We start from the raw sequence: 63,174 nt of genomic DNA, 5'->3' as shown, positions 1-63,174 counted from the left end.
CTCATAGTATCATTTCCCAGAGTGACGATATTGGTGAGACTCCAAGGCTCCTCCCTTTAGAGCAGATGGTAGAAAATTTTTAATTTGGCATTATTATTGTATAAGACCAGCAATCAAGATGACAGTTTACAGAAAGATGTAGAGACAAGATCCCTGTCACAAAGTTCTCATGTACTGTGAGGAAATAGTTAAAAAACCTGATGGGGACTTTAAATTGCCAAGGGGCTCCCCCTCCCCTCAAATATGCAAAGTGACTTTTATTTCAAAATAGAGTCCTAGACAATAATAATGTAACACATTATATCATCACCAAAATTAAATGCTTATTCACTTCCAAAACATTTAATTGGTTTTCCAAACCAGATACTGTGAAAAATAAAAAGAAGAAAAAAGTCTGACTTAGGCTTTATATAAACAGCTAAAAATATACCTTAGCCACTCCGTACTGTTGTACAGACTGCTGCACCATGTTTATCGTTGGTGTAAGTACTCGGAAAGGAGCCTGTCCAGGGTGGTGCAAAATCTCCCACACTATGGACCTGCTGAGGAGGCAGCGAAAGAATTTATTACCTAACTTCCTTTGGCTCCTTAGGGAGCCAAACTGTTTCTCAGGTAATAAGTTAGCAAAACACATACCTGGCAAACATGCTAAAGAGTAGCAATTCCTCCCTAGACTCGTATTTTAAGTAGCTTAAGGGCAATCATGCCACTGGGAGGTGTGTCTGAATACAATTTATACTGCAGAATTTGCCTTCTTTTGAATAGAATAATTAGCTTCTTGGCCAGAAAACAGGATGCTCCACAAAAAAACTGTACTCATACCCAAGTGGATAAAAGTGGGTAAGAAACCCTTCCTTGTACTCTTAGCTTGAGTTATTGCAATTAAAGAGATCAAATTACAATGCGCACCACCACACGGCCAATAATTCGTGGCATGGGCCTCCTTATTTCCTAAACTGTACAATTGTCACTCAGAAGCATGTATATTTAATTCTGATGTCTATGTCTAATTTTTGCATAGTGCCACGTGACCCTTTTTTGACAGCTTTTTTTATGAATTAATAAAAAGATTATAGAAACTAGCAACATGAGGTTGCTTTGTATATTAATATTGTATAACGCTGATGTGATGTGTGCTTTGAAATGAGCTTGGGATTTTTTTGGAGTGATTGCAAATCATGTATTTTAATTGCAACATGAAGAGAAATGGTCTTGAGAATGTGCCTTATATGGTTAGGCTAAACAGGAATTACATTTTGGAAGTTTACTTTGAAAACAATAGAGGCATCTAGTGGAAACGGTTGAGGACTGCAGCTGTCAGACAATGCATCAATGCACAGCTGATTTTCTTGCATTACTTCTTCCCGGATTGAACTTCATGAATCAAATGACAAATGCCAACGTTATTTATGTTTTATTTAAGAAGAGGTGAATCTTAAATTTAATGGTATTTAGGCACTGTGAGGCAAACGAGATTTAGGAGCCTAAGACGTATTTTTCAACAGGGATCTAAACAAGTTGGGCCACAGAAGCATTTATATGCACAGTGCTTACTGTGCCATTTCTTTAAGACACGTGGCCAGCTGATGTGCAATTCATAGTCCTTGGCTACCTAAGCTATTAGATTCCTTATAAAACATGGTTTAATTAGGCATGCAGGAAAGTGATCTTTCAGTCAGCTGCCTGAATGAGCAGGCACCCAAAATGGCCCATAGGAAACACTGAGGATAGGTGCAAGTCTTCTACAGAGCGTCTTTCCACAGAGGTAGGTTGAAGGGTATGGTTTCCAAGCATGATCCACAGCCTCAAACCCCCTCTGACCTAAGTTTTTCTTTTAAAAGCTGACAGGCTGAAGTAGGGAGTGTCATTCTTCCTTCTAAATACAAGAAAAGAAATATCCCATCCCACCCTCTCATCCAATACTTTAATAGTTAGAGGAGTCCCCCAGGACATAGGAGAGGAAGTTCAATTTCCTTCTCTGCCTGATAGCACACCTGAACATTTTTTATTTCCTATTATATACTGCAGGGAAGGAAAAGACAACTTATCAGAAATCCGATAAGCGGGGCTCTTCTTGAGCCCAAGAAGAAACCCAAACTACAGCGAGACTACATAGCATACAGAAAGCATGAAGGTCTAGGGCTTGGAGAAACATTTGGCTGCTTTTTAATTTTCCCTTCCGCTTAGGCTGTAGGGCAAAATACACCACAGAAGCATCTGTACTAACATATTCAGAACACATTACAGAAGTATTCGTAGGCTCCCTGCCTAAGCTTAATACACTGTGCGGGTTAGCCAATCGGCCCAAGAAGCCTAACACGGCTGTGTGTTTCTCTGTGATAGCTATAGAGCCTCGTGATAGCAAAGTCATCTTTCCAAAATACTTCACTGCCTGGCAAAGGGATCTTCATAGCTTTGGTCAGTTAGGCTCTACAATATGACTAGAGGAATAAAACTTGAATTTCCAAGGTATGCAAGTGAGGAAGTGGCCAGGTATCTTCAAGCAGTTCATTCCTAGACTACTCCCATAACTCTCACGACATTTTCCAAATGTAATTTCTGAGCATGCTTCAACCCTATCCATGTGTCTTTGCACACAAACCATTACATTTAAATAGGGTGTGGATCCTCCCAGTGGGTTTTCAAATTCTAGGCAAATTTCACTTAAAATAAATTAAAATATCGGGCTCATCTTCGCTTATTCCTCTCCTTGTTTGAGTGTAGGAATTAACGACAAAGCCTATCCTCACAACTTTAAAGCGCAGTTTTATTACTTCCTCTGCTAACCGCACTGTCATTTATGTCCTCCTCAATTTCCCTTCGCTCGCTGCGATAGAGTCCTTCCTCAGACTGCACTGCGGGCTCAGATTTGTCGCGTCTGCTATTTTTCCCCTTTCACCGGTGCCGGATTCGATGAACGACGGCGGGCTGCACGCCGGGCTTTGAGCTCCACGTGCCGCCACTGCCTCCTCGTTGAGTTTTCAAGGAATTTTCCGTCTCGGTGCCCCTCTTGGCACGGAACTGCCGTTCACCGGAGGGGAGCACTCCCTCCCCAGCCCGGGGTCCCTGCGGGCGGAGGGAGACACGAGGCCCGGGGGCGGCCTCATCTTACGCTGGGGTCGCTGGCGCCCGACGGCGGCCCAGGCGGCTCCCCCCTTCCCTCTAGAAACACACCGGGCAAGAATTCCGCCTCCTTGGCTCCTTCTCCCGCAGGCGTGACGCCGCACCCGGGGCGGGCGGGCTCCCGCCGGCGGCCTCGCAGCACGGGCCGGGCCGGGCCGGCGCCCACGGCGGTGGCGGTGGCGGGGTCTGTCATGGCCGCCCCGCCCCGCCCCGCTCACCTGCCCGGCCCGGCCCCGCCCCGCCCCGCCGCCTCGCGGCAGGGCCCCCTCCTCGGGAGCAGCCGAGCGCGCCCGGCCCCTTCCGGGCGCGTCCCTTCCCCCGCGGGGCGTTGACCTACCCCCCCCGCCCTAAGCTGCCGCCGGCGGGAAAGGGGGGGGGTGGTGGTCCCCGCCCCTTCGCAGCCGGCCCCGTTCCGCGGACGGTTCGAGGCGTTTTGGCCCCCGCCGGCCCCCCTCCCCCAGGTGCCGTCGCGTTGCCATGGCGTTTTCCTCTCGGACCGGGGAAGCGGCGCGGCCTGGCCGGGCCTGAGCGGCGGGGAGCCCGCGGGGCCGCAGCCTGGCCGGACGCTGACCCTGCCCTGCCCGGCGGCGGAGGGCTGCGCGGGCCCGCTGGCCGATCCCCCGCCTCCTCCTGCCCCGCCGCCGCCTTCGCCTTGCCCCGCCGCTGCTTCCCTCGACCCCGAGGTTCCGGCGGCGGCGGCGGCGGCGGGAGGCGGCGGCGGGCGCCGGCTGGAGCAGGCGGCGAGGAAGATGGCGGGGAACGGCGGGGGCTTCGCTGGCGCCGGGAGCGGGGAGATCATCCAGCTCAACGTGGGCGGCACCAGGTGAGCCGAGGGTGCGGGGGTGAGCGGGCGGCCGGAGGGGGACAGGCCCCGGGCCCTGCCGGCGGGTCGCCGCGGTCCCGCGGGGCGGCGGCGGCGGCCAGCGCGTACCGGAGGGCACCGGAGCGAGGGGGGCCGCGGGGAGCCGCGCTCGGTGAGGCCGGCCCCCGGCGGGGGTCTGCCCGGCCGTGCCGGGTGCTGGGCTGGCCCGGCAGCCGCTCCGTCCCGGGGCTGGGGGGGGCGGCGGTGCCGACTCGCCCGAGACCTGTCTCCTGGGCCTGCGTGTCCTGGACGTGGCGCTGCCTGGGGGGGCTGAATAAAGCTTCACCCAGCATATTGCAGGGGAGCTGAGCCGGGGGTACGTAATGCGGGCAGTGTTGGCAGTCCTGCGCCGTGTCTGCCTGCAGCCTCTGGGGTTTCTAGGTAGGTCCTCCAGTAACGTGTCTTACGGGCTCTGGGCATCCTGCTCCTTCAGGAGAGGAGGACGGAGAGCTTTGCTTTGCCAGCAGATCCGCAAGCTTCTGGTAATCGGTCTGTCTAGCAGACTCTGAGACTAAGGTATTAAAAAGGCTGATACGATGCTGCTCGTATCAACCAGAATAAAGGATTGTATTGTATTTGAATGTACGCTGGAAGTGTAGAAGATGGCACACGTGGACATTTTGGCAGGCTGAGATAGAGAATTGTGGGACAGCTGTGGTCAGAATCTGTGATAAATAGTGCAAATGTTCCTGTCAAAATGCTCAGGCGTGAAATCATTCAGATTACCATAGCTAGTGGAAACTGAAGTAATGTGTCTTCCTGAGTCTGCGTGCAACGTGAAACCAGCTATACGTAGTAGGAACTACTACTACTACTATTTTAAGAATTTTCTTGCATTACCCAGAAGATGGAATTGTTCTTGTAACTAAAGTGTGTGCTGCAGCCTTTCTTGAAGCAGGGTGCCATAAAAATTGATGCAGAATTCCTTTGTTAAAATAAGATATTAAGAACCCGGTTCAGCCCGGAGGAGCTGCTTGTAACTTGCATAGCCAAAAGTCACCTCTAATGATGCTTTCAGCATACCTTTGATGTTGGCTTGGACCAGATTTCATGTTACACTGATTAAGGTTCTTCAGTGAAATCTTTCTCTGAAATTATAGGCCAGCTCATCTTCTGGGTTTTTGTTACAAGTGTAGTCACAAGGATGCTTCAATCTCATAATCTTAAATGGATTTTACTTATTAAATGCATCTGCAGAGAACAGAGAATTATGTGCAGGACATGAATCGGGGAAGAAATACACATCCTCAGAGGGCTTGCCTACACAGAGAAGTATGAAGAATAAGGCAAACTGACAATTGTATGTATTTCATTTCTAGTTGAAGGTCTAGAGTCTAGTCAACAGGCATCATTTGGATGTAAGGAGTAGGAAATGTGTGCGTAGACATTTCCCTTTTAATAGGGAGACAATGTGCAATAGTGCCAGTCTTCTGTGTAAGAGGTTTTGGTCTTTTGCAAGCTCAACTTCCCTTGGAGTGCCCATCTTCTTCAAAAAATGTATCTGAGCCAGGTTTTTCAGCTTGCAAAGGCAGGTGACTCAAAGCTGACAGTGGACAGCAAATGGGGGAGTGTGGGATACTGTACACATTTCTTCCTCTTCATTAGATCCTGTTATCCTTACTGGAAACCTGAAACTCTTAGTTTTGTTGGTAGAGTTGGGTGAGAAGGGGAAACCAGCACTCCCCTTTGTCTCTGACGGCAGTTATACTTTGGAGCATCTAGTACAGAGACCCCAGCTTTCCATGTTCTGACATGAGGTTCCCACTGCTCCCTGGGACAGCCAGAGCTTCTTTGTTGTGTTGATCCAACAGTTTCTGCTCTCAGCTTTTGTAGATTCCTTTTCTGGGAGCACAAGCCTCTTGCAAGTTAACATTCACAGAAATTCCTGTAATAAATGTAGGGAATTCTATTGACCCTTTATCTCCCTCTGGTTACAGGAGAACTCTACAAGTGCAATAGACTATGAAAATAGTTGTTTTATAACTGACACTTAAGTGTGCCTGTTTCCAGTTGCCTATATTTTCTTTAAAATAACTAGGCTGTCACCTGCTTAAGAGTATTTGAGAATATTGCACTGGGTTTGCCTTATTCTCCTCATACGACGTCTGAACAGTGCATGTTAGCTGCATGGTGCTGCAGGAGCGCTTATATATGTAAACATTGCTAGCTAAGCTTCTTTCTGCATCCTGGAAAGCAGGACTGTCTCATTATTTACATAGATTAATGTATATGTATTAAAAGTTCTAAAGTATATGTTAGTGTGAGGTGCTGCTTACTAAACTGGTACCATAGTGCTAAATCACAGACAGAAAATCCTTGTGCTGTCTAAACCCACTGATTATGCAAAGCAATAAAATTGCAGGGAAACAAACGTGGACTCAGTTGATGGCTCTTTTTCCTGTCCTCCTTATTGTGTAGCTTGTTCTTCTGGCACATCTTCCAGTCCCAAATGTTTTGCTACTAAGCTCTCTAGCTGACAGGGAATACTAGAGTGGAACCCAGCTGGTCAAAACACCAGCAAAACTTCAGTCTTGACACCTCTGAATAGTTGACTGTCACTCATGTGCCTAAATGCAAACATGCCTCCTGGTCAGAAATTGTGCGGTAGTGTATTGAGAAGATAGTACTACTGAGTCCTCAAACATCAAACATTTGTTCAAAGATCCTGAATGTCTTCATGGTCACATCAGACTTCTTTATTGCTTCAGAATTAATTTAGCATTTATCATGCAGTGTTGTAAAATATGCCAGTTAGCTGTGGTTCTAGTACTTCTTCCAGACCGTTCTGCCTATACATGCCTTCCTGGGAAACCATAAGTCCTCTGTTTTTTTTTCTTTTCTTTTTTTCTAAAAACAGAAAAATAACTGAAAGTTGTAAAGTATTTAAAGTATCAGACAATAAAAGTCTTTGGCTTGTGAAGATCTTTAAAAGGGCTAACTGGTGATGCTGCATCTATCCCCATAGTTACAAGCAGTGTCTGGGTTAATCTTGGATAAAATTCATGTAACTTGTTGTTTTCTATTATGCACATACTATAATATAGTTAAATGAATCATCCCTTACTCCCTTAGTAGAGAAGGGTAGTGATCTGTATTCCTGATGACAAAAGCTCTGCAAAGCTGCAAATATACTTTGAAGTCACTTTCCATTTAAGCAGCAAACTGCTTTGATTCTCTTTATTTTTTTTGTTTAGAAAAGACTTAGTGCATGTTTGTGCTTAGAACGCTGATACTGTAGATATTCTATTAAAAACAGATTTGTCATTGTTATGCTTGCAGTGAGCAGCTACACAATCCACGTTTTATGCAGGATGGTAGTTCCATATAGCCTTTGTTGTTTCTGCCTCTCAGGGGGTATAAAGTAATGCCTTTTGTTTATGTCTTTTTTTTCTTCCAAAACTGGAAAATACAAGCAGTGAAAACTAGATAAATTATGATTAAGTACTTCTATTCCAAAAATATTTTGTAATGTATTCCTGAACTATATGGAAAGTTGTCATGGAATTTTACTTTTGCATTTCCTTTTTTGACTCCCATTAATTAAGAGGTCACCAAAGGTTTCTTAGTCATGGTATTAGTAAGAGGGAGCCTCTGTGGAGCATGAATTCATTTTCCAAGCTGCCAGTCCACTTGTCATCTTTCACATTAATCAAAACCAGAAGAAGTATAAAGGTTTTCATAGTTATTTATTTATTGTGTAAAATACTGTCTGGCATTATAAATAATACTATAATTTTTGTTATTTCATAATACCAATATGATTCAGAGTAAATATTTTCTTACTTTTAACTGTTATGATGGGACCTTGGACCTCTAAGAGGGCCCAAATAGCAAAATGGCAAATAATTAAATTTACTGTAAAATATTAACTTGAAGATCACTGTAGTCTTTTGCAGTGCACCTTTTGAGTCCTGAGTAAGGATAACTTGCAGTTAATGACAAATGTAGTGCACTGTTAATAAACTTTTATTTTAGTGGCTGCTTTTTTTGTGCGGTTTTTTTTTTTTTTGCTTGGGTTTTTTTTTTGCAAGCATTAATGTTGACAAAGTATGAGAAGTAGCAAATGTAGGATGCTTGGGACAGTGTGTTACAGACATATAAAGAATGACACTCTTGGGGGTCTCTGGACAGTCCTGCTTCGTGCTTAAGGACAATCTGTGCAAAGAATCTGCAGCCTCTGACTCTGTGTAGGCATTTATATGTTCTCAAACTTCCCAAACCCTTTTGATATCACCTTTGTAGGACAAGTGAACGTATTTTAATAAAGCAGACTTCCTTTGAATTTTACAGCTGATTCTAAACTTATAATTTTGGTTTCCTAGGTTCAGCACTTCAAGACAAACACTGATGTGGATTCCAGACTCCTTTTTTTCCAGGTATTTGTAATACATCATCACAGTAAACAAAGACAAATTAACAGTAATTAAAAAAAAAAATGTTTTCTGTTCTTAATTTATGCTGTAAATAGTGGGTTTTTTTCCTTAATGCTTTTTCCCCTATCTCAAGCAATGGGACAGATTCATTTGAAATAAGCTGTTATCCAAAAGGCATCTTCTGTCTTGAATGGTGCAATGGCAGCTTATATGTGCTGAAGAGTTGTCACTTTTTAGACGGAGTGTTGTGGAATTAAGGCTCCAAATCTGCAGGAAAGGGAGGTGCCACTGACTGTATTACTATATTACCTCTTGTGATCTTATTGGCCATGCACAGTAGCACTGTCTTTAATGTTTTTTGAGTTACTGCTGTACCCTGAGTTAACTCAAAGTTTTGAGGGTTTTAACTTGTGGTACAGGAGCTGTTGAATTATTGAACATGCTTCTGCTAACTCTTACGTCTCTACCATTACTACTTCTGTAGGTTGTGCTGCTTACTGGTTGTACCCTAGTAATTTTGTGTTGTAGTTGCTGTACCTCTATCACCCCAGTTAATCCTAAATGTATAAAAGAAAACCTAAAGGCGGGCAATTTTGCTTCCTTACATTTAATTTTTGTACTCTAGACTTCTTTCCCAATAAAAGCCTGGCAGCTGACATAGGCAGCATTACCTGCTCCTGTTTTACTGAAATGTTCAGATAAACAGAGTGCCAGGGAAGTGTCACCTTCTTTGAGGCATGGAAGGAAAGGCACAGGGAGGAAGTCCCATGCTATTCCCCAATCTCTCAACACTAAATATACTGTCTAAGGAGGTTGTTCTGAAAGTCATCCAGTACTGGAAAAATCTCAGAGGTAATTGCCATGCAGACTTGGATGGAATCTTGAAATAAAACTGTTGATGTTAGTTAGTTTGCTTCTTATCTCTAAAACGATGTTTTGGCGTTGTGTTTTCTATGGATCTTTGTACTTTGACCTGATGGGAGAGAAACTTTGAAGTAAAATTGTGTAGCAACTCATCCACCCCATTCTTGCCCAGTAAGTCTTTGCAGAATGGATTGTTTACTCTTCCTTTTTACTTCAGCAGCTTTTAACGATTTACTAGATTGTAACAAACTATGCAGCCCTCTGGGTGCCTGAGAAAACTTTTCCATCCTTTCAGGCTAGACCTTGTGTCTCTTTTCTAAAGGTCCTTATGATGCAGCTTTTAGGCTTTCCTTAGGTGTGCATGCACTGCTCTTTTGTTCAGGAGAGATACTTCACCCACCCCGCCCCCCAGCATTCTGCATTACCAAGACAGTTTTCTTTGCTCAGCTACACTGTTTTGCCAAAATGCAACCAACAGTACCCAAAGAGAGCAAACTGACTGAAAGTGTTGCATCTTGTATTTGTGTTAGTACATTTCTGAGGGACATCTAATGAAGATTTTCTGTGTTGCAGTTTGCTGAGTGGAAGAATTTCAACACTGAAGGATGAAACTGGTGCTGTGAGTAATAAACCTACTGATAACTCATTAAATTAATGTTATGCTTTCAGTTAGGTTGTCTCCTAAAGAATATTCGCTGTGGGTGCTAATGGGAGTTACACTGCCTGCGTCAGTCTAAACTTTCATGAAAATTGGTGACATCTCTGGGTTTCTTGGTTCTCATCTTCATTCCAAGATAAATGAAACTGGATCAATGTGCATATTTTTGTGCTCATTCAGCATTGTATGGACAATGCAGAGACAGCAACTGTACTTTTTTTAAACAGAAAAACTGCTAACTGCTTTATTGCAGACAGCTGTAATTTTCATTAGATAGCTATTGCATATGTAGTTGAGCAATCCTGGCATGGAAATGTAGCTTTTGTTGGCAAATATATATAGCAAAATGGCCATTTCAGTCTGTGTATATGATAGTCTTAAATGGGAAACTATAGTTATGGAAATGTTGTTGAGTGATAGTAAGGCACACAAGTACTTTGCTAGAAGCGAAGAGGTAGTTGTAATGGTAACTGACTTAAAAAAAGGCTAAACTTATCTTGATCTTATTACATTTACTGCATTCTGAACACATGATAGAAAGTGAGAGGACCCATTGACCTTTATGGAGACTCTGGACCTTAAAGAACATGTTTATTAAGTGCCATCTATCTGCAGCAGTGTTTGCATATATGTCTTTTAAGAATGTTGAATTAGTGAATTAGAAGAATAATGAGAGCAAAGGAGAGGCCCAAAACCTTTGGGTTATGTTTGTCTGCTGCCACATCTTCAACTCCTCTTTCCCATGCTCAGCATAAAAAATCATTTTAGTTGATGGTTGCTCCATATTAATGCTAAAGCGCAGCAATTTTTCTTTGCAGATATTTATTGATCGAGATCCAGCAGCATTTGCACCTATTTTAAATTTTCTTCGCACAAAGGAGTTAGACTTAAGGTAAGAAGTTCTAATTATTTCAAGTGAAAATTAATTTGATCAGATGCATAGAAGACTTTTTCAAATGAGGATTGTTCAGTTTTAGTCATCTAGTTGGATGCCTAATATATGACTCAGCTCCTTGGTAGATCTGGGCCCATGTCCAGAGTATATGTATTACGTGGTGGAGGCAGAAATGGTAGCATTATATTTTGTTAGGGATTCTTGTAATTTAAACCACTTCTGGCTATGTACTTCTTTATTGTTTCTGTATCCTTATTTTAATGAAAGATAATTAATATTAAGATCACTTTGAAATCTCAGATATCAACATTTGTTGGTAATTCTGTAAACTGTTAGGTAGCTTGATGTTCAGATTGTGTCGTATCTAGTTATATGCAAGTATTTATATTCAAGGTATTGACTCACTTTGTCCCTGTGTTTTTTGTTTGTTTTTTTTTTTTGTTTCTCTTTTTCTTTCTCTAGGGGAGTGAGTATTAATGTTCTTAGGCATGAAGCTGAATTCTATGGAATCACTCCTTTAGGTAACTTTTTTTTTTTTTTTTTTTAAATATGAAGTAATCTCATATTTATTACTGTAGTAATGACCCACTTACAAGTCCTGGGCAGTTGTGACCCTGGAGATTTTCAAACTTAGTGATACAGAAGGTTATTTGAAATAATGTAATGCGTCCTAGGAAGTGAAAGCTGTGGTCATATCTGGTTTTCCTCCTTAGTGAGAAGATTGCTACTATGTGAAGAACTGGAACGCTCATCTTGTGGCAGTGTCCTTTTTCATGGCTACCTGCCTCCTCCAGGTATTTTTGTATTCACAATCTGATGTTGCTTGCAGTCACTTACTGCTTTAGTTTGTGGGGGCGATTGGCTGAGGTAGTTACTCTAGCTGTCAAACTCTCCAGAGAAGGCTTTGCTATGGAAAGATTAAGATGAATGGTTGAATCGAACATTGTTCTGATCCAAAAAACAAGGCTTTTATCTCTATGCTGTATGCAATGACCTATTTAGAATACTGGGCAGGGGGTTGTGGCATGTTAATACTAAGTAGGCTGTGTTTGGTAGTAGACTAGAGTGCAGTATCTTCAAGTATGTTTCAGTTAAATGTCATCAGCATGGAGTGCTTTCTTCTTCCTGAAAGTCCAGTCTCTTTAGGTGCCCTATATCTAGATAACAAATCGCCACAAATGAGCTTTCCTTAACAATATAAGTACTTGTTCGATTTTTATTTCTCCGTAGAGATGAACACAGTTCATGTGTTAACCTGAAGTCTAGGGGATATCTAGCCAATTGTTGACAAGTTTTCTGAAGATAGTTCCTTAAATTGTGAATGTCAATGCAGAGAGCAAAAGCATTTTCTCTTTCAGTGTTATGATATTGCCAAATTCTTATAGCAGATGAATTTGACTTTAGATCAAGATTCACAAGTATTAATCCTGTATTTTGGAAGTATATGAGTATCTGTTATATTGCTAAAGTTTATAGAGTGGGACCAAACATCTCTCTTCTTTTATAGGCATTCCCACCCGTAAAATAAATAATACTGCTGGGCCACTGCCTGATGTTAGAACTGGTCAAAACTGCTCCGAAAGTGAGATTCATGGAGGTGGTGTCCAACCTACACTTGCTGGTACTGGGGAAGGTACAGTCAGGCTAGGTGAGGAATGTCAGTTCTAAACCGAAACAAATTGCAAAGATGGTTGTCACTGGGAAATAAAAACTGAGGTACTGTTTCTGGTTTCAGTCTGTTTATGTTTGCCTGATCTTAAATTGCTGAATACTTACTGAAATGCTACAGTATTTAAGGCTCACTGCTGCCCAATCAAGACATGAGGCTGAGAGAAAGGCAAATCGAAGTTCTTCATGCAGTCTTAGTGTGGCCCCTTAAACAAATGCCTTGCACTGTATTAAAGCTATGATAAAAGCTAGGCAGCTCAGTGTCTCTTTGGTCTTTGTTCAGGACCTCCTTCCTGTTATTGTACCTCTTTCTTGCTTGTGGTGCCTCTCTTGCCCTGCAAGAGTCAAGTCTTTAGACTAAAGGTAGTCTTCAGTTGTTTGACTAGATAGAGTACTTTGCATATAAAATATATAAAAACTGTAAATAAGATAAGCTTGAATTCTGTCATTTTCCAGCTTTTGACTTTGCAAGCAAAATGATGCTGTTAGAAGTGTCATATTTCAGCTATAATTGTGTAAATTGTAGCAGTGTTAAGAAAATCTAGAGTATGTTAAAATGTCTATATGCAGGTAATAAACTAAGCCTTGGATATGAATTTCTGATTCTTCTTTGTTAGTTGCTGCATGTTTGGAAGAGGGCGGTCTTGGGGAAAATGAGATAGAAGGTGCAGTCTTCAGGCATTAGTTCTTTAGCATATCAAGGCTGAGAGCTAACTCAGGGAAGTACCATAACCTCTGATTTCCAGCGCCATCCAACACTTCTGCCAAACGTAATTTAGTTCTAGATCAGAAACAGGCATGCTCCCACTAGATAATAAATGGAGGAGCTGTAGGTATTCTGAGGTACTGGAAATTTCAGTTTAACAGTCTGGAACAGTAATACAGGGTTGCACCAACTATTTGGAAAGAACTTTACAAAAGAGAGTGTTGTTTCTTCTTTGATAACAATCCTCAAATTTTTACCAATTTGGCAGGCTTTAAAACTGGGGCATGTACTTGGCCTCTTTCTCCTTATGAACACTTTGCATTGTAGTGACTGAGATGAAATGTCTTCCTTCCATGTAAGAACTGTAATAGTTGTAAGGATTGTGAGGCGTAATATTGCTAACTAGAATCTAGCTGAAAATGTTTCTTGAGAAACTTCATTATCAAAGTTTCTGTTGCATATCCTAGCAGAGAACTCTATCCTGTTACAGATGTCTCTGCTCATCTTCTAATAGCCACCACTTGACTGACTTCAGCTTTGTTGTTGTTTTTAGGATTTCCTGTGGACCCACGGAAAGTCCTAATAGTAGCTGGCCACCACAATTGGATAGTAGCTGCCTATGCCCATTTTGCTGTTTGCTACAGGTATGACTATTGTTGCTTGTCAGGTTACCGGAATCTAAAAAATATATGACAATTTGCTATGAGCAAAGCAGAAAGTTTGCTTTATTCTGAAATGACAGATCGCATACATTCAGTCTGCTTCTATAAATACGAGTTGCTGCTTTTGTTTTTGCAAATAAACTGCTTGATAGGAACTCAAATTTTGCTGCTTTGATGTCAATTCTTGATGCTGTTGCAAAAGTAATGGACTCCCATCTAACTGCTTCAAAAGCCTGTTTTAAAGCAGGCTTTTAAATGAAAGATTCATTTTAAAAGTTCTTCCTACTGTATGAGTGTGAAGACAGTCTGTAAAGTTTGACTATGGAGGAACTTGAAACAGTTAAAGGATTTTTGCTACATAAGTGATGTACCTTGTCTTAAACTTGAGGTTTTTTGGCTTAGCAGAACTGTTAAGCACTTGCTACTTCACCTGGATCGCTGAAAAGTGTCTTTAAATGTCTTGTAAACAAACTGGCTATTTTTTAAGATCAGGTGAAGTTATAGTTAACACCTTTATTACAGAAGCTGGTTTTAGTTCACATCTGGTAGTCTTGATTTAATTGGTGGCTGTCTTTTCAATGGAAAGTAATGTTTTAACAAGAGCCGTTGCCAAAATCAATCTAACACTGCTGTTGTAGTGTGGTTCAGAAACAGAAGGGAGAATAAAGAGTGTAATGTGAATAGCTTCTTTCTGGTTACTGCCAAGCTGAAGCCATAGTTTGCTGCCTTTTTCACTATATAAAATACTAATTTACTTGCTTAAACTTTGTAACTTAAATAACATCTAACTTGTCTCTTGCATTCACCACTGCAGGTTTCTTTTGCTTTAATTTGTATTAAATGTGGCTTCTCTTGTTCTACTTCATGTTCTTGTTTTCAGTTATGCTTAATATGGTCTGACTGGAGAAAGAGGCAACGATTTGCAATTGTCTTTGTGCTAATTGTCCCTTCCTTAGGATTTTATCTCTGTTTTCCTTGGATGCTAGTTCACTTAAGTGAAAGATTCTGTCTCTCCTGCTTGGTAATCTACTTAATGAGACTTGGTACCATTGAACTTAAGTCATTAGTGATGCTTTTGATGAAGCATGTCAGACTTGAATGGTTTTTGAAAGAGGGTGCACATCAAAATGCCAATTTAAAATGCTGCTTTTCTTCCTAGTGACTCAAGGTAGCACTCTTGCCTTGTTTTGAATATTTTTTTTCTTCTGAAACTTGAAGGAACTTTAGGAATACAGTGGTGGAATTTTCCCTCCTCCATTCTGCTCTTACACAGCTTTTGGTAATGGTTTTCTTCCCCTCTCTGCTGTATCCTAGTACCTGTCTGGTTTGGTTTTTTATGGCTTGACAGGTGAATGTGCCTAGACTTTTTTGAATATCTAGTGTTTGAGGAGACAGCATACACTTAAAACTACTTCCCTCTACCCACAAATTTAAATTAGCTTGCTTATGTGGTGCTACTGTGGTGCAGTTAGATGATGTGACTCTTAAGATTCTTGTCAGTACTATTTTAACATAAGGGCAATATCTGAATTTTAGCCAGAATCACTTGTCAAAGTAAATGGTAAGTTGTAGTGGACTGGACAGTGAATCCCATGTAGTAAGAAATGAAATATATTCAGATGTTTGAGTTTGTGACTTTCTTTTAGGCTGCTCGTAACAGATACTATTTAAATACTTAAGTTTATTATTTTTGTAAAAAAGCTACAGCAAAGCTCAGTGCATCCTAAAGATAGTTTGTTGGGTTTTTTTTCCTTTGAAGTATGACAGAAGTCTTTAAAATTTTATAATAAAGCTTGTGAGAATGATTTGGTTGCATTCAAAGGCTTATGGCTATTGCAATCCTTCTCTTAAGTGACTTCACTACAACTTTTGCATGCTGTATGGGTAGACAACAGTGATTTGTGGTGCTTCAGCTCTAGGCAGGATGCAGGGCTGAAGTGAAAGAATGGCAACAATGACAGAAAATACTAGATACGTTTCTGCTTTCCATGTTAACATTTATATAATTTGATTGCTGAGATTTAGTGTGCTTTAGCTCAGTTGCAAAGTATCTAAATTATTGCCTGAAATCAAATCAGATACATTGTGCTTTTCTGGCATCATATAAGTCTTCAAAATTGCACAGGCAAATTATTCCCTAAAAGAAAAAAAAAAAGCTTATACTCAATTCAGTATTATCTGTTTACAGTGTACCATAAACAGAAAATGCGACTAGATAGCACAGCTTTATGCTGGAGCATGATTGGGTGTCTTGCATGATATATAAGATACCTTGCGTTTGGAAACTAATAGAGATTTCTTCTCAAGTCTTATGCTGAACCTCATTCTCTAGCATTTGTCTAGCCCAAGCTCTTCGCTTGGTCTTGTAAATTCTATATCAGATGTGCTTCTATGAGGAAAGAGCTCAGCACAGGGCTCCAGTAGCTGCAAAACACTGGAATAATATGCAGTATCAGACTTCAAGGAAAAAAAAATACAGCTTTTGTAGACTATAGTGCTTAACTGGAATTTGAAGTTTTGTGGCTTAGCCTGTAAGACTAGATCATTCCCATTGGTTCAGGCTTAGACAGAGTTGTCTGTTTCTGAATCTCTAACCTCTGCTTCCTGTTCCCTCCTTTGCCCTTCCAGAATCAAAGAGTCATCTGGGTGGCAGCAGGTGTTCACAAGTCCCTATCTGGACTGGACAATTGAGCGAGTGGCTCTCAATGCTAAGGTGGTTGGCGGACCTCATGGAGACAAGGATAAGATGGTTGCAGTTGCCTCAGAGAGTAGCATAATCTTGTGGAGCATTCAAGATGGTGGTAGTGGCAGTGAAATTGGTAACTATAATGGCCTGTGGTTTCTTCTTTTTGTTTTTTTTTGTGTGTGTGTGTTTAACCAGAAGGAAGTCTGTGACCTTATTTTGAGGTATGTATGATCCATACTGTTCAGTATTCACTTCACAAAGTGACAAAACAAGCCTACAGTACAGCAACCTATTAGAGCATACTAACTTTCTTCTCTGTCATCCTTTCTCAAAATCAAAGATGTGAAGACAAAAAACTAGTCTGTTTACTGAACAGATACTAACTAATACTTACTGTTAGGTTTGAGTTTTTGTGTGAAGATGCAAATTAAGAGTTAAACTTTTCCCTGGACTTGCATTTGAGTCTAGGCCATAGCACAAACGAACTAAGTTTCTGAGGTGGAAAGCTACAGATACTGAGACATTCTGCTCTTTTCTTTCCCTTGCCTTATTAAAGCTGTATTTTTACAACGAGATGATGAAAAGATTTCAGTCCTCTGTCAGATGTAGTTCATAAATGGAATTTGGAAGATAAAAAATTCTTCTTTTTATAACTTGGGTGTCTAGGTAGGGAAAAAGCACACTCTACTATCCTAAGCATAGAGGAATTACTGCTTGTACACCTTGGCACTGAAGGACACACAATTAGGGAGGCTTTAGAAACAGCAAGAAGACATTTTCAGAAGTAAATATTCTTTGGTATTGATCTGATGGCTTGTCTGACTCAGTGTTGTTCAAATACAGGGCAAATTTGGGAGGCAGTGAAGGGAATGGTATTAGGAATTTCCTCTAGCCTAATCCCTGGTGTTTGAATAACCACTGTTAGGCCAGTAATGTCTGTTTCCTCTGGCAGTGGATACTGCTAACAAAGTATGACAGCAATCTCCTTATGTGGACACTTTTCTCTGAAACTTAAAGCTGAGTTAATTTGTTATTAGATGTATAGTTGAAGTCATGAGAATTAATGTGGTCATTAATTAAAGTCAAAATGACCAAATTCAAGTTTTGATCCATGTACCTTTAAAAGAAGAGCTTACTTGAAAGATGCTCAGGCAATTTCTAGCTATGTTAACAGCTGTTGCTTCTTTTTCATGCTTGAATGAGTGGAAACAGCAAGTCAGATTTGAAGATGGGGAAGGGCAAAGGTCTTGCATGAGATAATGCAGCTGTATAATGCTGTTTTACTTGTGACTCATAGAGTTCTTTTATATAATCATGGTCAGCAAAACAGAAAAGGAGGTTCCATTGTATTTAAAAAAAAATATGAAAGATGTGTCTAACAGTTGAATACAAAATATCTGTATTAAACAGGGAGTAAATATTGTACTTGAGAAGCCTTTTCTTCTGTTATGCTCCCCTTGACCAAATCTTAAAGGCAGGGAAGAGTTATTGTGACAGCTGTGCTCTTCTGGTAGGCATTGCTTTAAGCATTGTGCTATTACATTCCTCCTGCATTTTCTGGTTTGACTTAGCTGCTTGTGTTACCTTGGGATTTGCAGTCAGATACATGAAGCAACATCTTGGATTTTTAGAAACAAAGTGCAAAGAGACACAAAAACCATAAGTGGACTTTTACATTCAAATAAAAACTCTAAAATATGCCAATATCATAAGGTTCTGATAGCTCAGACTGTGACTGAACATGGCAACAAAACTGAAGGAAGCACTTTTGCTAAACAGGCTGTACTGCATTGGAGTGACTTTGTGAAACAAAGGAAATGCCACTTGAGGCAGGGGGGAGCAGAGAGAAAGTACCTATAGGATTGAATCTTTAGTCTGGCTAACACTGCCCAAAATGTACTGTACCTCTTTTGGATAATAGGTCATGCTGCTTGGTGTAAAAAACCTAAAATACGCTTGTGTTTAATAGTAGTAACTTGAATAGAGCTGTCTTGTTTCCTTGTAGTGGCAAATGCTTGCAGTCCTGCTTTGTGTTACAGTACATTGCTATCATCTTGTGAAAGAAACTACTTGTTTCAGTTGCTGGAGCCTGGCAACACCATCCTTGGAAAATTGTGTGGGCTGGCATCTTTGTGATAGAGCTCTCCCAGAGCGTTCTCTTTCCTTTCAATATTACTTACATAAGACACTGCTGCTGGATTGCTGCTGTAAGCAGTATTTTACTGAGAGGGACCCTTAAGACAAGAGCCTGTCATTATGTATAGCATTGTCTCCCCTGTGGATGGGTCTCAAGATTGTTGAGCCTAAGCAGGACTGACACTTCAAATTCCTCTAGACCATTCAAGCTGTCTTCCTTGATTTCCTTGAACCTCATCCTTCTCTGGAGTAATCAATTCTAGTTGTTTCTGTGGATTTTTTATTATTGCCTTTTTCATGTGGCCTGTACTGCTGAATCTTATCTGCATCGAATGATTGTACTGTGCCCTGGAAAACAGATTAGCATCCTAATTAAAACATAAGTATATATTGAGCTTCCTGAGTTTCCTTTTTGGGGTGTAACAGAGGGCTGCTTCTTCGTTGGGAATGGCACTCTGTTCATTTGAATTTGTACAAAACAATGTTGGGAAATTTTCCAGCTATTGGGTACTCTTGAGGACATCTGTCTGCTGCAGCTAAAGTGTATTAGTGAGAAGTAATATAAATATGTAGAGTGAGCAGTATGGAATAGGAAATTTATGAGTGCAGCTTGACACTTGGTAGTGTAATGTATCCTCAGTAGTAATGACTTTTGTACTTACCAGGCAGTAGAACTTAGCCTGGAATTACTTACAAACTGAGTTACTTACTGGGCCGGTTTGCTGGACTTCATAGCTGGCAAACTTGGAAATTATCTGAGACTTTAGTTTGCTGTAGCTTTTGAATACATGGTACAATAAATAGTACAAAATGTAGTATGCTATCCAAGTTTGCAGTTCAATTAAAAATACTCAGATCTATGGTAACACTAGGAAGCTCTAAAGAGAAGACAGATTTTGTAGAAAAGCTCAGATGTTAAGGTCTGCTGTAACCATAGGTATCAATGCCTATCATGTTCTGCAGTGTTTTTGATACCACATTTGCTTTATTTGGAAGGCCAGCATTTGCTAGTAAGTCTTATCTTCCAGATTTTGAATAGTATGTGGTGATTGGTGAAACTGGTTCCCTATATAGTTTCAATTTTTAATAGCCTGTACTTTCTACTCATGTAGACTGTAACCAAACTTAAAGCTCTGGAGATGACAAGAGAAAGAAAGAAAGAAGTAGGCTTTTGCAGGCTGCTTATTTTTCCAGGTTCAAGTATTTCTGCTAAAAGAGAAATTTGAATGTATTCAAGTAGTGTCACATTGGGGTTGTTCAATGTTTTCACAAGAATAAGGATGAAGCCTTGTAGCTGTATTTAGTTTCTAAAATGTTTTCAGACTACATCTATTTGTTTGGACTTTAAAAAAAAAAAAAAGTGGTGAGAACTTGCAATACTAGTTTGCAGTTGCCTTTTAAAGTATGGAATAAATTTGTCTAGCAAAACCTATGAGCATACTGCTTCTTAAATGACACTTAATAGTCACAGATAAAAAAATATCCACAAAACGACCCCAAAAAATCCTCCTTGCTGTAATAGGATTTTTATTTATTTATTTTTTTAATGCCTTAGAATGTATAAAGCCATTTGAGAGTTTGATGGCTGTAGAAAAATAAGGAATGCATATTTTGCATGGGCTCTTCTCCATTCTCTTGTCTCCTTTCTCCTTCCCAAGTAATGATTGCATCAGCAGAGATGACATTATGCTGCCATTTAATTTAATGGAGCCCAGTTTGCTGCTTGAGCGGTACCTCACCTAGCACACTGCAAACCCAGTTTTGGCTTTTCTTTACTTGCTACTGTAATAAATGTGACATGATAATAGTGGAGAGATTCCATTGTTACTGTTTTTTTCTCTTTATTTTAGATGAGCTTCATAGACTCTTCATTTTTTGTAGGAGTGTTCAGTCTTGGAGTCCCTGTAGATGCTCTCTTCTTCATTGGCAACCAGTTGGTGGCTACAAGCCATACAGGGAAAGTGGGAGTGTGGAATGCTGTGACTCAGCATTGGCAGGTGTGTTCAGTTCAATTTTCCGCATCACTTTTAATAAGCTGGTATGTCTTTCTAGTAAAAAGAGAATAAAATAATCTAAAAGCATATGTGAAACGCTTGTCACAGGGTTTTCAGCATTGACTTATGGAGTTTGCCACCTTGGTATTAGAGTATTGTGCCTGTGAGCAGCATGTTGAATTGTTTGGTGGTACTACCAAGCATGATTTTTAGGCTTTCAAATAAAAGGACGTGGTGTGATTTGGAGTAATAAATGTCAAGTGTGTGTATATTTAAACTTCCTTGTGGATTACTAACTTTGTAAAAACTCACTAGGATCATAGGAAATAAAAAAATTGTGGGAAATGTGTGGCAACAATTTCTGCACTGTGTGAAAGAAGAAGATAACAAGAAGGCAGTCTCATATCTGGGGCTCTCAAAAGTTGCTTTACAGTGGGAGAGTCTTCTTCAGCAGAAATATACATGGTGCTTTAAAGTTGTCTGTCTTGCATGTGGATGCTTCTGGCTGCCCTGACTTCATTCCTGTTGTCAGAATGCATATTAAATAGAGAGATCCTTGGAGTCTGTACGAGTCTGAGAAAACAGTCGAGCATTCATGTGAATAACAAAGCTTGTAACACAGCCAGATGTACATCTTTGTGACACAAAACCTGGATGCAATAAAAATCCCAAATTGCCTTGCAAATCTCAAGAGGCAGAACTGACCTGAGGCTGCTGCACTGTTTGCTGACTAAGTTCTGATTCAACCCTTAAGTGACAATACTGCTAACAAATAACACAGATAATAACCATGGGATAGCACTGCTTCTGCAGCAGAGACAGACATGTTAGTATGGTCTTGAATTAAACAAAACATTATTTAAAGCTCTATTGATGCCTTGCAAAATCTTCTGTTAAGAGACAACTTAATGGTATGTGACAAGCTGGCATTTGACAATATTTTCTAAAGGAGCAAGTCATAAGGAATAAAAACTGATGTCCCATTCATCATCACTTTTTCCAGGGGGAGCCACAGAAATCTTTCTGATCCCATTAACAGTTCCTCAGTTTGACTGACTGTTCCTTTGGTGAAAGCATTTCTTACTGAAGCGTAGAAAATCTTTAAGAGGGGCTTATATACCAGGATGTCCTAAACCCAAGGTTTTTGGCTTTCTAATTTTTTCCTAGAGGATGAGAATAACCCCCTTTAAAAAAAGCAAACAAACCAACAAACAAAAACACAAACCCAAAGCAACAAACAAAAACAAAGCCCAAACCAAACAAAACCCACCCCAATCCAACTAATTTCAAGGTGCTTTCTGTACCTCAGGCTCTTTTGTTGGTAAGGAGGAAAAAAACCCATCTTCTATAGATCTTCATCTCCTTTAAAACACATTCTTCTTGAAGAACCCCATAAAGACTTGAGTGGCAGGGTTATACCTCTGATCTCCAAATTCCTCGTGAGGATACAAGATATTTGTGTAACTGCTTTCCATGAGTTGCCCATAGCTTTGGACTTAGGCTGTAATCATACTTGCTGCAGTGAGAGAGGTTTTGGGGAACAGAATGTGCCAATTCCCCATTTCAGACCAAGAACTTTGTTTCTTTTCAGGCTTTCTTTACTGATGCCTTTCTAAGTTCTACTTTAAGGAGGCTTAGTTTGTGCAAAGCTATCCTTCATAACACTGTGATTTTTGTATTTGATGTGTTACACCCTGAAGATGTAACTCTGACCTCTGCCTCTAATTGGTTCTCGCATCTTCTTTCCATCTTGGAGATTTGAGCAGACTAGCTGAGGTGGTTTCCCTAGCACTTATTTCTCTGGCAATGTATCAGTTGCATGCAACAAGGAGAGGAGCTTGTGGGTGGTAGATAGATCAGTAATTAAATTCTTAGCATAGGAGGGTGTAAAGGAAGCTGAATATTTAGTGTTGTAGAATAAGAGTTAACAAAGCAATAGAGTATGACAGAAAAAGTCTGCGAAGTGAGGATTCTCACTGGCCATGTTTTACCAGTAGCTGTTGTATAGTGTTGCTCTGTTCCCTGATGAAAGTTCACATCTTGGCAGGTGCAACTGCTGAATCACCTCTGGTGTTCCTGTCTCTGCTGCAGAAGAAAGGACTCTCCTTGTTTTGTATGATCTCTCTGATCCAGTCAGTCAGTCTCTGTGGATCCTCTTGCTCAGACCTTTCCTTGCAGTTGTTATGTCTTCTGCAAGGTGATGAGTAAAGTGGTATATCTGTTGATGGGTTGCCTCTACCTTCATTAGTTTTGTAAACTTCTTGCAGATGGGGAGCTTCTGTATATGCCTTTGATCCACAGAACCAGAGAGCACACTGCACCTTGATCCATAGACTCCTAGCTGCTGAAACTCTGTTTAGTTTCTTGCCTTTCTGCTCTTGTACTGCTTTTTTAAAGTAGTCTGGAAAAAAAAATAATCTTTTGAAGCTAAGTCTCTGAAGCAATTGGAAGAATGGTGCTGGTCAGAGAGAAATGAGAACTTAAGCTGAAATTTCCATGAATTAATATTCAGTGTCCGTTAAGCGGACTGACTGAAACATACGGAGTATAGGAAAAATGCTATGACTTTGTGCATGTTTGAGTGCTCTGGATAAAATGGCTTTCGGCTTTTTCTTCCTCAGGGCTGAAGCAAAAAAATTGCTTGAGGTAGGGGATCATACCTGGGATAAGCTAAACTTTTTCTTTGCTCAAGATCTCTGTCCCACCGGAGAGGATAAGCACTCCTTTGGATCTTAGAGGGCAAAGAGAGGGCATTCTCAATCCCTCACCTTAAGTTGTAGACCAATAAGTAAAATATGGCAGGGCTGCCTTCCAGTTTACTTGGTGTGGATGTGTATTGGAAGTGGGAAATTGTCATGGGACAAGAATTTTTTTCTCCTTGTTATCTCTCTGTTCGATGCTGAGATATCCATAGAGGCTGGCAGAGGGACACAAGAACTGGGGGTAAAGGAAGGCTTAGAGAGGCAACGTCTAGTTTCTTTGCCCAGCAACCTCTTAAAGAGTTGTCAGAAAGGGCCAAAGGGATAGGACAGAAAGTGTGAAGTACACTTATTTTGCATATTGGAAAAAAAAAATCCTCTTTTGAAGATGTGGTTTGGCTGCAACGCTCTACGCTTTGTGCCTTCACATGGAGAAGGATCTTCCAGAGCAGTTGTGCTAACTTGTCTGCATGCTTCTGCTGAACTTCGTGACTTAAGATCCAGTTTGGTAGAGGAACGTGATCTACCAGCAGTACTTTAAGAATGCCCTTGTATATGTGAGTGCATGCACAACAGCTTCAGACCAGTACCAAACTTGGGTGTTCTTCAACAAAATGTACTGAAAATGTCTGAAAACTGAGAAAGTAGCAACCTAACTTCTTGATATTTTTTTTTTTTTTTTTTTTCCCTTTCTGTTTGCACTAGGTTCAGGATGTTGTTCCTATCACAAGCTATGATACTGCTGGGTCTTTTCTGCTGCTAGGCTGTAACAATGGCTCTATCTACTATATAGGTAAGAAATGGGAACAGGGTGGAATAAAAAGGAGGTGGTACTGAGCAGCTTTGTTCTTACACTCTTTAGTTGGTCTAGGTTGCATCAGAACAACTCTGTCTATTCAGAGTAATAAACAAATGTCTCTTCCCCACAGACATGCAGAAGTTCCCATTGCGAATGAAAGACAATGATCTTCTAGTGACAGAATTGTACCATGATCCCTCCAATGATGCTATAACAGCACTCAGTGTCTACCTCACACCTAAAACAAGTCAGTATTCTATCACTGTCTCTTCAGTGAGAGTCTGTTCCAGATGTGGGTTTTTTCTTTTTTTTTAAATGGACTTTTTCTATTGCTGCATAGCAGGGCTAAAGCAGACAAGGTAGCCCTTGACATAAACAATGAATTTTTCTTCATTTAATCATTTTCAAATGAATGATGAATGCTAGGCATAACCGTTTCCCCTTACATCTGTACATATGTATAAATAGCTATATGTACGTACATGTATGTGTGCATATGCCTGTACATCATGCATTATACATTAATGTATAATGTAATAACATAATACATCATATATTAATGCTTGTGCATAATGTACCTGTGCTGGTTTTAAGCCTTTTACACAAGACATGCACTTAGATTATGAATTGTATTTACTGAAATAGTTTGTGGTGAACTGGGTGGGAGACAACCTTGCTGTTGCATCTAACACTAAAAACCATTTCCATGTGCGGCTGAATGATGCTTAACTATTGTGTGTATATACCCTTTTGTAATCACAGTGCAGCTATCTTTAAAAAAAAAATTACAACCCCCCCCCCCCCCCCCAAAAAAAAAAACCAAACAAACCGAAACCCAGAAAAAAACCAAACTGGGAGAAAGTGGTTACTCACATAACTATCTTGGTACCTCACTGACCTTTTTAACAATAGTCCTTCCTGCTCTTGCATTGCTTTGCCATTTGCCTCCCACTAAGGCAGAAAAATAAATGGTATGTGACATGTATTGACCATATCACTGTGAGGAATGCCAAAATATCTGATCATATGACTTTATCTATCTCTTCTTTCACTTCCAGAAGGGAGGAGAGAATAGGAGAGAAGGCTGGAATTGAAGAAATGTTGGGTTTTTTTAGTGGCAAAATGTCCTCTCTGTTCATGGGAAAATAATGAGTAAACAGTGTTTAAAATAAATATCTGTCTTACTGTGGAAGCTTGGAAATACTATTTTCTACTGCCGCATTCCCTGACCCCAGTAAGACAAGCTTTCATTCCTGGGGGGGAACAACAGTGTTCTTGCTTGCTTTAGGTGTAAGTGGCAATTGGATTGAGATTGCCTATGGCACCAGCTCTGGAGCAGTGAGGGTGATTGTACAGCACCCTGAAACAGTTGGGTCTGGGCCTCAGCTCTTTCAGACCTTCACAGTTCATCGAAGTCCTGTTACGAAGATCATGCTCTCAGAGAAACACCTTGTCTCAGGTAATCTTTTCCATGCACAAACTTGTATTGGTGGTTCTCCCCTCCTCCTGAGCAATGACGTATTTGTATGTATTGCTTTATAACTTGCGTTGTTCCCATGTGATAGAAATTAGTTGGACAGATTTGGGGGCAGGGAGGGTCTAGGTTCACTTGGATCTTCTTTCTTAAAGTAAGCATTCTTCAAAGCCTTCAGCAATTAAAAGGTCTAGGTTTTATTTGACCAGATACTGGAACAACTAACTCTTTTGTTTGTGTCTTATTCCAAGGTTGCCATTTGTGGAAATAAAAGGGTTTGTAAACAAATATATCCCTGTCAAGTCTTATGGTTGTGGGCAGGTCCTGTAGGACTTTTCTTCTTTTAACAGCCTTCCAGGAGCTTTCTGGGTTGCAGCAAAATGTGCGCTGTCTCTTCTTGGACCATAGAAAAAGCTTTCCCATGGCTTCAAAGGGCTGTGTTTTTTCTTTTCTCAGCAGTCTCCCAGTGGTTGTTGTGCTATCCTGTTTTTCCTATGTTAGGCTCAGGAAAGTGTTATGCTTTCAGGGAAGATGCAATCACTCCTCCCTCTGAAAGAATCTTATTTCACCTAGAATTCAGCAAGCACAGCAGAGAACAGATGTACTTTCTACTGCTATCCCAATTTTTTTAAAGAAGGAACAGGAAACATGGTATCCAATTACACTGCAGACAAACAGCCCAGAGGTCATCTGTTCCCCTGCAACTTGGTGCTAAACCCTCAGTGCCAGGAAAGGGCACGTCTGTATGTCGAAAACTGAGTAACTGACGAATGAAATAGAAGAGCACTATTGTGTGATGAGGGTTCTGCTGCCAGGCTGCTCTCATGACAAGTGTTGTCCTAGCATCTGCACACAGACCTTAATGTTGTGTTCAACCTGCCTCAGTTTTTTTCTTGAATTTCTGAGGGAAGAGACAAAACTAATAGAAATCAGGACATCAGCAACAATTTGTAGATTGATAGATAATTGTCTGGAGATGCTATGTGACCTGACATTGACTAAATTCTGCTTGATTGCTCAATCTTGAAAAACTGTTGTATAGAAATCATTAGAGAAGTAATCTCAAAAGTTTTGTCATCTTTTCCTTTCTAGTTTGTGCTGATAACAACCATGTACGGACATGGACTGTGACTCGGTTCCGGGGCATGATTTCAACTCAGCCAGGCTCAACACCTCTTGCATCATTCAAAATCTTATCCCTGGAGGAAGCAGAGAGTCATGGCAGTTACTGTTCTGGAAATGACATTGGTAGGATGTCTCTCGAATGCGGTGTGCTGAGCCTGTATATTCACTGGTCTCCTAAAGGTTTAACAGGCCTTCAACCCTATAACATGCAAGTCAGCTGATGGGTGTAAGCTCTTACATGCTGCTCTCCACTTGAAAAGATGGCAGGGATCTGTAAGATTCACCTGGAAATACTCACTACTTAGGCTCTATAGAGTGAGTACACTTAAAGGGCTTACTCTGAACGTGAGAAAAGGGGAGGAAAAACTTTGGAACACAGATACTATAGCACTTCTTGAGCAAACTGATGCAGCATTTCACTTTTGATTTAACTACAGAGTGACAGGAAGCACAGAAGACTGTATTAAAGCAGGTGAGCATAGCAAGGTTTGGGTCTACTGCAAATTCCAGTTCACAGTTCAGTCGGGGTTAAATGATGCACATGTGAAAAATTCTTAAATGAATTTGAAGTTGTGACAAAGTTTACTGAAACCTTGAAATTGCGGAGGCAAATGGTGCTAGCACATTGCTATAGCAAGATACTGAAGGAATGCATGTTGGTAAATATGGGTAAACAGGTAGTCTAGATTCCTTTGTGGTCTGAGTCTTGCAAATGAACCTTTGATGAATAGGATGTCCGGTGAACACACGGTGCGGTCAGTACTATGGCAAGAAATCTGATTAAGCCTTTAGACATCTAGGAGCTGCAAAGTAAGAAAGTACTTTTAGGTATTATAGAGGCCTAACATAGGGTTTGTACTGACATAGTAATTCCTCCAGGAACATGCAGGAAACTCAAGAATGGGATGGACAAAAGAACAAAAAATATTTTTATCTGTAGAGGCTTCTAACCATTGGGTGGCTTTTTCTAGCTATTCGTCATCTTTGGTTCCCTGGTCCTGATGCTTTAAAGTTGCAGTGGTCATACTAATATGAGTTTGGGTCTTCAGGACTGTGTGGGGAAGAGGGTGAGGGAATTGAAACAAACAAAAAAGTAATCTTTTTTTTTTTCTTCTCTAGGACCCTTTGGTGAACGTGATGATCAACAGGTGTTTATCCAAAAAGTTGTTCCCATCACTAATAAGCTGTTTGTAAGGCTGTCTTCGACTGGGAAGAGGTACCTCCATGTTTAGGGTTTTAAGTGAGAAAGAAGCAGGACTGTTTAGGTGGCAGGGTCTCCCATCCCATGGCCGTGCATGCAGTTGCACTTAGCAAGCTTCTAATGTGCTAGACAGCTCCGGCTGAACTCTAGTTTGTGTGTTAGTAACAGAACTGTAATTAATGATCTACTATAACCTAGAAGCCAAATGGCATTTTGAAAAATGTGATAGCAGAGACTCACCTCATGATGGCTTTACTGCTGAGCTCACAAAACAAACATTTGTGTGCCTTTACAGAATCTGTAACTGTCAGCCATAGTACCATGCCAACATTAAATTTCAACACTAATGCTGAAGTTGCTGGCAGCAGGGATTATGCTGCTCACAAAGGTAGAGAGGGAAGCAGTTTCCCTCTTCCTTTGTACTTGTCTTTGAAGATATTAGAACCTTTAAAACTGAGAGACTGTCTCCTAGGTCAGCTATACAATTATTTACTTACGCTTGACTTCATAATATTCTACTATGTTGCTGCCAATGTAGTAAAAAAACTGGCTGAATAACCACAGCTGCTTTTCTTCCTGTTAGGCTAGCAAGATGGGAAGAGATCAGAAAAGATGGTGCATCTCAGTTCTATGCTTGTTATTATTCTTGCATCTCTTGCCTAGTAACTTCAAATCTGGGTGAAAACGTTGATGCCTTAACACTATTGGCATCTGAATAGAGGACAGAAGCCCTACAGATTACTGGTGTGGGTTTTTTTGTTTGGGGTTTTTTTTTCAGGCTAGATTTTTATGTAGTGGAGGGTTTTATTAGATGACTTATTTTGGCACTTATTGCGTAAAAAAGCTCAATAGAAGGGGCCAGTAGAACAAATTACCCAGAATATGTGAGGTTTTGGTGTGGAGTCTGGCTTAGCAGCTTAGTTTTGGGAGTCCTTTTCCTCTCACTCCCCACATAAGCTTCTAAAATAAAGGGAAAAAGGTGATGGAGATCCGCCATGTCAAGTGATATTGCGGTTGTCATAAGATAAAAGTTATCTGTATAGATAACCTTGGGTTTATCATCCTTGGATTTTTTTGCATATCTTTTATATGGTTAAATGTGCTGTTTCGGCAGGTTAGTTTCCTAGACTGAAATTCAGAGTCTAGCCTATGAAGGGGCTAGTTACTGTCATTCTTGCAAAACCCTTAGGTTTCTAATCATTGCAAACTGAAAATGGACATGGAACATATGGGGGTTCCCTAATAAAAATAAACAAGCAGTGAGACTGCAGATGTTTTGGGGGCAAAGGTACTGCCTGCAGCTGAGCAGCATGCCAGTCATGCAGGGGAAGCAACTTTGTCTGGAAGAAAGGTCTTTTTCTGATGGCAAGTTTGGTGCCTTCTTAGAAAATCGAAATACTACTGACTTTACTGGCCAAATTCTGCCAGGTACAATTGTTTTGGTAACTTGGGGTTTCTCTTCCTGTAGGATCTGTGAGATCCAGGCAGTTGACTGCACTACTATCTCGTCATTTACTGTGCGAGAATGTGAAGGATCCAGCAGAATGGGCTCCCGGCCACGCCGCTACCTCTTCACTGGGCATTCAAATGGCAGCATCCAGATGTGGGACCTGACCACAGCTATGGACATGGTTAATAAGAGTGAAGACAAAGGTAAGTTGTATTATGCCAGGACTGTGGTGTGGTTCTTTTTCTGTCCTCACATGTGCGTGACTACCGTAAATGAACTTGGGCACTAAGAGCTGTCTCTTTCAGATGTTGGTGGCCCCACAGAGGAAGAGCTGCTCAAGTTGCTTGACCAGTGTGACTTGAGTACGTCTCGCTGTGCCACACCCAACATCAGTCCTGCCACCTCAGTTGTTCAGCCAAACCGGCTTCGGGAATCTAATTCCAGGTAAGTCACCAAGGGTGGCACTGGCTGCAGACACACCCTTCAGGTAGGCAAAGAGGGGTTTGGTCACCAGAGCCCCTGAATCCATGCCCTAAGTGTCTTGAACTACACACACATACTCCTCGATTTCTGATGGTTTAGGTGTGTGCAGATGAAAGTATCCTATGAGAATCTGAAGTAAGCGATCTGGAAGCCCTTGTGTGGGGGTTGTAATGAGTATATTGCTATTTTAGTGGGAGCTGCAGTGGTGGGTGGGAGCAGGGTGTGCAGAACTGGCTGCTATTCTCAGCCTAACATCTGCTCTTCTCTTCCTTGGTTGTTTTTCCTTTTTGAAGCCTCCAATTGCAGCACCATGAAACAATCCATGAAACAGCCACGTATGGGTCTGTGCGGCCATACAGAGAAAGCCCCCTATTAGCAAGAGCAAGGCGGACGGAGAGCTTTCACAGTTACCGGGACTTCCAGGCTTTTAACTTACCCAACAAAAGCCCAACAGAGAAGGCAGCTGCTGCAAATGGGAATTCAAGCCAGACAGAGGCCAGGAAGGCAACAGCTGAGGGCAGTACAGCTGAGAGGAAGGCAGTCCTGACAACAGCACTTGAAGTGCGAGGCACAGGCGTGACAGATGCAGGTGGGTGTTGCAGTACAGAGGTTTACCGTCTGCCAGAGAGTTCTCTGGATCTCAAAAGAAGAGGACCAGAAGAAGAGTGTGAAGCCAAAGCAGAAAGCAAAAAGAAAATGGGGTTTGAAGGAGCTGGCTTCCTGGGAAGGAAGAAAGTGCCTCTCCTGGCCTCTGTACCAGTCCTTGCTGAAGGTGGGCCTGAATTACCTGGTGCGGCTTCTCCATCGCCTACGAAGACAGCTGCTTCACCACGTCACCGGAAGAATGACTCATCCTGCCAAGACTATGGCTTATGAAAATGTGACTGGTGGCAAAGATGAGGTGCAGGTGCCCTCTGGCTGGTAGCAGGCATAACATTACGTGTTGTGGGTTGTTTCTTGAATGGGACTTTGTTCTGATACCCAGAATGAAAATTGCAAGGTTGTGAGAAAGAACCTGGCTACTGCTAAACCTTTCAAGACTCGTCTGCATCAATGTGTGGTTTTATGTAATGCTCCAAAATGTAGTACGGTACATGGTCCAAAATATTGTTGTGCATTTTGCGTAAACGTGGTCAGGCATGTGATGTTGTGATTATTTTTGTTTTGGGGGAAGGGAGGGTGCTAAAGGAATACTTGGTTGCTCAGTGGAAGATGCCTTTTAGACGCAGCCACACACTGCTCTGCAGAGCTGCTGCTGTCTTGGCTGGTTTTTGCCTAATTCACAGGGCTGCCTCTGTAGTCTTGTTTTATGAATGGGATCCTTGCTCTGTATGCTGCTGTCTGAAATCTGAAATGTTTTGTGCAGGTTAAGGAGGAAGCTATTCAAAATAGCATATTATTTTGCCTCTTAGTCCAAATAAATTGCCAGAGGAGTGTTGCTTGTGCTTTCTGAAAATGTGTGGTACCGGATGATGGGTTTTGCTGATTGTGACTGAGAGCATGCATAAAAATGTGCTTGGCAGAATACACAGAACTGGCAGTCTCTTGAGGGCTTCCTTGTCACTTTCTCTGGAAAAAGGACAGAGATGAATATGGGAGTAGGTTTACTGTCATGGTATAATAATTCTCAATTACAAGTGCCTTGACATGATATTTCCTACCTGTGTTGCACTGGCTGCTTGCTGTTTGCTCCTAGTTTACTGTGGGTGGTGAACAAATTTTATTGCCTGTATATTAGTAATACATAAGCAAAAGGGAAGGCTGTGACACCAAGTATTTAATAGGGAGTGGGTTAGGAGGTTTTCTACCTCTGAAAAAGCATGCTTGGAGTTAAGCATTAATTAATGGCTTTGTTTGGTTTTTTTGACTTGAGCCGAGAGGGTGGGGAAGGGGGAGGGAGAGAACGCAAAGGTTAAAGCAACTCCATAAGAATTCCTTCATTTGCTGTTTATTCACCTGTGCATGAACACAATTTTGTGGTGGAGCTTTGTCAGGCCAGGAAAAGACATGGTTATCCTGCCTCAAAGGCCCCTTTTAGCCACATGTTTTTTGGATAGCTAAAAGACTTTTCCTTACCAAACACGCTGCCACCCTCCTGCCCCCACAACCCTCCTCAACTGTGGAAGTTGGATGAAAGACAAAAGATGAGAGCCTCTACCTTGACAGTCTTCTGTATGACTTACTTAGGGATTTTCAAACTGTTCTCTTCTTACCTTTCTGAGGTGTCAGTGCTAACACACAGTTTTTACTATACAGTTAGAGATCCCCTCCCAACAAACAGTTTTATCTTTAGTGGGCATGGGGTGGGGAAACAGGAGCCCTATCCCCTCCCCCAAAGGCCATGCAGGCTGCTTTTGGCAAGTTACCCACTTTCCACTTTCTAGAGAAGGTGGTTGTGTTCTTCAGAGGTGGGTGTCAGTGAATGTGGTGTGCTCCTTGGTGACTGTGCTGAAGCCTTTGATGACATTGACAAGATCTTCTTCATCTACATACTGTTAGGAGGGGGGGGAAAAAAACAACATGTAAGCCAAAGCTGTATCAGACTAAAGGTGATTCCTTCATTTCTCTTTCCTCCCACCCCCTAAAAACCGGTTCTGAAATAGTCAGATAAACTAAGTTCATTTATACCTCTCTACATGTTTTCCCATTCCTCCCATCACGAGGTAAGAACCTGAGGCATTCAAACACCTGAATCCAAACCAACTAGATTTCCATAGTAAGCAATAAGTAAAAAAAAAAAATCAATTACTATATATATATCTGACAAATGGTAAATAAAATAGTGTTTGTTACAGTGTGATGGGGAACTTGGAGAGATGAAAAGAAAAAATACGTTTACAGTTTTGTGTTGTATAACAACCATGTCACCTGTGATTTATATAAGATTTTGTTCTTCAAGCTTCTAAGGGAGGGTCTGAGCTTCTTCCAACTGCACTCATGCTAATAATGCATTAAGCCAGAGAACAAGTTGAAAGCAGGAGAGAAATAAACTGTTTCCATAGCATAAAGAGATCACCAGCAGTGTTACTGCAGATTCGTGTCCTGGGCCACTTCAACCATTCAGTATATTAATTTGCAAGATGGGCAAAGGGGTGAACAATACTTGCTGACAGTCCTAAGCTACTGACTGTAATAAAGGGAAGAACTGAGTGAAAAGCATTGCAGGAGGTTTGTTTGCAAGAGAGTAGCTGAGCCACACAGGAGCAGTGACAGTTAGGGTCAGGGAAATGTAAAGCAATGTGCAGAGGATGGACAGAAGAGCCTGGCTTTGTATATATAGCTGCTGATTTTGAAAAGCAGAAGAGTTCATGCTGTCAGGGTTGCTAGTGAGAGGAAATTTTTGTTCTGCTCTACCACTTCTGAAACTCACTGGACTATTCTGTAAACCAGTTCCCAGTTCTAATTTACCAACAGCCAGCATGTGTATGGGGGGTTTGCAAGCAAAACCAAATCATGGTGTTAGCACAAGATGATAAGCAGATGGAGCAAGAGTATCTTCTTTTAGCATTGGGAAGCTGTTCTTTGGGCTAATGAGATCATATAGAGGTACACCCTGGGTGGGCTCTTAGTCCCCAAGGAGTTAATATGGATGTGATAGCTCTGAGAAAATGACTCAAGGCTGAGTCACCCTAGGGATGACTCAAGAAGTCCAGGAGCTGCAGAGTGCAGGCTGGAAGGTTAACCTATACCTGTGGGGGTTTTGCCTAGAGCTGCGTATCACAATCTTCTTACTTAAGCTTTATCAGCTTCCTTGGTATGGCAGCAATGGTAGCAATACCCCTGTACCATGGCACACCTATAAGTTCCAGCCCTTCAAGCTGACTGGTGTACTGAAGGTGAAAGTCCAAGGAAGCTGCCTGGATTTATGTGCTAGACCATCCTTCTCCAGTTCACTTTGCATTTTGGACAAGATCCACTCAATGATAACTGCACACTCCATCTAACTTTGTTACTATCTCACAGGCCCTTCACTCCAATCTTTCCCCTTTTTAGGAATCTTTATTAGTCAGCTTTTTCTGGGAGCAAACATGTCTTGTTGGCCCTCAAACCCCTTCCCATGCATTTGCTCAGGGAGGAGTAGAAGCCAGGGGGTGGAGGTTAAAAAACCTGTTTCCTGGTGACAAAGAGGAAGGGAAGTTGCCACCGTCCTTGACTTGAGAATCATAACTTCTCTCTGTGTGTTCAGGTCCATGTTGACACGGGCCAATCCTGTCCTCTCCTATATTAAAAGAAGACAGATACTCTGCCTGTCCCCCCACCTCCTCCTAGTCCCATGCAGGCAGAGTTTGAAGTCATTTGTCACGAATGCCAGAAGATCTGAGCATTCACATGATCTCCGCATCGTGACTGAGCAGAGGACAGAGAGCAGGTTTCATCAGCAACTGAGTCCAAAGTCACAGAACAGGAGTCACTAGAACACAAGGTCCTGCTTCTGGCCCTGAATGCGTGAAGGATGCGAAGACATCCCTCCTCACATGTGTACCTTTGCTGAAATGCATGGAGAGAAAAGCCTATGAGTTGACCAAATAGAACGGAATTCAGTTCTTCAGGGTGCATATCCCTGATAGACCATGGAGTTACTGGTCCAATGGAAACCATAGACAGATGCATGCAGACCCCTCACATCCAGTAAGAGTGGTGTGTGATCACCTGCAGCTCCAGAAGAGAGCAGTAGGCAGGAAGGATTTTGAGGATCTAATCTCTGACCATGTCCTTCCCGGTCTTTTGGCTGTATCTCCAGCAGCTTTTGATATTTATGTAGACCTTTTCATGATTCTAACAGAACAGACAAATCACTAGCAGCTGATGCACAACAGCATCACAGAGGAACAGGAGTTCTTACCAAGCCACGACCAGTAGTGCGATGGTTGCGAATAATGGCATCCAAAGGTGATTCTTCAACAAAAGACTTCTTGTCATAGAGGTCGAGCAGCTGGCTGACACTACGATGAAGAGAGGCTGGGGAATATGTGTGACTTAGCTGGCTCTGACTCAGTCTCCTTGCCCCAGATGCGATACGGACACCATGGTTGCTCATGGGAGACCCAGCTCCTGGAATTCTCGTATCTGCCAGCCCCTATGAGGAAGACACAAACTAATAAATAAAAAATAAAGGGCACAGTCCCAAACACTTTAGCTAAACAAAACCAAAGCAGCAGTGGAAAAGAACAGCGAAACCCATGCTTCAAAAATCATGCACAGTTCTAAACAGAAGACAAGAAGAAAAAAAAGGACCTTTCCCCATTGTAGGACAATCGTATCATTTAAAAGGAAAAAAAAATAACTTTTTTTTTTCCCCCACTCCCTAATTTTTTTTTAAAAAAGTAGCCAACAGGCAGAGGTCCAAAGACTTTTGACTACCAGAATGATAGCCCAGACTTGCACAGCAAGGGCATGTGAGCAGCCTTCCTTTTTTGGTTAGCATGATCAGGGAAAAGACATTCACCCACCAGGAGAAACATGCAATGTAGGATGCCTTCATGCATGCTCTTTGGGTCATCTGGCACATCATACATCTTACAACTCTGCAAACTAACGACTCTACCTCAAAGTGCATTGTGTAACTTTTGAGAGTGACACTGCTTGATGAATCAGATGTGTCAGCAATGGTCTCAAACTGAGATTAAAGAGAGGGAGGAAAAGCATTAGGGCAGGGCAAGGTGCAATGCAAGTGCAGTCCGTTCCTTATGGAGGGTGTGTGCATTAGCTGCAGCGCTGTGAAGGGGAGCAATATATCAGGGTGTGGGGGAGTAGGGGAATGGGCAAAGATGAGGCACTATTTAACTTTTAACTGGTCATCAAGTACCGTGTGGGCAGCCAACATTGCTTGCTTGCCACATCACCTCACTAACAATTGTAAAACACAAGTAATTTTGCCACTTCGTAATAGCTCTATCCTAACTTCTCAGATTAAGTCCTTCAACTGATGCACTGTAGAATCTTCCTTTCTATTAAGTCCATGACCTTCTGGAAAAAGAAAAAGGAAAAAAAAAAGAAAAGAAGGGGCAGGAACATGGAAAGGAATTGTGCAGGCATGCCAACAGCAAAGACATTTTAAGGTCAAGAGGAACAACAGAACATGACAGACTGTAGAGGAAAAGGAATCAAAACTGTGAGACCAAAAAAAGAAGTTTCTTATGCTCTTAGCCTTTGCCAGGAGAAGGGGCACACTGGAAATCCCATTGTTTCCAAGAGCTCCTTTGTGGAGGCACAGATGCAGCTTCTTGGCACTGAGACAAGAAGGAACAGAATGCGTGAAGGATGCAGGAGTCACTATCCTGCTTGATGGCACTCACAGGAAAAAGAAGCTGAGAAGTGACAAGAAGAATCATCTCACGGCCTGTGCCTGGGACGAATCACAGAAATGGAAGGCACTGCTGCTCCCATTCTGTCTCGTAACAATTGCCATATTCCTTCTATCTTGCTTTTCCTCAAAGGGTAGAGTAGCACTACTACTCTGCTACATGGTAGAACGTGTTCTTTATCCTTTTTTTTACAGAATTACAAATTTTCATAATAAAAATGATACAAAGCCTTCCTCTTTTTCACTCCCCAGCAGTCTTCATCCCACCTCTCTGGTGGTCCCACTGTGGCTGTACATGCACAGATGCACACACACATTTTGTGAAGGTCCCTAGCTTTTCCCTGGTTGTACTCACTCTCCCCCAAACCTTCCTGGCATGCAGCTCATCCTAGAGCAGTCCAGATGGGTGGTGGGTGGCTGCCAGAAAGAAATAGAGCCTCTCCCTAAGTCCTGCTTTTTGCAAACACATTTAATGGATACCTGACAAAGACTGTCAGACTGATCCTGGTCAGCCATCCACAACAGATAGTTGGGAAGGTTCCTCTGAAAAGCACAGTTTATCACCTACCTTCTCACAGCATGCCAAGGCCTTTTCAGCTCAATTGCAGATGTCAGCTAACATCAGGTGACATCAGTGGCTTTGCATTTTCTGTGACTCCAGATCCAAAGTTTGTCTTAGGCATCAGAAGCATTTCAGGGCCTGCAGACCAGGTGCCGTAGGGCTCTTTTTGGACTAAGCACCTGTAGCCTGGCTCTCTGTGCCCGCACAGGTGCACCAGACAGCCCTTTTCCTATGCTGAATAGCCTTCATTTGGTAACCAAGAGTGCAACAAAATGGTGGAAGGAGGAAGAAAAACTGTGTGGTTGGGGTTGGGGGGCGGCAGATAATGGTATAACATGATGAATACACAACATTGCATTTTACCAAACGTACCGGATGGGTTTCACCTGATGAATACACACTCATTGGTGACGTTCTTTTCTGGAGTGGAACTAAAGGAGGTCTGTCTCGTGCATAGGGTTGCTTGTGGACTTTCCTTTGAAGAATTAAGGAGAGAAGAATAGCCAAGAGGATCAAACCTAGAACTACCATCAACACTGCAAACCACAACTCGTTGTAGAATTTTGCACGTTTGGACTCCACTTTGTCCTTCTCTCCAGGTGTTGTCAAGATCAGACCTGTAAAAATCAAGAGGGATTAGGGGAGAAAGGGAATGTTATTTCAGAAAGCATTTAACAATATGCTATCCCTTTCCTCGCTAATAAATTAGGAAGAAATTTAAGTAATTTTGTCGTCATGTGCTTATTTGCACTTATGTTCAAGGTGGCATAATGGTTCAATATGCTAGCGGGCTATAATAAAAAGCTTACTACCCTCAAGAGACTCTGCTTAAAGTTCTGGCATTGCTGCTTAGGCTGGAAATCACCACTGCATCAGCAGCTCTTGAGGAAGGAGGCGGTGGAGGTGGAATGCGAGAAAAAAAGGGTTCTACAAGTAACCTTGAAGAGTGGAAATGACTACAGTAATTTCAGAGTGGTACAGAGGACATTCTCTCCAGCACTGTACAGTGTCAGGCCTGTGCAGTTAAAAAGAGAGAGGGAGGAAGACTTAACTGAAATGAGTGATAAATTAATACAAAAGCAAACAACATGAAACATTTTATTCCTCCTTCCCCCACCTGTTAGAAAAAAACAGCCACTTGGTTGGCTTTGCTCATATACAACACAAGCATAAGAAATCTCAGTGACAGGATTTCCTGGTTATTTGCAGTCCTACATGCATATCCAGACTCTTGGCTACAGAATTTTCATCGCCTTCACCTGCAAGCCTCCTCTGCAAGTTGCCTGCAGTGCTGATCGAGTTTGCAGTAGACTCTGGGTACAAGCAGCAATCAAAAGAACAAAGGAGCAGAGTGTGGAAGGTGATGGATGTAGAGCAACTGGGAACATTTTATAATGCCTTTACAGCAGCCTTGCCTGAAATTCTGCAGAAGCATGAAAAGGGATATAAGGGAAATGCAGTGTAAAGAGTAATTGCAAAGACAAGGCCCATCTATATAAAGCAGCTGAACAAGATGCAATTAAAAAAATAAATAAATTAATTAAAACCGATATGTCAGTTAGAAATGGTTCGAGCTTAGCTTTGCTTGCCAGAAGACTAAGGAGTTAAAAACCCTGAAAATTTTACTGGTAGGCATCTACTACTCAATGGACAACAAGTGACTGGGATGTCACCACGCCAAACTTCCTCGCTTCCACAAAACAGGCAAAGGCCTCGTGGACAGAAGGGAAACAGCAGGCATTACAAACCAGGTCCTGACAACATCTCATATGACATTCTCATAAACTGATTAGGGGAACACATCCCAGGTGAAACTGCAGAGACTGGCTGGTTGGTCATATGAAGGGAGCAGGCAGATGCCCCTTGCTGCGGTGGGTGGGATGCAGGAAGGAGAGAGGATATGTATTTTCATCGTTAAACTAAGGAGGAATGTGGGAGGACAAGATTAGAATTCAAGATGATCTGAATTTGGAAATAAAATCTGGAAGAAAGTGGATTCTATTCAGCAGGAAAAAGCACTACATTTTGGAGCAATATATTTATGTAAATATAAAAGAAAAAAAAATATTACATGTCTAGAGAGAGGATCTGAAGCTGATCGTGATGTAAAGGAACAGAAATCCTTCCATGGTAAAAAAAGGCACATTACCTACATACCTCATACCCTAAGGCACTAAGGAATCCCCTGATCCTGCAATGAGATGCCATCCTGTCTGGCATGCACTACATATCAAATTTCTACCACAAACCCATGAAATGAGTAGGTGCTAGGCAGTTTCTTCACATATTTACCAACTCCATCTCCAGCGCTGTACTTGATGACCGGTGTCATAGCGCTCCCTTCATCGGTGATGCAGGTCACTTGAAACAAAAAGGCTGAGCAAAAAAGGTTAGAAAATACTGTCAGCAGGAAAAATCAAAATTCTGTAGGTGCTGCTTTTTCACCATGATCCACCAGCAGAGACAGCCAGGTCTGAGAAAAGCCAAGGCAGGCATAGCACATAACGCATTGGAGTCCCAGATCAGAGCCTCATAATCCCTTATACATGGGTACTGAACTTCTAAACTATGAACCATGGCAGATCATCATAGGTAGTCACCACTATGATGTTGCTACAAATTATGTTCCTCTTTCACCACCCAGTCCTCCCTCTTCCAATCACATGTAACTGGCAACTTTCAATTTATTTATCATTTTGCCCTAAATCCCTCATGAATGGGATCCTCCATGAATGGCTGATACAAACATGTTTAGAATATTTGAGTAAAACAAACAAACAAAAAAGTATTAGCATCATTGTGGTAATCAGGAAGTTAAAAAATAAATTACAAAATCCTTTGACATACAAAACCCCCAATGCCTTAAAAACAGAACAGATTTTTTTCTTCTTTTTTTCTTTTTTTTTCCTCCCCCCCCCCCCCCCGTTGTGTTTCCTTGTGTTTTAGAGATTGCAAATTTCTAAAGAGAAACTGCATTTCAAAACATGGTGGATTCCAAGAGCTACTGACTTAATTTGATTCAAATGAAAATTCAGGCTCCAGTCTTTTCTGAAGCTGAAGATTTCCATGCATTTCACAGTGTGTAGCCCTGAAGGGGGAATTGCAACACAGCTCCAGGATTTTGGAAAGCTCGACCCTCACAATGAGCCAGAGCAGTCTCACTCTGTCAGGTACAGTGTTTAAGAGGAAGCTTAGCTCCAAGGATTTTTTGTTTCAAGCATCTGCTTAGGTGCACTTCAGTGTGTCTGTAATAATACACTCCTGTACTCTTAGCTTGGGATGGCTATAGAGAGTTTTTCTTAAATTTAGCACACAATAATATTAATTTAGCTCAACAGCCTTTCACAGAGAGAAAGCTCTAGGAAATTGAAACTGACTTTTGTCAGATGTCCTTGGTAAATACAGCTCAGTGTCAAAGCCACTGTAGATGCGTTGCCCGCTCTCCGTTAACGCGTACTCCTTCAGGCGACCGTTCAGTACAAAAGTGCGACTCCAGTCTATGTGGATGGTGGATAAATTGCTGACAACAGAGAATGGAGCCATGTACCGAGGTGCTGCAAAAGAAGGAAAAAAGCTAGTTTCTTGCCAACAGCATGACTGAGTTATACAGCGCAGAGAAGGAGACTCTGCATGATACAAGCTCTCTGTCGCATGCACTCCCTCTCTCTCTCATATACATGTGTATGAGTAGGGAAGATACAAGGAGAAAAGAGAAAGCTGCTGTAGCACACCAGCCTCTACACTGAGAAAGCAGAAATATCTCATACCTTTAAAATTAAGACCTAGAACTTCCTGCCTTTGCCTTTGTGTATGTGGTACAGACACTAAAACTGCATAAATTAAATTCTAGCTTAAGGTGGAGGACGGGGAGACACAGGAGATATTACGCAAGTTCAGCTGCAGCATGCTGGGCTGTGGGAACCAAACTGCTAAGGAGAGGACTCTTTTGCAAGCTTCAAGAAATTGCCCAAGATCATCTTTTAACACATGCACATACATAAAAACATGGGGTTTCAGAAAAGCAAGAGCAGGTGGCAGGCAGAGAGAAAAGAAACCCAGAACTCACTTCAGGGAGGGAGTTCATCAGTTGGGCTCAACAGCTTGCTGACAAAAGACTTCATTTAAGTTTGAGGTGGCCCTTTCTTGTGGCTTTGCCATTAAGCCAGGTGCCCAGTATATGCTGGTTTGTTCATAAGAAAGCTGCTTGTCTAGCTGCATTTTCCTGCTAATTGCCCACTGTCACTAAAGTAAGTCTTCCAGGCAAGAGGAAGGAGACATTCAGAGTGACTCAGGAGACCTGGTGTGAAGAGATCAGCAAGGCAAGAAAAACAAGACTGAAAGAAGAGGGCTGTGGACCCAGCGGGCAGGGGTTTAAAAATGGCTTTCAAAACCTTTCGTTCTGTATGTCTCACCAGTTCCTTATGAATTTTCTCCATTTAAAAGTTCATTATCATGTTCCAGCTTTTTAGTTTGCAATTTAATAAAACACAGCTTTAGAGATAAGGACCTTTTTCTTTTTTTTCAGTGGTGATATAAAGAAAATCTGGGGCTATTGCACCTGAAATTTTCAGCTAAGGATGTAGCAGAGACATTTTTAGTAATTACTAGGCAGAACTACCAAGTGATGCAAAAGGGATTTTTAGAAAGGTGATTCTGAAATCCTGACATGAGACTATATGATAAAAAGTGAACATCCTCTTTGCCCTGACCTGGCAGGCTGAGGTGAAATGCCCATCTCATCTGTTATGGAATGACTCTGGCTACAGCACTATAGATCTTTTTAATAAAAGCTGATGTTAGACTACTACAAATTCAGTTTTGATGGCAAAATCTATTCTGACTGTAGGCACAGGTCCTGCATGTTTAATTTCCATGCAGGACACCACATGGCCTTAAAGTACTGCCTGTGGTAGTTAGATAGACAGCAACAAATTCTTACTTCAGCGTCAACAAGGATCCAATCATTCAGATGACATCCAAGGAGAACTCTCATGAGCCCTGGCAGAAGTGTGGCATGAATTAGGACAGTAAGATTGTTCCTGAAAAGAATCACCAGGTCTCTTCCAAGATCTCCACTTTTCCCAGGGATTATTTATGGCCGTGTATTTATTACTACACATCACCCTTCTGGTAATAATTGAACATTTTATGTTCTGCAGCTTCGCTGCTCATTTTCAGTAAAATAAAAGATTTCCAGGCTCCCAAGATAGAGGATGTGATATCAGATGATGAGCAAAGAAATATTTTTGAAGAAATGAGTAGTCAAGCCCCAGAGCAGAATTTCAATGAATGGGCATCAGAGGCACAGTGACCAGGGACACAGAAGAGCAGGTTTCTGGGGACATCATCTTTCACAGAGGTGGAAAAGTCATTTGGCGCTATGCAGTCCCATGCATCAGAAGCGGGCATTGCTGATTAGGGAACCATTTCTCATACTCACGCTCCTTTTCTGTAGTGAAACCAATCCATTCTGAGGCGCTGCTGCCAACAGAGTTGTAAGACACGACTCGCAGGTTGTAAGTCGTGTAAGGCTCCAGGTTGGACACGTTGGCACTCTGTCCTTTCCCTGTATACTTCACCTCAGTTGGGCCAGGACTGCAAGCCTTCACTGCTGGCTGTAGGTTCAGGGGACAAGCCATATACACATGGAGCTCATAGCTGAAAAGAAAGTTGAGATTTTCATTAATCAAGAGCCTTAATAACATAACAGCCAATCATACATTTCATCCTAATTGCTGTCTGTCTGGCTACAGGAGAAGAGAATGGACCTGATCCCAGTTTTTCTCTTGGAGATTTTGGCCCCAACTGTAAGATGCCTATGAGCAATCATGGTTGTAAGTCAGTCATGCTCACAGTGAAACTGTTGATGCCTGTTACCTTGCTGCTCACTTCTGCAAATTAGGACTTGCCTAAGTAACTACAGATGCAGCTGCCTCTCTGCTGCCAGTTGAGCTCACAACTTTTTGGCTGTGCAACCACAACTGTCAGACAACTACCTCCAGTCACAACAGCTCATCCTCTCCACCTTCATCCTCCCCAATATCCTGCTCAGGAGAAAAGCAATCGTTGTGTGTGAACACCTCCCAGATGGTATTCAGGCCACAGGGGATATCGCCACCAACACGGGGAAGGAGGAGCACAGTTGCCACAACCGTCCAGTGCTCTCAGCCCTGTGATTCCGTCTCAGATTGTTCTTCCACCACCCCTAGCTGAGGTGTGCGGGTTCAGCTGAGTGGCAGTTCCTACCTGGTGACGATGCCGTTGGGTGACTGAGGGGCGCTCCACTGGAAAGAGGCGTTCCTGGAGGTCACTGTGCGGATCTCGGGGGGGGGCTGCTCCGAGGGTGGAGCTGGCTGTGTGGTGATTTGGGCCATGGGTCCTTTGCTGCAACAGTTGAAACAGGTGCAGGCCTCCACACCAATGGAGTATGTGGTAAAAGGTTTTAGCCCGTGTATTGTCTGCTGGGTGGCAGTCCCTTCTGATAGCTATAAAAATTAAGAGGGAACTTGTCACAGCTTCAAGCACCACAAGTACTAAATAAGAATTATGGAGATGAATTAACTGCAGAACAAGATGGGCACAAGGTTCTGCACGTCCTTTAAGTCTGACATTAATGCAGCTGCTGTGTACTAGGAACTCTGCATTCATTTTTCTCCCACTGGGAAGTTAAAGGGTACTGTTCAAAGGAAAAGACCGTGCTATCAGTAGCCTCATAGACTTCTTGAGTTGAGCTGTGACCACTGTATGTCAACTTGCAAATGTCATTCTCAGGAACAGAGAAACAGAAAACTTTTAAGGAGAAACTCTGGGGTAAGTGGTACTGAAGCAAAAAGAAATTAAAGTAGAAAATAGCTCCATGACAAGTGTGCTAGCAAATACTCATGCATGTCTCACAAGCTTCCTCAATGTAGATACAGGAGACAGCACTGGGCAGAGTGATACAAAAGTGTCTGGTGGGTCAGTTTACTCATAGACAGGAGACTGTGCTCTCTGGTAGGTACCTCTAAGTCAAGGGCCAACATGATACAGCTCTGCACTCAAATGGCCATGGTGCTGGGCAAGCCTGTTAGGAAACTCTCCTACACTCAGCAAACGACACCTGGCAGTTTGGGCAAAGGAAATGGTGCCCTTGTTCTGAAACTGCTCACAGGAACTGCCACTTCACTTCATTGCTGTAGTCATTTGCGGGTATAGCTTCTTAAGCCAAAGAAATAAAAATATGTAGAAAACACCAACAAGGGGCAACATCTGCTCCCATTTGGCAGCATGTGATTAAGCAGAGTGCAGCAAAAATTGGGAATGAAAGAGTCAAGTAAGCAAAGGAAAGCACTTGGTACTTCTTGACGCCAGAGCCAGAGATGAGCCAGAAGCATGGCAGGTGTGAGGGGATGGAAATGAAGGGCCATGCAGGCACCAACGAGATGAACTGGCCGAATCAGACACGGACACACCCTATTGCACGGGAAGGAATAAATGCCTAATGTGCAATCGGTAGGCAGCTTAAGGTCACAAACAGGACTGATGACCTGGGAAGGTGTCCCTAGCACTTCCAGGCTAAGCAAGATGGGATAAGGGAAAAAAATCCCATACAAATATTTACCTACTCAAACAGATAGTGTTACAGATAAAAAGTATTCAAGCATTTTGCACTTATTTGGTGGTAACTGTTCCAGGCACCTTCCACAGGCCTAACCTTTCCCCACCTCTCCCTATTTTATAACTCTAATGAAGCCCTGCAGGTTTCCTAAGCTGAGATGGGTCATTTCTGGACACCTAATGGTGTCTAGGCTGAGACACCAAATGCAGAAGAAGTTGCTTGGCTACTTGCACTATTCTTCAGTGCTTTACCGTGAAATACTTCTTACCAACAAGAAAGGTTTTAAGAGAAGCTCATGTACAGCAATTTCTTCTGAACTTCAAATCCATAGGCTACCCAAAGCACACAATCGTTTCCTAATGGCTGCAGTTTCTACCTGCACCATTTGGACTGGTGGGAGTTGTCTGGAAGTGTTTCGTTTGGACGATTAGCTGCCCCCGAACAATACTTCTGATACCCGTCACATTGCACATCACCATGTCAGAAGTGTTTAATGAAGAGGTTAGTTCCCTGAGAAGCACATTTAGATGAGAGAAAGGCTGGTGGCACGTTAGCCGGAAGAGAGCATTGCAGAGCAGTTGACAACAGGAGTGCAGGAGAGGAAGACAGACAGTCTGTAACCAACAGTAGCAGCTTGTAAGAACAAAATTGTTAAAGCTAGAAAATACAAGCTCAAATGGAAGTCCAGAAACAGTGTTGACAATACTCACCACCACATCAGTCCCTCTGGTATCATTAGAAAACAGCCTGTAGATACTGACCACCCCGTTTGGCTTGAGAGGGGGGCGGATGTTCACCACAGCCACTGTGGATGCCACTGTGTCGAAGAGGGGAGCTCCCAGGCCCTCAGGAGGGGCAGGCCCCGTCCGGCAGCGGGACCAGCCGCTCGGTGTCCGGCCCGCTGAGTTTACCGACCACACCTTTGGCACACAAAACCAGAGAAACCGTTAGCAAAGGACTCAAGCCTACAAAACATCCATGGTTAGCTAGGGTTGCTACTGCAGCTGTGCTGACACTAAGAAAAATGCGTGCAATAACACCCATGCAAAATGTCCCTTGACTGCTGCCCAGCACCTGTGTTGACCCAGTGACTTTCTAACAGAAGAGTGAAATATTTCCCACTGCTACATTTAGGAAAAAGAAGCAGATTTCATGTCTCAGGGAGTGTGTGATCATACCTGATCCTCAAACTCTGAAATCCCACCACTGCGTCGTACCATGCAAAGAGGACTCCTTGAGAAGCTGGGATTAACAGTGATGTTTTCAAAGACATCTGAACAAAAATAGTGATAACCAGTCCTGCCAATTGCTCCCTTCTACACACTTTCTTCATGTATGCAAGCAGCCCTGATGAATTCAGCCTGGCACTGTGTGACACTTACTTAAGTTACGTTCACCTTGACTGAATCGCACAAGCCAAACTCTAGTTACTCTTTAAAACCGGAAAGTTTTACAGGAACATCCCTGTCTTAAAAATACTAATGTATCAGTCATTTGGCAACATTTTCAGCAACCCATAATATAAATAAAGCCCATTGAAATGTATAGTTAAGTCAGCATCTCTCATTTATTTTCACAACAACATTTGCTTTATTGCATGAGCACAAAGGCAATGGCTTCAGTTCCAAGATTTCAAAATTTAGCAGCTTAAATTAGGCCTGATTAAAAACCACATGTCTCTATGAACTATGCCTACTGATTTTGTCAGCTTCCCAAAACCAGAGTGATCTGCAGACTACATAAAACTCAGCACTTATTAAACACACTCTCCAACAAATCTGCATGAAAATTAAATTTTGCTTTCATCAAGGAGTGAATAAACATATGGAAGGATGTATAATCTTATTTATCAAAAACCATTTGTATAATTAAACACGAATATCATAAAAGGTTGCCTTAGGTCGTCATTTGCATGGGTAAGTAATTTGTAGAATGTCAGGTACAATAGACAGAATAGATGGATGCGTGAGTGTATAGGGTTAAATTAGGCTCAATATTAGCCAACCACATAGTGATCAATCAGAATGATAGATCTAAATGGCAATACAAGAGGACTGTCTGAGCGATTTTTAGTATAAGTATTCCTTAGTAAGCTTTCATGTCGAGCGATTCTAACTATAGTAAAACACATTCTTATGTGATCTACTCTGGGCAGAGGTCCTGGGGAAGTGGATGGCGGGACTATGCCTTAAAAAAAATAGGAGGTTTAGAAATAAGAGGTCTTCAAAACTGACCCTGGAGTCCTTCCAGCTTGCAATATTAAGCTCTAAGGCCTCAGGACAATTCACAAGGAGCCTGGGGAAGGAAAAAGGCCCCAAACCACCACAGTAGCTTTGAAGACTGTGGTTCTGCCAATTACAAACCCAAAGTTCCTGCCTGATTCTGCGAGTAACATATAGCGCCATCCAGTGAAACACTACATAAGTACAGATGACGCCCTACAATAAAAAGCTCATCCAAAGCACTTTTATTTTCAGTGAAATCAGTAATATATCTCTGTTGTGATCTTTTCATAGAGTCAAACTCTGTTCACTTTACTGCAGTAGGTCAAACCCTCTATCTCAGTTCAGTTCCAGCTGCTACAGAGATTTACCCACAGTCGTTCATTTCAAGCGGCATATTTCTTTGTGGAAAGAATAAGCCACATAGGGAAAGAACAGCTCTGAGTGTGCCACTGGCATCGACTCAGCACTGACCTGAGCTCAACCGCTCCAGTTATATCCAGGCTGTGGCCTTAATGAGCACGGAGCGTAACAGTGTCAGACCTGACCTCCCAGGCAAGCTGCCCACAGCAAAACTGTAGGTGATGAGTTAGGAACAGAGGCTTCCTGTGTAGCACAGGAATTTGGCCTCAGAATGGGACCCCCTAGGAATTGCAGAGGACAGAAGGCTGCAATTCACTTGGGAAGCAGATGCCTCACTGAGAGTTGGATGGAGACACCTTCCTCCATCAATCCCTCTCTTATCATAGGTGCTTACGCCTCATCTTTCAGAAAACAAGCCTTATTTCAGACAAACAAGGGCTCTCTTTCAAAACACTGTCTTAGGACAAGGAGATGCTCATCCCATTTCCTAGTACAGCTAAGCGGTTGAAGGACTCCTCCAGGAGGCAGGTAATTTAAGTTCAATCACAGGCTCCAATGGAGGCAGTCAAGCCTGCTGCCCTACAGGGTGGGAATGCCAAAGTGGAGGACCCATCTTTGTACTTGGGGTGCTCCCAGTGCTTCCTTCGGAGCTGTTTTACTTTGCATGAACACAATGAAATCAAGACTGACTGGGCAGCACGAGCAAGTGGGAGCAGATGTGGTTGCCCAGCCCAGCCCTTCCTCAGGGAGGTGGGGGGCACTGGAGGTTGCGGTCCATCCCCCAGGCACCACATGCCTGTCCCTCTTGAAAAAAGGCCAAAGTCACGGCTGTATGTGTGTGGGCCTGACAGACAGGCATGCTCCTTCTAGACAGACACCAGCCACTCAGCCCCGCCAAGACATGTTTCCAGCAGAAAACCTCTAGGTGTCTGTGAAACTTCCTAACGCCAGCTTCTAAGACAGCTGTGACAGCTAAACAGGACTTCTGAGGATCTAAATTCTGGATTTATACTGACCTAAGCTGGATTCCCTTAACTCCCTCTGCTTCTGCTCAACCATCTGTAAAAGGATGGATGGGCATAAAAATATTTCCCTTTGAGAATTTCCATCCAAGTAAATCGTGGTCAGCGTTTGGAGACTCGGAGCAGTAAGTGCCCAGAACTGACTGCAGATTGAAATGTTGACATTTAGCCACTTCTTTGCATGAAGAAATGGGACAGCATGGCAACAGAAGCCACAATGAGGAATGCCTGTTAAAACCAGAGGTTTGGTCACAGCTCCTCAAAAAGTCACCACAAAATGGTCACGGATGAAAGCTGTTGCCTGGCTAGCCTGGTTAAACTGAAATTTCATGGTTTGGACTTTTGTAAAAAGCTTTTTGGGCTCACACAAAATTCCTTCTAAATTGTGATATAATCAGCACCAACAAATATTTAACTGTATTCATATAGAAATGTGAAGAGCTTAATAGGCTGCAGTATTAACTGGTACTTATAGGGTAAGAAGTTTACAAAAGCACGCACAGGAACATGGGGCAAACAAGAAGCAATCACATCTCAGGGATGTATTGAATGGCAAAACACAGACAGCAGAAAGCCAACAAAAGTTTCTTATAACTTGACTTTCTGAATATACTGTCTCCAAAAGCATTAAGTCTGACATCATGGTGCATGGCTCAGCACCCTGCCAAAAGATGTGGTGCTGTTAATGGCTGCACTGTCCCCGAAAAGCCAGGAGAGGGCTCCGAAATCAGCTACACGGGTTACTTTTTAAAATGCTTTATCAATCTGCTGGCCCCTGGCCCAGACTGCACTTTGAAGAGGAACCAGAGACAGAGGGGGGAAACCTCTCCAGAGATCGTATATTCAGAGGACTGAAGAATTCCAGTTACAGGTAACTAAGCTTGGGTTTTTTTCCATCATAAATGAGCCCTCAGAGATCCCTGCTCCTGGAAGAAACTGGTGATCAGCTGTGGCTCAAAACGATCACAGGACAACCTCAAGGTTCATCAGCACAGCAAAAAGGTGCAAAACCTATGAGAAGCAGGAAGGGAAGCGCCGATAAGATGGCCACAGCCTTACCATGGTGAGCCCAGCCTGTTCAAGCTTAGTAAAGCTGAGTAACAACTCCTCCCACGAAGGGCAACAAAATCACAACGGTCCTTGGGCATAGATGCAAAAAAATCATGGTATTGTAGACGCTGACAGTGGAAGAAGCCCATTAGATGACTTACTCCATCCCTGAGCCACACAGGTTCATCTGCTGCAACACTCTTGAAACCCCAGGTCCTTACCAAGGAAGCTATGTTTTAGACTCAAAAAGATTTTCTTTCACCAAATTGAGATCATATGTAAAGGTATTTACGCCATACAGGAAGTACTAATGGGAACTGAGGGAAAAAGCTGGATATATGTTTCCACAGCTCCTTCAATGCTGCAGTGCAAGAAAGGTACCAGAAGAACAAAAGCAATGGTAAACCAGGAGAGAACTATGGTCTTGCAGTGATGAAAAAGAGAAGGTGAAGAAGCTGCCAGAATAAAGCACTCAAATTAACCCTCTCAAAGGACAAAGACAGTCCAGGATTAAGGAGAAAGCACAACACATGGCCAAAAGTTCCCCAAAACATAAAAGCAATCACTTGACCACGCGACTCCGATTACGTGAAGAGCAACCATGGCTGATTGAGCAGTGGTTTGGCAGATGACGTTGTGCATGCATTAACGCCTGCCAGCTCACAACACTCGCATCTCAGACCTGGCTCAACCAATGTGACATGTATTATCGCTGCAAACACAGGCACAAACCAGGCAGTCCCCAAGTGGGAATCCTCTCTGCTCCTGCAAAGGGAAGCCTTGGGCCCCCTTTAGGGCTATATAAGATATGACATCAGTAAGTTCAGAAACACAGCAACCGATTTTTAGTTGTGTTTGAACAGCAGTCTGCAAGAAAATTGAAGAGACCATAACCTTGTCTGGTTAAAATTAGAGAAAACCAGAGCAGCTCCCTCTCACCATCAGTTGCAGCACCTTTCACAAGTCTTTCTTCTCATCAGAACCGACCGGTGTGCAGCCTGGGTAATTTGGAGTTACTTATGCAACGTCAGCACTGCTTAGAGCACAAAGCTTGTCTACTGAAATCTAGCATTCAGCATTACAATAATGTATTCATATGTGGGCACTGTGGTGTCAGGAAGGTATGAGCAAACTAGAAAGTTTCAAAAGTGGTTGCAGTCTACGGGGGACAGAGCAAAGGCAAGGGAAAGAAAGTATCGTGTCCACTCATGACCAGGGGTACAAAAAGGTAGTCAACAAATGTGTGCTTTCTGATTGCCTATCCCCAGATCCATACTTTTGCCTCTTCAACATTCAGTTAGCATCCTTAGGGAGGCCATAAACATATAATGGGATAGATTTTAGGTCCAGGCTTCTAGCACTGTGATAATTTGAGCTTCTTAACATTGTTATTCATCTCCACTGTTCAAATGCTAATAATAACAGTACTAACCCATTCTGGGGAAGGGAAAGGGAAAGACACTTTGGGACTTAAACAGAATTACCAAATGCTAAAGGAAGCTCATTTCATATAACATAGTATAACACCAGTAATTAATGAGAGATGTAAACAGGTTTAACTCTAAAAGGTAGAAAATTAAATAATTTGTTTCCTATGAGTATATAATGAGATAGTTACCAAGTTCCCATGAGAGAGATAAGCAGATATTAAAAGGTCTTTCCAATACCTGTAATAGCTAAGGGCAACAGCTAATTCAATAGATTCGATCAAAATCACCGCTTCTTTCTCCGCTTCTGATTTATTACTTTGGCTGTAGTTAGTCATCACTCATTTTAGTTTGCTTTTCAGCAGTCATAAATTATGCCTCATAAATAAAAAAGATACAATCAAGGAAATCATATCAAGTCATCTACAGCCCTGGAGTATATTTTCCCCTGGTACTCACGCTAATGTCTTTTTAAAGGATAGCTTGCCATAGTTTTGAATATGTCAGAATCCCAATTTACCGAGAAGGGCCTGGCAAGAGTGGTGCTGTAAAAGTCTCACTGGTAATTTTGGAAGCCAACAAATCTAGTCTAAAATCTGTATTTAGTTTAATGAACAAAAATCAAGTTTTGTTGCATCAATGCACTGTTTAGGCACTTGAATTTAGGATGGTGTTGACAACAGAAACATAGTGCCTGAAGTCAGGCTTAATGAATGAAATCGCGTGGTTTCAAAAGGCTCTTCTCCCTACTGTGTACCCTCTACCAGTAGTAAGGAAGCATCTCATTCTGCAAAAGGGTATTTAGAGTAGGTATCGCCATTACGTCAGTGAAACAACATAGTTATGTCTGCTTTACTTTTCAGAAGCTGAGGTCAAGCTCAGTAGCCTAATGGAGGTGTAGTATGAGAAACTCTCTTTACTTGGAAGCAACAAGCACAATGAACCTTGTAAGAAAAAACACTCTTTCAAATAAAATGAAGAGGGGATAACAAGCAGGGAGTGCAAGAAAGCACTACATTTTATTTTATGTCACTACTTTGTAGTGCATCTTTCTGTCAGGGAGATGGAAAGAAATGGTGAATTAAAACAATGAAAAGGAGCCAGATTTGAGGGATATTACAAATGGGTGACTATACATCACTGGCCAGTCAGAAAACCAGTTTCACCCCATTTTAAGCTGCAGAAGTCACTGAGCTGTTTGTCAGTAACTAAGCAGCACAAACTGGAGCTCAGCCAATGATTTGACAGACAGATTGGTAAACCAAGTGTCATTCTTGTCATCTCTGAAAAGTGACCAAGAGGCCTGATGTATTCTACACTCCATGGAGTTGGACCTTCCTTAATCTTCTTGACTTTGCACCCATTTTTTTCTCTTTATCTCCCCGAAGTCAGAATATGATCTGTTTTCTCTTTGAGAGTCCAAGATGGAGGACTCAAAACATATTTCCCCTGGTATATCTTGGGGTATGTCCTTGACCCTTCACTTGGCTGCAGTAACTGGAGCATGAGAAGCATGCTTCGCAAGCAAAAGGGATGCTGTGCCTCCTGCAGCAGTCAGAGGCATATAGCTTCAGTGCTGCAGACCCTGTCTTGGTGCACTGGATAGTCCTCCCAGAGAATAAACCTCTGCAGGGAGCCATAAAACTTTCTGAAAAGGGACAATCCTACTTTTTTGTCTTTTGCATGTTCTGTGTGTGCCAAATAAATAACTAAATAAATAAAGGATGTGTCCTAAACCAGGACTACATCAAGCCATTAATCTAAAGAAGCAGTCTTAAGTACACAATTAAGTACAATTGTGGAGGAATGACATTGCACTTGCATAGAAATCACACCGTATTCTGACAGCTCTGCTTTGCAGAATAGCACTAAATGCCACATGTCTCTGTTCAAAAGGGCCTTCCCTTTGCTGAGAAAAATAGGTCTGACTCCATAGGTCACTATATGGTAACACTGCACACCACCCTCAATAGTTTCTGAGATGGGCCTACACACTCTGTTTCAGAAATATTCCAGGAATCAAAAAATTACACTTGCAAACTCATTAGGCCTCATGAGTTATAAAGTTTGTCCAAGTCAGGGTTTTTTTTCAGGAGATCATGCAATTGCATCTGTTTAATACAGCTGAGGATCTCAGGCAGCATTCCAATAAATGCCTAAAAGGCCAGATGCTCTAGAAAATGCAAATATCTAAATGTCTGAATAGACTGATAGAGGGAATTTCAAAGATCTAAGTAATTATTTCTGAGTATGGGACAGTAGGCACCTTAATGCCTTTTAAAAACCCACTGAAACCTAGCAGGTGCTAATATGCTTGTGCAGATCTGGCCTTTAAAGAATAAGTGCTTCCTTGAACAATAGCGACCTAAGCATTTAGGGTGCATAGTCCTTTTGACCAGCATGAGCTTCCAAAGTCAATTCGTCATTTCTGAAAGTGCAACTTTTGCATCTAGTCTTACAAGCCCTAAATATTCAGCTGAAGTTGCCAGCAAAAAAACAAAACAAAAAAACCCAACCCAACCCGAACAAAAAACCCCAACAACAACAAAAAGCCCCAAACCAAACTCCAAAATCCTGACTTCAGATCCAAAGAAGCTGTCAGGGTTCATTGAACTAAATCTCAATATGTGCAAAAATGCTGGAGTCCCATCACAGCACTTTGATTTTATCTGCATTCTGCTGGAGGAAATTCAGTTGCATTTAAAGTTTTATGTCCAGCAAACAAGCCTCAAATGCAGAGACAGCAGAATCAATATCCAGTTTAAGTGAAATATAAATCTGGGTTTCATCAGCATAATAGCAAAAGCCAAGCCCTATACTTATGAATAACTTGTCTCACAGGCAAGATATAAATTGTCAACAATGGAGGGGCTCAGAATATGTCCCAGAGGACTGCTGCAAGTGACACAAGCAGAAGACAAACACGTGCTTGCAAAAACCTCTCATGGTGAAATAAATGGCCACCAGTGATAAAAACCGAAAATGATTTAGGGTCCCAGTCAACAGCTCAGCCCGGTTATGGAGTAGAACTGAGATAAAAAGCAAAGTCTTGAATACAATGTGGTAAACCACAGGAATCTGGTCAAGAGGCTTTCTTTGTTATCTGTCACTGATAGACCATTAAAAATTTTGGCTCAGGAAACTCTCTGTAGTATCAACTTCTCAAAAAACAGGTTCTGACTGAGATAATTGAAAGCTGGTATAACTGAGAACATCCAACAGCCAATGTCTACAACTTCCGATTTGGGAAGTTCTTCTTTGCCTAAGAAAGATTCTTAACTAATAAGTAGGGCTTGGGTCTGCTACAATGCTTGCTATCTACTCAGCCCCATCTGCACTTGAATTCACATTCCTCATAGAACTTGTCCAAAGTAGCAAGGAGACCTGGTCTAGCAATAGTTCTGCTAGGAGGAAACTACAGTAAATGGAGAGCAGACTTCACGCTGTTGTGGCCAACAGATGGGCCCTACACAGGCATTAAAGGAAAGCTGGAAGAAGGAAATGGAAATTTTTGTACATAGTAGGATTTAAAACACAAACAGTTCACCCTAAAGCATGCTGTTCCCAGGAAAAATTTAACAGCTCTCATCACAAGAGAAGTTGCAACTGGAAAACCTACTCTCGTATATGTAAGGTGCAATAAATTTTCAGGCTTTGAGTAATTACAATTTTTGCTTTGGAAAGTATTATAGTATCATCTCCTGTACTGCTAGGTTCAAGAAGATGCCATTAAGTAACTGATGGAAATCAAGTAACATGGACTTGCCATCAGCAATAAGAAGCAGTCAGCTCACAGAAGGTCGTCATTTCCTTCAGCACAAATCTAACAGACTTGTGCAAAGCATTTGACACTGTCCCCCACAACATCCTTGTCTCTAAATTGGAGAGACAAGGATTTGATGGATGGACCACTCGGTGGATCAGGAATTGGCTGGATGGTAGCACTCAAAGAGTTGTGGTGAACTGCTTGATGTCCAAGTGGAGAGCAGTGATGAGTGGTGTTCCTCAGGGATTGGTATTGGGACCAGTGCCGTTTAACATCTTTGCTGGCGACATGGACAATGGGATTGAGTGCACCCTCAGCAGGTTTATCAACAATACCAAGCTGTGTGGTGCGGTCGACACACTGGAGTGAAGGGATGCCATCCAGAGGGACCTTGACAGGCTTGAGAGGTGGGCCTGTGCGAACATCATGAAGTTCAACGAGGCCAAATGCAAGGTCCTGCACATGAGTTGGGGCAATCCCAAGCACAAATACAGGGTGGGTGATGAGTGGATTGAGAGCAGCCCTGTGGAGAAGGACTTGGTGGGGGTGGTTGACAAGAAGCTCAACATGACCCAGCAATGTGCACTTGCAGCCCAGAAAGCCAGCCATATCCTGGACTGCATCAAAAGAAGCATGACCAGCAGGTTGAGGGAGGTGATTCTCCCCCTTTACTCTGCTCTCATGAGACTCCACCTGGAGTACTGCGTTCAGCTCTGAGGCCCCCATCATAAGAAGGACACGGACCTATTGGAGAGAGTCCAGAGGAGGGTCACAAAGATGATCAGAGGGCTGGAGCACCTCTCCTATGAAGACAGGCTGACAGAGTTGGGGTTTTTCAGCCTGGGGAAGAGAAGGCTCCAGCAAGACCTTATAGCAGCCTTCCAGTACCTAAAGGGGGCCTACAAGAAAGCCAGAGAGGGACATTTTTTCAAGGTCATGTAGTGATAGGACAAGGAGTAATGGCTTTAAACTGAAAGAGGGTAGATTCAGATTAGATATAAAGAAGAAATTCTTCACTATGAGAGTGGTGAGCCACTGGAACAGGTTGCCCTGAGAGGCTGTGGATGCCCCATCCCTGGAAGTGTTCACGGCCAGGTTGGATGGGGCTTTGAGCAACCTGGTCTAGTGGAAGGTGACCCTGTCCATGGCAGGGGGGTTGGAACTAGATGATCTTTAAGGTCCCTTCCAACCCAAACCATTCTGTGATTGTATGATGATTCTACACTTTTCACACTGGCTGTTAACTTACAGACATGCTGCCAATCCAGAAACGTCTAAAGGAAAAAAAGAGGTTTGTGATTGTCAAGCAGAGAAGAAAGGCTTTGTGAATACTGCACTTTTCTACTAGCATCCTAGGCTCTCTTTTCAATAGTTTTATAATTTTCCCTTCAGAATCCTTTTCTTAGCCAAATTAGAGTTGCTGGAACTGATTTATGAAGAAAGCCACCACACTCCTCCCTCCAGGCCGTGGGACTCTGACAGTAATGGAGCAAGAGGCAAGGGACACAAGTTGAAACAAGGGAATTAGATGCAAAGAAAAGTAGGAGGTTTGTACTCAGAAACTGGAACAGGGTGCCCACACAGGGTATACAATCTCCATCCTTGGAGATGCAAGGATGGAGGACTTGATCCAAAACTCAACTGGACATAACCCTGAGCAGTCTGCTCTATCTGGACCTGCTTCAAGCAGGGAGTTAGGCTAGATGCCTTCTGGATGTCCCTTCCAACCTACATGACTTGGTGAGTCTATGACACATGTACATATAGCAGCTGGATAGACTAATGTGATAAAGCAACGTTTTAGATTTAATTCTTCATGGTTTCTGGCTGCCTAAAAGAATACAACAGTAGCAGTGGACCAGAGCTACCAAAGAACCTGATCTGTAAAGTGCACTCTCATCAAATTTGCAGGTGACACTAAACTGGAGGGGACCAGCTGATATGTTGAAAGGCAGGTCTGTCATTCAGAAGGGCCTAGAGGAATGGGTCATCAGGAGCTTTATGAATTTCAGCAAAACAAATGCGAAGTCTTGCTCCTGGGAAGGAATAACTCCTTGCAGCATTACAGGGTAGGGACTGACCTACTGCACCTCTGCTGGAAAGGACCTAAAGGCCTTAGGAGATAGAAAGCTGGACATGAGCCAGCAGTGTAATCTGGCAGCATCTTGAGCTGTTTAACAGGAGCATAGCCAGACAATCAAAGGAAGTGATTACATGCCTTTACTTAGCATTTGTTCTGATTTGGCCTCCGAATACAAGAAAGATATTGATAAATTGGAGCGAGTTCAGCGGAGGCCACCAAGGTAATCAGGGGGTTGGAGAACTTGGCCTATGAGGAGAAGCTGTGGGACTGGGGCTTGTTCAGTCTGGAGAAGAGATGGCTTTGGAGGGACTTGATTGCAGTCCCCCAGCACAACCCACAGGCTAACAAGAAGATGGGTCCAGGTTCCTCACAATGGTAAGTGGTGGGAGGGGACAAGAGAAAACAGGTATAAGTTCAAGCAAAAGAGGTTCAGACTGAACATAAAAAAACCCTTTTTCACAATGAGGACAGTCCAGCAGTGGAGCAGACTGCCCCGAGAGGTTATACAGTCTCCCTTCCTGGAGGTTTTCAAGATGCCCTACATTATCACTACTACTGTATGACAAAAAAATGATGATAAACTTGTAACTTTGACATAGAAAACAATTACAAGTGAAAGAATGGCAGAACTGGTCTTCTTGCTTTATCTTAGCTTCACGAGACAAACAATAGTAAAAATACCTATATGCATAAGACATAACGCCAATCATCAACAGTAAATTCACTTTTGAGTCACCCATGAAAACTGCTTGTGATCCTAACATCTACTTTAAAGAGAAAACAAACCCAGTCCCTTTTGATGTAAACTACTTTATGATCATAAAGTAAAAATTAATTTATAATGGGGGAGGGTAGAAAAAGAAAGAAAAACTAATGAAATGAAGCTGCCTTTTAAAAACTAGAATTTCACACTACTCAACATTAGAGCCTTGCAAAAGCTCTGGAGGGGACACAAGCACTTAACATACAAGAAACACAGGCACTTACGATTAAGCTAAAGAAAAATGAATGCTGAATGAATCTATTGCTTGTGCAAAATTATTTTCGGCTTCTCAACTATTCATAATACATTAACAATAATCATTCAGGTATCACAATATATTACCATTAGTAATGAGATGTGTATGTTCATTGTAAGTGTAAAGTAAGGTTCTCAAAGTGTACTGAAATTGTAATCAGAGCTGCGAAATGGCTTCAGTGCCCACCTGATATTCATATCCTGTGTAAGGCAGCAACTTGTCGTCTTTGAAGGAGGTTGAAGAACCATTGTAAACAAGTGCGAGGTCTAAATTTATGTGGGCTTGAGTTGTTCGCCTTCTGTAAAGTTCATAGTATAAAATCTTCCCATTCGGCTGCTGAGGGCCAGTCCACAGGACGGAAGAAGTCGACTGGAAGCCCCCGGCTGTTGTCTGTATTTCTATGAGAGGGGCGGGCTGCACTGCTGGGGGTGCCTCCAGCGTCTGTACTGATGCCCACTCACTGGAGGCACAACCCAGATCTGTGCAAGCTTGGAGCTGTACTTCATACCTTTGGGAACACAAATCGGGAATGAAGTGATTAAAACACTGCAAATACAAATATAGACTGTGCATGAAATCTGGGGGATTTCTTAATTTCTCTTGGTCTATAGCATTTTTAATAAGAAAATAATTTGGTTTTTTACACATGCTGTGCCTTGAGTAGCAAAAAGGAAGAATGCTGTGTTCTGGGTTTTCATTTGGTTTTGGTTGTATTTTTTTTTTCAGAGCAGAGTTAACATCTGCAGGAGTCAAGTGATCAAAATCATTTTGATTTTGATGATATGAATCAAAATGATGATTCATTGTAGGAGACGATTTGGGTATCATTTGAGAGCTTCACTCCCTTACTCTTTTCTCTTTGGATTTAGATTAGTCACATGTAAATAGCAGACAGACGTATCAACCATGTAACACACACAAATTATGCCTACACAAATATATATGGAAAAGTCAGGTAAATAAGCAAGAATTAGTGGGGAAGATATTACTTCCTTATCAAGCATGCTCCTTCTGTGGCGGAGTCTGGTACCCTCTCTTAAGTTTTTGCTTTCACTTAAACACAAGGCACTTGTTTTCAACTCAAGGGTGCGAGCATGTTTCTGGTGTGACTCCATCAATCTTAGGTCAGCTACCCTGGGAACAGGCTAACTAACAGGTCTTTGGTCTCCCCACCCCAAACTTTGTCAACTAAAGCCCTATTTATTCTTGGATACAGACACCTTGCAAAAGATACACAAGTACAAGATTGCAGGTTTTGGAGTCTATAGCAGAGTGCTTAATTATGCCTTGTATTAATTACAACCTAAGTCAACCCTATGCTCTTCATCAAGATGATATATAGCTGGTGTTAGTATAAATAAAAAAAAATCCCGGTTTTATCATGTGCTTTTTAGGAAACAAAACCCCATGGGTCTGACTATCTGTTTAAACAAGATGGTTGAGCTCTCTGCCAGCCCACTGAACCACCTTGCAGCATTTATTCAAGAAATTAGGTCTTCCAGACTTACCTACTGTAGGGGTGTAGCTCTGCCACTATGTATGACCGTCTCAGAAAGGAAACATGAGATGCATCAAAGTCAAAAGTTTTCTTTCCTGTTTCAGCAGGCTTGTGGATTGAGATTGTGTAATTTCTAATGTCACCATTTACTTTGATAGGAGGATCCCAGGCCACCAAAATCTCCTTTGAGGACCATGCCTGCAACCTCGGAGGCAACATCCCAGATGGAGCAGAGGGGTTGGTTTTTATCTGAGCTGATGGGCTGGTCACACTCCCTAGACTGTTATTTGCGGTGACAGTGTAGCTGTACTCCATGCCTGGCATTAGAGTGAAATCAAGATAGCGAGTTTCCAGACCCGAGTAAACAAGTACACCATCCCTTCTTAGCTCGTAGCTTGTGATTTTACCATTGGGATTAGCTGGAAGTTTCCACGTGATTTCAATTGACTCCGAGCCCATGACAAGCAGCCTGGGAGCTTCCATATTTAATGGTGGAGCCTCCATGGTCATCACTGACTGGGATATGCTAGATGTGCAGCCCCCCGCAGTACAGGCAACCAATGCAAAATCATACTGCGTGTAAGGCTGTAGATTAGAAATTAACATTTGCAAACTTTTGCCAGGATAATACTCTTCATTGTTTAATTTCAATATGTACTTGGTGATATCTCCATTTTGTATTTGGGGAGGTGCCCAAGATGCATTAATCTGAGTGGCACTGACAGCCTGCAGAGATGGTGGGTCCACTAAGGCAGGAGCTGCTTCCAGCGTCCGTATTGTAGCTGGTTCACTGGTAGAGCAGCCTCCCATTGTACAAGCAACTATCGCATAACTGTACATTGAATAGGGCAGTAAGTCTTCATCCGTGTAGTTGAAAGTAGCAGCGTCGAAGCTGAAAGGATAGAGAACATCATTCTTTAGCAGCCTGTATGACTGAAGAATACCATTGGGCTGTGCCGGGGAGGCCCATGAGATGAGCACTTTACGGGGGTTAACTGATACCAAAGATAACCTGGGGACAGCGAGACCTTTTGGGGCAGTTTGACTAGTCTTTGCCACTGTCCAGGAGCTGTCAGTGTAGCCTGCTGCATTCCAGGTGCGTATTTTATATTCATACCTTGTCCATGGCTGTAAACCTTTATCATTATATATGAATGTATTACTTTCAGTGTTATATTCTGTGAAAACAATTTTCTCATCTTCTGTTGTTGCTCTGTACCCCGCAGCATTTTCTTTTGCGCATCTGTGAATAACTTCATAGCGAATTATTTTTCCATTTGGATTAATTGGCTGCAACCAGCTTAGTTCAACATTGGTAGCATTCACTGCCTGGATTACAGGTGCCATCTGAGACACTGGGGGTGCTTCATCTGTTTGGACTGGCTGGGGTGGAGAACGAGTGCAGCCTGCTGCATTGCAAGCCTCCAGTACAAGGGTATAGAGAGTGTACGGCTCAAGGCGCCTGAAGAGGAACTGGCGAGATAAACCACTGTACTCCAGGTTGTCATCGCTGAAAATATTGTAGGTCTGGTGAATAAAGAAAGAAAAAAAAAAAAAAAGGCAGGGAGGGAACAAAGGACAGAAGCCAAGATAAAAGGAAAAAAAAATATATAAATCAACAATTTTTGTCAATAACCAGTAGATGAGACACCTTAATCTTTGCAATAGGATGAGGACTATTAACCAATGATTCAGAAACTTCCTTACAAGTAACAATCAGCACACAAATGGATCATTGATAGAAGAGGAATGTTTTGATCCAATTTTCATGGTGGTTTTTTTGGTGGTTTTTTTTTTTTTTTTTTTGGATGCAGTAATAAATCACTTAGTGATAGTTTTCATTATATTTGTTTGTTATCAAGTTTCATTGTGGGGCTCCACGGGCTAGCACAAAGCTTCTTGCAGGCTAACTCTAGAGAAAATCACTTAAGAAAAAACTCCAAATAAACCCCTCCAGTTGCAAACCTTGCAGTTAAAGGTTTACAGTCAGTTGAAATTACTGAGCTAAAAGAAGTCCCAAATGTCAGAACAACATTCTGTCAAACCCAGGTTTTATAGAAACACATTTTGGCAATGTCTAATGTACGCCAAGTAACATTATGAGCTTTCTTGCATAGCTTTCTATACATTAAATGAACAATTTGGTTCACTGTAGATGAACATTTAGAGTCATGGGGTAACACAGGAATGTTAATACTGATTTTAATATAACCACAAGCAACAGTGCTCACAGAGTGCCTTGTGCTTACATAGGACTTCTGTCTTATTTTAAAGTATAATGCATTTGATCAAGTCCTTTTCAGTAAAAATATTTTAATTAGATATGCAGCATTTCCCTTCTCTTTTTTGATCAAGTGAAGTGTCAAGATGAAGATTACCTTAATCATGCCATTGGGTTGGGAGGGTTCTGACCATTTTAGCAGCAGAGCCCTGCCATTTTCTTTCTTTTCCACAGTAAAGTTGCTCAGGCCATTGGGTGAAGCTTCCAATGTGCGCACAGATGTCCAGGGGCTTGAAACCTGCCCAGCATTGTTTACAGCTATGACATGAATATGATATGTTGTGAAAGGTTTCAATCCAAATAAATGAGCCTGATGCTGTGTTCCCTGAAGGAAGAATACAGATGTTTGAGTTAGTTAGTTAAAAAAGTAATCAGTATCTATGGTTTATGTCACTTGGAAAATGAGGGCTCAGCTCTGTGTCTCTTCTGATCGCTGTGCAGATACCCCATCTGGTTACCAGGATTTTTTAGTGGGTTTCCATAGCTGAACCTCAAAAAGAAACTCTTAGGCTTTTAAAAAATATCTATCATTATGGTAGAGCCTTTGGAGCCAACTCCTGGGGAGTCCTGCACAGTCCAAATCTCAGCTAGCAAACAACTTACAGTTCATTCAGCACGTGTCTGAGCTTTGCTCAGTGAGGATGAGAGTGCCTGGTACTCTGAAGGATTCAAGCACATGTTAAAACCTGCGGTATATGAGTGATGCCTGCCTCTACAGAATCCTTACACATCTTGTGTGTAGACGTGATGTTTGATAGGCATGCCGTCCTGTTCTAGCTACTTAGAGCTTTGTAATCTGGATAGAAAACAGTGTCTCCAAGAGAACAGTTTCATTTCCTTACTGAAAATAAAGCCCTCAAAAGCAAAGGGGTGGAGGGGAAAAGAGAGAGAGAGGGAGGGAGGGAATAAACTGGTGTCTATGTTCCTGCTTTGTAAAGATGTCGCTTGAGATAAATCCACAAGGTAAGGCGACTGTGGGGCAACCCGTTGCCTTACAAGAACCCTCTCTGGTTCTCCAGGTTGGGGGAAGCAGCCATACTGCTGATGGGGCCACGGGCAAGCGGGCTAAGACCCTCCCTGGCGCCAGACCCTCGCCTCGCGCCGGTGGAGAGAGGCTAGCAGGAGCACAGCTGTTTGTGAATCCCACTGGGCTCTGCCAGGGCTGGAAGGGCCGGGGCTGACCTGCCACCATGCCAGACCACAGCCCAGCGCAGGGGCACGCCAGGGGATGCAGACCGAGGGACATCAGCCGCGGCCAGAAGGGGCCAGCGGCATCGCTGCTCATGGCTTTATCCAGCTTACCCCAAACAGCATCTGGCACGGACCTGAAACCACCTGGATAGGAGGCAAAGCAAGCCTCAGCACAAATTCAGATGGAGGCGGGAAGGCCATACAGCCGTAGTATTATTTTGAACAGCCACAAAAGATACAGTGGCTAACAAAGAACAGGAGTAACGCGTTTCAGTAGGAGACTGTTCAGATTTGTCTCATCAGAGGAGCGAGGAAGAAAGGAATTCAGCTGATCACCAATATGTTTAATCTCCTTTTCAGTTGTGCTTTTGCATTAATTATATACATCTCAAGAAAACTGCAGGAATTCAGTTTCCTTCCCGTAGCAGAAACAGCTGAAGTCAATTTCCCTGTTTCAGTAAGTCATATTAAGTTGTTAAATGCTAACACTTCCAATTGTTTAATATTTAAACATTTGTTAAGCTATCAGACTCAGAAACAAATTTTAAAGAAATATTAATTTCTTTTTTTAAATATTAAAAGTTAGATTATAAATATTTAAATAGTTATTTCCTCACAACAATGAGTTAGTCTTTTAGATAAATATAGCACAGCATTTGAATGACCATTATGAATATTAAATCTGAAGATGCCACAAGTACAGATTATAAACATACTTTTCTGATAAATGATTCCTTTTTCTGTTAAACAGGGCAAACACTAGCAAGATTAATAATGCAAAAAAGTATAATTCTTTGTTAGGAATTCCCAGTCATCACTGCCAAAAAAGCATAAGCTCAAATGCAAATAGCAATCACCTCGAACAGATTATATATAAAAAAGCTCTGGCTGCTGTGGGACATTTAGAGATATCTTTTGTCATAAGAAACAT

The 63,174-nt window shown here is 42.2% G+C and overlaps 2 protein-coding genes across 3 annotated transcripts in view; one reads left to right on the top strand and one right to left on the bottom strand.

Annotated features, from left to right (window-relative positions):
* The first annotated feature begins 3,367 nt into the window (after positions 1-3,367).
* On the top strand, positions 3,368-31,511 carry KCTD3 (potassium channel tetramerization domain containing 3). 2 transcript variants are annotated; one of them, XM_075042643.1, is made up of 18 exons: positions 3,368-3,946; positions 8,308-8,361; positions 9,796-9,841; positions 10,699-10,772; positions 11,238-11,296; positions 11,489-11,569; positions 12,283-12,408; positions 13,703-13,793; positions 16,440-16,630; positions 20,515-20,630; positions 24,032-24,119; positions 24,256-24,372; positions 25,414-25,584; positions 26,692-26,847; positions 27,844-27,940; positions 29,394-29,578; positions 29,681-29,819; positions 30,152-31,511. In XM_075042643.1, the coding sequence occupies exons 1-18, from the start codon at positions 3,873-3,875 to the stop codon at positions 30,732-30,734; spliced, it is 2,448 nt and encodes an 815-aa protein (XP_074898744.1). In that variant the 5' UTR covers positions 3,368-3,872; the 3' UTR covers positions 30,735-31,511. The 2 variants fall into 2 exon arrangements, with proteins under 2 accessions (XP_074898744.1, XP_074898743.1); XM_075042642.1 differs by having other exon boundaries at positions 3,369-3,946; positions 12,283-12,423.
* Positions 31,512-32,227: 716 nt separating this feature from the next.
* USH2A (usherin) overlaps positions 32,228-63,174 on the bottom strand; it is a 392,565-nt gene continuing 361,618 nt past the window's right edge. The window contains exons 61-72 of the mRNA XM_075042640.1: positions 61,150-61,377; positions 58,782-60,298; positions 57,460-57,781; positions 45,032-45,241; positions 42,971-43,209; positions 42,165-42,382; positions 40,102-40,278; positions 39,017-39,100; positions 37,097-37,341; positions 35,404-35,475; positions 34,702-34,935; positions 32,228-32,350 (exon numbers count right to left, since the gene is read on the bottom strand). Coding sequence (XP_074898741.1) covers positions 32,261-32,350; positions 34,702-34,935; positions 35,404-35,475; positions 37,097-37,341; positions 39,017-39,100; positions 40,102-40,278; positions 42,165-42,382; positions 42,971-43,209; positions 45,032-45,241; positions 57,460-57,781; positions 58,782-60,298; positions 61,150-61,377 — 3,636 coding nt within the window. The 3' untranslated portion in view covers positions 32,228-32,260. The remainder of the gene's footprint in view (positions 32,351-34,701; positions 34,936-35,403; positions 35,476-37,096; positions 37,342-39,016; positions 39,101-40,101; positions 40,279-42,164; positions 42,383-42,970; positions 43,210-45,031; positions 45,242-57,459; positions 57,782-58,781; positions 60,299-61,149; positions 61,378-63,174) is intronic.

Source organism: Buteo buteo, chromosome 12 (assembly GCF_964188355.1).
Source record: "Buteo buteo chromosome 12, bButBut1.hap1.1, whole genome shotgun sequence".
Taxonomy (NCBI): Eukaryota; Metazoa; Chordata; class Aves; order Accipitriformes; family Accipitridae; genus Buteo; species Buteo buteo.
Note: the sequence above shows the minus strand (reverse complement) of the source record. Positions and strands in the feature narration are given on the sequence as shown.

What these genes read in the sequence shown, in the direction of transcription:
- KCTD3 (XM_075042642.1), top strand. Translation starts at nt 3,873, where the DNA reads ATGGCGGGGAACGGCGGGGGCTTCGCTGGCGCCGGGAGCGGGGAGATC. An exon ending in ACAAAGGAGTTAGACTTAAG is followed by an intron (nt 10,773 to 11,237) that starts GTAAGAAGTTCT and finishes TTCTTTCTCTAG; the next exon opens with GGGAGTGAGTATTAATGTTC. An exon ending in CTGTGACTCAGCATTGGCAG is followed by an intron (nt 20,631 to 24,031) that starts GTGTGTTCAGTT and finishes TGTTTGCACTAG; the next exon opens with GTTCAGGATGTTGTTCCTAT.